Source organism: Manihot esculenta, chromosome 13, assembly GCF_001659605.2.
Source record: "Manihot esculenta cultivar AM560-2 chromosome 13, M.esculenta_v8, whole genome shotgun sequence".
Taxonomy (NCBI): Eukaryota; Viridiplantae; Streptophyta; class Magnoliopsida; order Malpighiales; family Euphorbiaceae; genus Manihot; species Manihot esculenta.
This window is the reverse complement of record NC_035173.2, coordinates 10,690,808-10,751,755: the sequence shown is the minus strand read 5'-3', so window position 1 is coordinate 10,751,755 and position 60,948 is coordinate 10,690,808. Positions and strand designations below refer to the sequence as shown.

Sequence of the window (60,948 nt, the reverse complement as noted above, 5' to 3'; positions counted from 1 at the left end):
AAGGAAAACGAATTGTCCATTAATATATATATATACATATATATATATAATGCCAGTAAGATGTACATATATATATAAAAAACGTTTAAGCTTGCGCGTTGATTTAGCTTGATTTCCAGCCAGGTATTTATGTAGCAGCTCTTAGCAATTATAAATTAAATTTAATTGTTCAACATGATTTCCACAAATTCTGAACATAACCAGAATATTATTTTATGACAACAGACGTTCTAGATAAGATACAACTAACGCAACAAGCTCCAAGTACGTCTCCAAAAAGGAAACTCAATTGGTCAACAAATGAACCTCAAAGGTTGAGGAACCAACCTGGTTCAATACCTGGCATAGCTTAGCAGGACAAGACAAATACCTCGGCCTTCTTAATCTGGTAAATAAAGTCAAAACAACCACCTTCAAAGAAATTTAGCAAGGTATGCTCCTCAAGCGAAGGAAACATTGAGAGAAGTTATCCAAATTATTCAAGGGAGCTGAATTGCTGAATCCCATTTCTCATCCAGAGCCAAATGGTCTTTGAGACAGAAGAGAAAACCATATTACTTGCATACCACCAGCCCCCAGGAGGCCAGAAAAAGCAACAAGCAAGCCAAATACAGATAATCTCAAGGGGATTTTCCAATTAAATCTCAGACCAATACAAACAAAAAGGAATACACTGTTGGAGTGCAAGAAAAATTCGAAGTGTAATCACCAACATAAATTTACAAACACGTCTGGAGACTGGATTTGTTAATATCTACTTGCTACCTAAATTTACAAAATTTTGTAGTTAGTCTTCTATAATAAACTTGCAAGTGCCTCTAATCAACCCAAGCTATGATGCACGTCCTTCACCTCTTGGCATTTTCTTTGATCCCGCTGTCACATTCATACAACAAAATTAGATTTAAATTTGCATTTTCTATACAATCAAAACCTAAAACTACACACAACTTCCATCATCCAAGGAAATAAGCAGTAATATGATTGCTCAATGCACTAAACCACCATGAGGATGAAGCAACGATACACAGTAAACTGAAACCAAATTTAACATCTAATCCAATGAAATTTTCTTTCCTGCAGAGTCTACTAAAATTTAATTATGGGGAATTCTTAAGGTGGCACCATCTTTGATACTGTATAAACCATCATCCGAGCTACATAATCAAAAGCCTCTAAATAATATGACAAACAAAAATGCACTTAAGGGGCCCGTGGCCATTAAGGCCTTGAAATAACTGCCATAAAATTTTATTGCTGCAACGGCCATTACTTTTTTTTTTTTCACAGCAGGAATCTTCAGATTAGCTTTTTTTTTCCTTCACCAGCAGCCTTAGTCACATGAATATGAATTATTGAAGGGTTCTTCCACAACAACCTTCATTCATATTCATATTCCAAAGTAAAAAACTTAAAAAACATTCATATTTCTCTCAAGTTCTTTCACAGCAGCCTATATTTACTGATATCAATCAACTTCTCAACTCTCTCAAATTTCTCCCAAACTTCACTACTTTTTAAGTACTTATTTGATATATTTGTACTTATTATTTGATATACTTACATTTTATTGTTAAGTTGTATAACTTAATTCTGTGTTTATCTAATATATTTTTATTTATTATTAAGTTGTATAACTTAATTTTGATTATATTTTCAAATATCTTTTAGTTTCATGAACTCAGTAAATTTTCCAAAAAATTTGAACTGCCGTTATGTTATGACTGTTACAAGCTTGTTTCTGTTACCGGCGACCGCGATTTAAAACCATGCTTCAGACAACAAATCACATGCATACACAAAATAAAAGTATTCTCGTTTGTTTTCTTCTCTTTCAACTCTTCTAGATCTATCTATTTATCTCTAGTTATTCCACCAACCCTCATATGTCATCAACAAAAGGAGAGATAACCGAGTCAATGATGACTCTGGTCTTTAAAACCGATATAGCTCAGAAAGAGCTATGGAGAGATAGAGAAAGACAATATACATAGAGACACAACGGGAGAGAGAGAGAAAGAGAGATTACGATCTTCAACATCCTTCAGCTGGTAATAGTGGGGGGCTATTTCTACCAGCCACTCTGGCTTTAGCTCAGTTACCTGCAAATTCATCTTCCCCAGTTAAGCTATGACATCAAAGATATGCCAAATGGATCCGCTAAAGAAGAGAAAAACATCTGAATTGTATCATATAGCACTTGCCTGCCTCATGTACTCCTTAGTAGTAAGAACCAACTCATGGTATATGACCCATCTTGGGAGCACCTGAAGTAAACAAATAGAGCAGAGGACATGATCCCAATTTTGCAATCTCACCAGGTGCATTTCTTAACACAATATTCAAATCATTTAATAATGCTGTTTAGCTGTTTTCAGTATAGTTAACCCAATTCCAACATGTTTATTCACATATTTGCATGCCTTCCAAGGTCAATATACATAAAATCATTGAAGATTTTAATTTAACTAATAATGCCTTTTATCCAGACTCCAGTGTTTCGATTGAATTAAAGTGTGTTATAGCCATCAATCCATACAATATCAACCAATATGCCTAGCTAATGAGTGAACTTTAAATAAAGCAATTTCTTTCCTATATGCAGCTTACACCCTTCCCATAGATTGGTGAACAAGTATTCCCCACCCAAAAAAAAAAAAAAAAAAACTCCTGCACTGACCCAACTCCATAGAAAAAGAGAAAAGAAAAGATATCATTGGTGATCTTTCCACATGAGCAAAGGAAAATCACAAGCGAAGAAATCATAAGGCATACAGGTACACATTATTACAAAACACAAAACTTCCTGAAAGGTCTGAAGCAATTAATTTAACCCACCAAGCTCACCGTAAAATTAATTAAGAGTGTACAAAGCTTTACCTGTGCCAACCCTGAGCTAGGGTGTATGTGAACAGTCTGAGGATGTTTCACTGTTCTGTATGACCCGTTCTTCTGCAGCCTTGCAGAATGAGGGAAAAAACCTGGAAAGAAGAAAAATCAAATCTGATACTCTAACATCAAAACAAATTACTTTAGCTTACAGATGACTAGGAACAGATGGCACTAATAAATTTTACCAGATGTTATGGATTTCTTTATGACATCCAAATCATTGAGATTGGATGATAGCTCGATTTCTACCCTTTCCAAAAGGCCCTCCAACTGGTCGCGTATATCTCTTGCTCGTTTCATACTCCTCACCTTAAAGAGTAAGATTGTGGATTACAAAAATACAAGGATCACATATTGATAACAAGCCTATTCAAAACCCAGGATGAAACATGCTAGTTTTATCCTAGTTTAAAATATTAAAGTATGCACATAGATTCATAAGATTTACTTCCTCACATGAGTAATTAACACGTAAAAGTCAGCCTACTCCATTATGAGACCATAAATCAGCGAGAAAACCATTGAACACACTCGAGATAAACTAAATATCCTTAGCATCAACTACAGAGTTCACTTCTAAAACACAATCTAAAGTCTTTATGCAGCTAAATGTCTTGCACAAACTAAGCAATTTACACAAAACTAGATGAGCACAACAGTCATCTTTTTCAGACATTTGAAGGTTGAAACAAGAGACATTGTTTAACAATACTCTAGTTTTTTAAGCATTTATTTAGACTTCAGTCTTCACAAGTTCAAATTGATGAGATTTATGAATAAGAGATATGGCAAGGAGGTGATGGGTGTGTGCATGCATGTGATGCAGAACCATCTGCTATAGAATTTACAAAAATCTACTTCAGAAAGAAATGTAGGAAATAATTTGTGTTTTTTAGTTATTCAAGGTAATTTTGGTATTTAAATTAGTTATTAGCATTGGTGTTATTTTATTAATATAAGGTATTTACAAAGTGCTCCTTAACATTAGCACGGAATTTTTGAACATTGAAAATAAAATTTACAAAAGTAGTTTTCTTCATGTTTGTTATTTTTCTTTGTTGTTCTAATCAATTTGTGCATGAGTGAGAGTAAAGGATTGTGACTCTTACTTACCATTGTAGTTACAGGAATTATGAAACCAAAATAAAAAGGGAACTTATTCTATTCTCCTAGCAATTTTGATATGAATAGTCTGCTGTTTTCAAGTATTGTACATTGAAACAACATTAATGGTTAAATTAATTACAGAATCTTCCATTTAAGGTATCTGATGCTAATTAGGGAGCTCCTTATTTCTAGGATTTTACTTTGCCTCTATTTTGTAGTGATTTCCAGGAATAACCATGCTACACTTTGATAGAGTGCATATGAATTCATAGATTAATTGACAGCGGATTCTCCTCTCTTTTTTTCTATATTTTTCCTGCTTTGCTCTAGTTTCTCTCATGTTCTTTGCTTCTACCCTAATTTCAATTTATTTTCCTCTCTCCTCTACTGTCATATTATTCTCTTTTTTCCATTCCAAATCACCATTTTTTTGTTCCAGCATTAGTTATCCTCTTAGTTATTTTCTCCTCCCTAGTTGCTACTCTAATTGTCTTCCCAGTCCCACCAAGAAATAGAAGAAGGAGCCACTAGGACACCCATATCCAATTATGGGTTTCATTGACATAACCGAAAATTGGAAGTATGTTATATCAAGCCTCTGGAATCATACTTATGGGGCACCCAAACAGAGACTTCTAACATATATAACATGTGGATGAGAAAACATACTACAACAAATAAGTGGTGAATGACAATAACTATCACAATGCATCTGAATATATTAGGCCATACCTGAATATAATTTTCATAACACCATTGTGTAGAGTAATTAGTTTCCTTCCAAGAATTGTACACCTAAAGAGATCAACACAACAAAGGACGTCCAAGCATAAGATTACCACCAATGCTCTTAACATTAAAATCATCTACCACATGTACAAACCTTGAGAAGAGCTATATGGTCTCCCACATTTCCTGTGTGGAAGTTCAATCTGGCATTGTCTGCATGTACTTGTTTGTCCTTTGGACGATAGAATATTGAATTTCCAATAGAAAGCATAGCAGCAATAGAGATTATCTCATCTGAACACTTGTACTTATCAGAAGCAACAATCATTTTAGACAGCATAGGATCAAGTGGGAACTCAGCCATCCTGCGACCAACTTTAGTCAGCTCACCATGTTTATTTAGTGCACTCAGTGCAAACAGGAGTTCCAGGGCCTTTAGCAATGCCTCAGAAGGTGGAGGGTCCATAAAATCAAAATTTAATAAGTCGTGAATTCCAAGACTCTTCAAAGAGAGCACAACATTAGCAAGATTTGTCCTTTGTATTTCTGGTACAGTATTATCATCCAAATCATGATTGTAGTTATAGGCCGTGTACAACCGAAAACACTTTCCTGGACCTGTTCTTCCAGAGCGACCAGCACGCTGCATGGCTGAAGCTTTTGAAATAGGTGTTACAAGCAATGATTCCATCCCTGTCCGAGGGTTATATGATTTCATCTTGCAAAAGCCAGGATCGATGACATACTTGATCCCATCAATTGTTAAAGATGTTTCAGCAATATTTGTTGCAAGGACAACCTTCCGGGCCCCTTCAGGTGTAGGTTCAAATATTTTAGCTTGAAGCTCTGTTGGTAAATTTGCATATATAGGACAGATAATGAGCTCTGCAATTTTTGTCCCTAGACCTCTGGTCCTGTGCTTCAAAATTTCCTCTGCTGTCTCTATTTCCTCCTGACCTGTGAAGAAAACTAAAATATCTCCAGGGGATTGAGTCACATGGATTTGAAGCACAGTTACAATTGCAGCATCAAGGTAATCAGCTTCTGGTGCTTTTGTATAGTGTATCTCAACAGGAAACCTCCTTCCAGGAATTTTAAAAATTGGAGCTGAATCAAAGTAATCACTAAATTTTGCAGCATCCAGTGTTGCACTTGAAATAAGCAACTTTAACTCTGGTCGAAAACGGGCTATATCCTGTCATGCACAAGCATCAGATTCAGATACTAAATGAAAAAGACAACAAAAACCATATGCTTCCAAAACCCCAAGGTGATTATCGTTTCCTGAAATTAACTATGCTGGGTCTGCATTTGGTTTGCTGGACAGGACAATTTAGAACTCAGACAGTACAAGACCATAAAATATTTGCATTGCCTCACATTTGGTGCATTCAGGACAGGACAGGGTAGACTTTCCAAAATGACATTAATACCCCTAATTCCATTAAAATATACAACTGCCAGACTGTTAGGATAGACACACCGAGTATCCAGTTACTGCAGGGACTAGATATGAATTAAGGAGAGAGAATGGAAGAAAAGGATAGAACAAAAGAGAAATTTGAGAGGAAAGACAGCATAAAAAGAGAACACGAATTTTATTAATCCAGAATGGATAGCACAGCTTCTCTCAGCTCTTCTATACACTAGTTTGCACCAGTACTCCAGCAGGAATCCTAGTAATTGCTTTCTACAACTAACTTCTACTTTTAGCAACGTTTCCCTCCCTCTAATTCTCTTATTTGGCTCCTATGACTTGACCCATATTCTGACGCACAATTCTCCAGCTGAGCCAAAGGGGAGAGGAAAGAGAAAATGGGTGATATATTCTAGGTAAAAAGAACATAGAATGCCAACAAAGCAGAATTCTGTTGGAGAAGAATCCAGAGCACATATTTTCAGCAGCATAAGAAACTAGATATAGGGAAGGGAGAGTGATTATGAGAGGCATGTCGAATTGTATCTTTCTTCCAGGGGGATGCAAAAGAGATATTGAATCATGTATCCATCAGTTATCTGAATTTATGAATAAAAGCCTCTCTACCTTCTTTTGCTGCGATCTATCTGATATAATCTTTAACAGATTCATTTCTATTATATTCCTTGACCTGATCTCATTTATTTCCTTTATTTGGAAATGTAGTCCTTCTATATGTGACACAAACACTTGGTTCAACTATCAAACTCATAAAAATTCACATTCTATAAACTCTTTTGACACTGGCACTGTTAAAATATATTAAATCACAACATATAAATGTATCCTTTTTCAAATTATTAATTTATTTCAAAATTTTACATCTATAAATAAAATAAAGCATTAATTTTCATCTTAATCTAGTATTTTCTAGAAGTAATTTTTTTATTTTAAGTTCAATATTTATTATTTCTTAGTAATTTTATTGAATAATATTATCATTTAATTTAATTTAGAAATTTTCTAAGAAACATATACAAATTAAACTACATTTTTATACATATGTCATTGTTAACAAATATGCATGTCCCAAAACAAAAAAACAAGCTTGTTCATCCATTTCTAAAAGAAACGGAAATCACTGTTGGGAAAAGACACACCAAACACAAGAAAAAGAATTTGCCATGTCTTGCCCTGTTAAATACAGTCCAGTTTAGTTCATAGAACTAAATGCAGCCTAGAATTAGAACATATTTCACACCTAAACTTTTGCTTTGACCCATTACACCTGTAAATTTTTTTTTAACTAAAGAAGTTTCCAATTCATTGATGAATAACAGATTAAACACATCATTTTTTTTACACTTTATAATGAAGATAAACTTGAAATTGACACTTAATTCAATTATGCATCAACAAGTAGAGCAAATTGTGCTTATGATTATAAAAATAAAAATTAATAGTACAATAGTTAAAAAAAAAGAGTCTAGGCTATAATAGGTAAAAATAAAATGTCAGCAGCACATAGACTCTTCACAACTAAGTAAGAGACAATTTATGCATCAGGCCAAAAAACAAAAGTACCAATGTCTGTTTGTGTTTGTATAAGATCATGATGTTGAAGTGATGTACTTGCCTTTACTAGTCCAAAAAGTATATCAGTCGACAAAGTTCTTTCATGTGCTTCATCCACCATCACGACACTAATAAATCTAGAGAATGTAAGTAAACCAGCAAAATCTAGAGAATGAAACCACTAATGAGCCATTGAAGCACCGCTCACCTGTAGCTTGCCAAATCTGGCTCACCAAGGAATTCACGTAGGAGCATTCCATCTGTCATATATTTCAGAAGAGTCTTCTCGGATGTGCAGTCTTCAAAACGAATGGAGTAGCCAACCTAAAGATAAAACTGAGAAGGATTACTGTTGCACATTCATCAGCAAAAAAAATCAATGACATACAACTATCTTAAAGGCAATAATAAAACCCCTAAGCCATAAACATAATCTCTCAATTTTTTTCTTCTCGCGCCAATGAAGCAAGGATATATAAACATATCATTGGGATAATTACACCAAGCTAAGACAGGTTGATGACCAGCCTACTAATGGTTTATGGGGGGCAATATTAAGCAATGATTAATCTTAGGGCAAGGGAAGGATTTGCAGATCTAGAGTTATACAGATGAAAGAAATATTGCTTTAGAGTTGAAATTAGGTTGGAAAAAAAATATCATGAGTGTCGCAGAGTAATTAGGAAGAAAAAGAAGATGAGAAAGAAAGAACAACAAGAGAGGCAGCAAGACTTTCAAATCAAACATTATAGTTCCGTTAATCAAAAACCAAAAAGTAACTGGTTATGTAGGTTATAATTAGCTACAGCCTTAATAACTAATCCTACTACTAGGAGTACAAAATCCCAATCTAGGAAAAACTCATCAAATAACATTACATAGAGAGCAATACATACTGAACAAGAATCATATAGTTCCTACACATCAAATATTCCAAGTAAAAAGACACTTATTTGGACACCAAAATATTTTCCGTAGGTTTCCAAAGAGAAGAAAAAAAAAAATTTAGAGCCATGATAGAGATTCTGCATCATCACAACTTTACGGATTACTACAAATTGAATTTCATTTTACTAGAAATTGAATTTTATACTTTAAAACATTACAATGACAATGCTAAACATTATAAATCATTGTAACTAAAGATCTTACTAAATTTTCTTCACAAATTTTTCATAAGAAATTATAAATATCAATTTTCTTCTCAAATTTTCTGTATGAAATTATGAATATCCAGATCCAAAGATGACCCTTATCAACTGAACAAGCTGTGAGTTTAATCTATCAGGCATAGTTTAAAGGCTCAACCTTATATTTAAAAGTTCTCCAAGATTTCACATAGCATTTGACAATTCTGACTACATCCTCTCTTAAAATTTATTATACAGGTATTTAAAACTCCAAACAATCAAAAACAACAATAATAACAAGAGAATGTATAATAATCCAAACTAATGGTATGGCTGACATTTTAACATTGTAAAGCATGGAGTTCAAGTTGCAGTAACCACCAAGCTTCAGGGTTCTAGGTAGAGTTTTTCCTTCAAAATTTTACTAGAATGAACTTAAGACTCATCAGATATTGCATATAGCACAATTTGGAACATTTGATCATCAGAAATTGAAATCAGGCTGCATACCTCATGCCCAAGCTTGACACCCATTTCTTGAGAAACCCTAGCAGCTACACTCATTGCAGCAACCCTCCTTGGCTGTGTACAACCAACCTGCGAGACACAAACAAATTTATATGTCCACCATGGTCTTCAAATCTTTTCAAGATTGCCAAACATGAAAGAGCTCTTCTTATCTATCAAGACCTGTAGCCCCCACCTTTTTTTGGTGGGCTATATCGCATCATGTAGATAAATAAATAAATAAATGAATAAAACTTCAACCCGAGCTTAAGCTATTAAAAATTTGGCTCGACTTAGTTTGATTACACCCCAGCATCAGTATGTGTCAAACAATTGACCATAAGATGGCTATAAATATGCTTTTAGAAGTGAGTGAAAGTTCAACAGTTGATGACTACAATCATAACAAGAAAAGAATTTCCAGTAAAAACTACCATCAGACACATGGTAAGGAACTGACCTTTCCACGCTTGGTGTATCCAGCTTCATGAAGGTACTGTGGAATTTGTGTGGTCTTTCCTGAACCAGTTTCTCCTACAATAACAAGAACCTGCACTAGAACTTGATCAAAATAACAGCTACAACTTCTATAAAGACATTCATGCATGTATAGCACATAAATATTAGGGATAATGTACCATGTTTCTCACTTTATAACTTGAAGGAAAAAAGCTTCATTTTTCATTGATAAGTAATTAGGTATCCTATAGTTTCATGTCGTTACATTGTCCCCCTGCCTCATCTAATGCCATTAGATATCCATAGTTAAATTAGGTGGATGCAACATGGCACGTGATTAACAGGAGAGACAAAGTAATAGTAAGAATCGAGAAACACCAGAGCTCCTATTTAATGGAAAAGAAGTTTTGTCCTTGATGATAGAGCAAAAGAACACATTGAACTTTTTTTCTATGTTACTCTTAAATACCAAATACTATGCCACAAACAAATTCAAATACAAGTAGATGTTTAATTAGAGTGTCAACGTCAAGACATCAGATTTTGGTGAAAACAAAGTCAAATGTAACTAGGAGAGAATAAAACCTGAAACCTCTCAATAGCCTCAAGTAGTTGCTCTCGATATTCATATATAGGTAAAGTTTTTCTCTCCTCCTGCATTAATAATAGTGAAATTCTCAATGAGATGATATCATACGGCAACCAACACACAAGAAGACATGGTATTAAGTCCATCATAACCACTGGGCACTAATTGTTACATATAAAATCTCAAATTACTATACATCATTACATTTTCTAATGATAATACTATGCAAATAATCGTTGCTACCCAGCCATCAATGCTGAAGCTTTCAGTCTCTAGATTATATATAAACATGCTTATCCTCTCATTTTGCAAATGTTAATCAGGTCATTTTTGCTACGTTTACATTCATGTCTCAAAATCAAACATCATCAAATTACAACCTAGATCAACTAGCAGATGAACCTTAAAAAACAGCTCAATTCAGAAATCCAAATCAAAACCTGAAACCAAGATCTAATGAAACGTCAATTACCATTGGCGCCAAAAGTTTATAATGTTAAGAAAGGGCAACATCTAAGCACCAAGACCTTTTAATATAATGTATTGAAAGGGGTTATTTAAATATGTGAGACTCTCATTAAGAGCGCTACAATTCTTACTTCTATTAACTTGATAACTTGAAATGTCAAATAACAAAGATCCAACATATGTTAAGGCAGTCTATGGATCTAACACTTGATTCTAGGGAGAACCTTCTGACTCCTGCATTGACCATTTATTGTTACCAGCAGAATAAGGGGAAAGATATCACTCAAAAGCTCATCCTGAGGTCTGATCATCGATCTATTCTCCTTAAAGTGCAAGCTATACATTGGGTTCCCTATTCCTTTTCATTCTGAAAAGATGCAGCTTAAAGAAGATGGCTTTAAGGAACTAGTTAGAGGTTGGTCGCATGAGCAACACATTGAAGGTACTTCTGCCAGCTTTATTTTTTATGCAAACTAAAATTGGCATTAAGAGTTTTAATTGATGTAAAAATTCAAGGAGTCCTTATTAAAGGACATTAGTCATTTAGAAAGATAGGAAGTTGATGAAAGGACTGGAGATGCAGAAAGGGACAGGAGAATGCTGCTTATGAGAGATGCCTCAAGAGTTAATATGAAGGAAATTAAGTTCAAACTATATAGAACAAACAAAAAAGGGTAATTTTATCAACCTCAAGCTGGTTGGGTTATTGTATGGAGGATTCCATACAGGAACTGGATTAATTAGCTCTGCAGGATCCAACAGCGGAGATTCAAGGCAATTCTATAATGAGCTGAAAACTTGGCCTGTTTTCAACTCGCCTTTCCATATAAAACTAAAGGAAAGCTGTATGGAGGTGAGAAGCAAAATTTAAGGATTAAAATCCTTATTTGGCTAAAATTAATGCATGCAGATTGTTTTTAGAGGCAGCACTTAACTTCCAGTAAGCTACAGGGGAAAAATTAAAAGAGGTTGCAAATCCCATTAGGAAAAGAAGGCAAAACATGTGTAGTTCAAAATAAGAAATACACACCTGAAGCTTCTCCAAAGCTGATTTTGCCCTAGAGTAATCCAAGGACTCATCAGGCATCTCATTATCATACTGCACACAAGAATAAGACAATCATTTGTGAATTTCAAAGGAAAACTTGACACTGAGACACATCTTTCTGTAACTTAGGGAGTAATGGATCTACCTTGTCACCATCCATCACCGATTCCTTGATAAACTCGATCTGGTCCTCAAAGACAAACCTAAGCAAATTCGTAGTGCTATTATGTTATTCATATGAAAGAAAAAGAATATATAAAAACATTTAAAGTTTAGAAAGACTGAAAGAGAAACAAAAATGATAAACAAGGCATCAAAAACTCATCATAAGAAAGTAAAACAGTGCAAAATAAGAAGAAATGCTGGGTCAAAACTTTTATGATAGTCAATGGACATCCAAACTTACTGATAATCGTCAGACATTTGCTTTTTATTCTTTGAACCAAATTTCATTGTTGCTTTCCCTGAGGATATGAGTTCATATTTAGGCCCAAAACTGGAAACGACAGTAATATAATAATAGAAGCAGTAAAGGCAAAACCATCACATAAGTTTACCAATTTGGTAATCTTCCCAAGCCTCCTGTTCTGCAAATGGATTCATTTTTTCGCCAGCACTAGGGTCCCTGTACAAGACAGCCAGGGGGAAAAAAACAAGTCAAACTACTACTGAAATTACTCACAGAAAAACAGCCAATTTAGTGAGTCAAATAATTTACAAAGAGCCATATTTTTCTTTTTCAAACTGACCTATAGCGCTGCAAAGCCACAGAAAATCTTTTCTCCTGATTAACATCTCCTTCCTGATCATATGCATCTGGCATTCTGTACTGCCCTTTCAGAAAGAATGTGGAACAGCAGCATGGAATAAGTTAACAACATTGATGGAAAATGAACACATAGATGAAATGCATCATATAGAACCATAAAGGTTCTTTTTCTACTCCATGAACCATGTACAAGTTCAGAGAAAGGATGAAATCATGAAAGACTATAATAAAGAAGCAGGAAAAGCATAGGGAGAAGTCATTACATCTTACTTCCAGCACACTGTTTCGCTGTCAGGGAAAACAAACCTTGTTTTCCAAGAAATTATTCCAAGAGAACTGGAAAACGCTCCATGGAAAACAAAATTTGGTATTTAGCAGTGAAAAATTTTACATATGAAAAATTATAATTCAATTATTAAAGGTCTACAAATTTGCATTACCCTTTAAAAAACTACTTTAAACTGTTTTTGTTCCCTCATTTCCTTAGAGTTGCTTGGAAATTTTGGAAAAGACACCATTCTTTGGCACCATTATAAATTCAAATCCCAGCAGCATCATTTTTTACTTTTCACTAATTTCCTGTAGATAATAAATGTGAACTATATTTATATTGAAGATCCATTGGCTTAACTTTTTAGCTTTTGTGCCTTGCAGCAGCAATTTTCCTTTTTAGTTTAAGAAATGTACACACACATACAAGTGACACAAACTAAAATCTTACACTTGGTTTTTTTCTCACAAAAAAGAGGTAGTATCAGAATTAACTAAGACTATTACTCCATTTTTTTTTTATTTCGCCTTTCTGAAAACTTGCTTATTTATAGATACATTATTATATATACTACAATGCGACCTTATTTACTGTTCTAGTATAGGGACGAGCAGTATTAAGTTCAAACCGAAATAACAGACCAAACTGAATCAATTCAGAAATTCAATTCAGTTTTGTATTCTTTTAATTCGGTTTGATTTTGATAAAAAAAAATCGGCAAAACTAAACCGAACTTATTAGTTACCAATACTATGTCGTTTTGATAATTTAAGCAAATTGGTAGAAATACTTCAATTGAATCTTAGAACACTAAAAATAAAGTGTAAAGTGTAAACAATGAAAAAGATCGTTAAAAAGCCCAACCGACAGAACCGAATCAAACCAATTCGATTCGGTTCGGTTTCTCCCCTAGTTCGATTCAGTTTTTATAATTATTTAAATTTTGATTTTCAATTTATTCGGTTCGGTGCAATTTTGAACCGAACCAACTGATTGCTCACTCCTATTTAGTAACAGTATTTGGACAACTATATCCTCTTATCACTACAAAACAAATCATTTTCTTCTTGTCAAAGAGTATGCATATGTCTCATGCTATTCATTTTTTTTTTCTCTGTCCATTTCTCCTTGTCAAAATATTCTCTTTTTTTCCTCTTTTGCACTTGAATATAGTTATCTTTATTTATTTATGATAATTATTATTAATTTAAAAATTGCCAATTGAACTTTTGAGCTTTTTCAAAATTTTTCAGCAATGCCCTATTAACAGTTTTCGTTATTTTTTGGAAAATCACTAGATATTTAAGTCTCCTAGAAAAATAATTGAAAAATATTAATGTTCATAAATATTATTATTAATAAAAAACCACTTTATATACACTGATACTCTCACACACACATATATATATATGTTAGAGGATATCAAAAATAGTAATACAAATTCCAATTTAAATACAATACTTGGAAGCTTTTACAAATTTCATTTTAAGTCAAATTTAAATTTATAACATATATCAGTCATAAAAACTCCAAAAAAAAAAAAATAATAAACAACTTTTTTTTAATTGTCTTTTTTCTATAGAACTAAAACGTATAGTGATTTCCAAAAAGATAACAAGAAATTGACAGTAGAGTGCAATTGCAAAATCCTCAAGAGTTTAGAGTTTAGAGTTTAATTGCTCTTTTTTTTTATTAGGGTATAATTGCAAAATCCTCAAGAGTTTCAGAGTTTATTGATAATTTCCATAGTTTAGGTACATTCAATAAATTTTAAGAGTTCAGTATTTTTCGGTGTTTCACTCTTATTATTAAATAGAAATAGTTAAACACTATAGTACACCTTTGTTTAAATCTCAGAACTAAAGGCATATTTTAGAGAAGCTACTAACTACTGAGCCATTTCAACTTCTACATTTTCTTATGTTAAATTATTGAACCATAGTAGTAAATTAAACAATTTCCAATATGGTCTAATATACGAAGTTGCCATGTCAATATTACTACTAAATTATTTTCAATTGAATGTTATTTTACTTTTTCAATTTTTTATTTTAAATTTTCTTTTATTCATTTGGTCCTAAGTACGATTCAAATTTAAAACCTTATGGTTAGAGTTAATTCCAATACTATTGATTCATTAATATTTTTATTATTTGAAATTATTGAAATGTTTTATTATTACACTTATTCAATTACATCAAAAATATCATTTAAATGTTTTCATAATTCAAATAATATTTAATTAAATATCAATGGAACTGTAGAAAGTTTTGTTTTTTTTTTATTACTAAATACCTTAACAACATGATTTTAGAAAATACAATCTTTACATACACACAGACGCACACAAATTTACTCGTTTATCAAAACTCAATTTCTGGTTACCATTTCAAGTTTCAACAAAAATATTGTAAAACTTTTGTTAGGTACTGTTTCCTTTTTTCTTATTTCAATTGTTGAACCCTCCGAAACTTTACCTTAGATTTCTCTTTTTTTTTGTAATCTTTAATTTTAAATTTTTATCTCACTTTAATAGTCTTTAACTATTGAATAATATGACATATAACAATCACTAGAATAATTTAAAGTACCATTACATTTAATAAAATACATTAATATGATATATTAACAATATAAAGTAAAAATATACATGGAAAAAAAATTACACTGTAATGAATATAGAATTCATACAGAATTTCTTTCTATGCAAAATAGTTGTCTATAATCAGTGCACTTTAGCCTATTAATTTATAAAATCATAGCACAATAATTTTTCTGTTAAACCATATATGAATATATTTCATTGTATTTGAGATTGAAATAATTAGAAGATTTTATGACAAATTGTATACATATATAGATACAAAATATTTTTCTAAGAAATATATGTATACACACATATATATATATACATACAAAATATTTTTCTAAGAAATATATATATATATATACACACAAAAAATTTCAATTGCTAATAATAATGTAAAATTTTTTATTGAAGAAATCATATCCGTAGGATTGTTAGCTTGTTATATATAAATTTAGAATTCATGATAATTTTTGGGTATATTTTTAAATTTAACAAAATTTATATTTGTCATTGAAGAATGAAATTGTATTTAGATTGTTATAGTAAGTCATCTATATAAATATTATTAGCATAATTATAGAGATACTTTTCTAGTTAGAATACTTGATTATAGGATATTTTGTATAACTATTGTTTCATTCTCACAGAAATTTATATGGAAAATTCAAAGTTCATATGGAATTAGAGCCTTCAAACCTTTGGGGCTTAGATATTGCTCATGGGTACTATTCATCGATACTGCTGAGTATTGTTCATTGGCACTGTTGGATGTTCACGGGTACTATTCATCGGTATTATTTATTGATCAACCTTTTAAGGTTTTCCGTTCCCGTCACTGCCCCCTCAGGTGGAAAGCCCAGCAGCTGATGGGCCTCCTGTGGAGATCTGGTGACCGAACGTGAAGCATGTGGCCCCGCATGCTGAGTTCTGCCTACAGCCCACATGCCAGCGCGTGTCGACACGTGTCATTTTCTGGCAACATCCGGCAGCTGCGCCTGGTTCTTCTGTAGCCTCTACCTTGTGATTCCAGTCCTGTGTGCTATTTTGGTTTTTGGCACCTCTATCTTGGTAGTGCTCTGAAGTTTTGGGTATTGTGACTTCTTGATTTTGGTTCCTGAAGAAATTCCATTTCTATTGAATGCTGTTTCTTTTTTTTGCTTGTGTGTTGCAGCCTTAGGTGTTGTTTACGTTCTTGGTGCTTCATTTAAGGAGATTATCCTTTTGTTGCTTTGATTTTGACTACGATTCAGAAAAGGGTTTCTACATTTGTTATTTCTCATGACTATTATTCGGCGTGAAATTGGCTTTGGAGCTACTCTTTGGTTTCTATCAGATTCTTTTGTCTTGTCAAATGGCAGCCGCATCTACGAAAACTATTTTAATATCTGCAGAAGAATTTGCCAAGTTCTCCCAATATAAAGTGTTATTAAGGCTCACCAATTGCTGTGCTACTACTATAATTAGGTAATTCTGGCCTTATCTGCTTTTCAATATTATACAACCTCCTTCTTGTTACTTTAGCTTATGGTTGTATCTCTCGTGTTGTGGGTTCTGGGATTGCAAACCCTACCCCCTACCCCCCTACGTTTTGTTTTGTGTTTGCCACGACTCTTTTAATTTACTTCCTATTAGTAAACTTACTCAAAACTTGAATTATTCTATCTCATTTTTTCCTTATCATCTTATGACGAGGCAGATTATTGGTCAAAGTCACGAGTATGGAGGTCTCCATGTCCTAGACCAATGGGTAACAAGTCTCTCGCTCGTTCTTGTATTTTAACTCCCTTAAAAATTCATTGTCTATTAGAACATCCTTCCTTATATGTCTTAAAAAAAATTGTGTTCTCAGTTACAATCTTTGTCAAATTTGAAATGTGAGTTGTGTCGGTTTACAAAACATGATCCTTTACCATTTATTGCTAGAATCAATAAATGAGCATGAGCTAGTATATTCTGATGTTTGGAGTTCGCGTCCTATTGTTTCTAAGCCTGGATTTAAAGTATTTTATCACTTTTATTGATGATTACTCTTATGTTACCTGGTTGTATTTAATAAAGAATCGTTCAATGTTTTTTTTTATAGTTTGTGCCTTCTATTCTGAAATTAAAGTCAGTTTAATATTACCATGCGGGTATTACGAAGTGACAATACCAAAAATCACTTTTCAAAAAACTTTCAGACCTTCATAACACAAAATGACATGCTTCGTCAAGTCTTCTTACGTGGATACACCATTTCGAAATAGTGTTGCCAAAAGAAAAATTCAGCATGTTCTTAAGGCAGCTCAAACTCTTATGTTTCAAATGAAAGTTCAAAAATTCTAAGCAACTGCAGTTTCTAAATCTTGCTTCTTAGTTAATCGAATGCCTTCTTCTATACTTTATGGTGATATTCTTTATTCTGTTTTGTTTCCATCTCAATTGTCATTTCCTTTCGGATCTCGTATATGTGGTTGTATTTGCTTGCTTTATGTGAGATGAACATCCACAAATTACTAAATTGTATCCTAAATCTCTTAAATGTGCCTTCCATAGTTATTCTAAACTTAAAAAATGATACAAATGTTTCTCTCTAATCCTTAATCGGTATCTTGTGTATGTTGATACCTTCTTCGAGTCTACTCCTTTCTATCTCTAATTTATGAAAGTCGAGGAAAAAGATGATTTATTAGTGTATTTTGTTAAACAAATATCTATACCTCAACATACTACAGGTCTGTCTGTTCCAAAGAGTGATCATCCTCCTTTTTTCATATCTATTTTAAGAGATTGGAGACTCTTGACTTAGGCCATCCACCAACAGCTTCTTTGTGGAAAGATTGAACCACCGTTACTGCTCCTAATTCTGATTTAGACTTGCCCATCATTGTTCGCAAAGATAAACGCACGTGCACTCATCTCATCTCCTTTTATGTGTCTTATAATCATTTGTCTTCCTCATCCCGTTGTTTTATCACTGCTCTACAATTTGTTATTGTTGTTATTGTTCCTAGAACTGTTAAGGAAGTCTTGTCCCATCCTAGTTAGCGTACTGCAATTCAAGAGGAAATGGTAGCCTCAGATAATATTATGGTACTTGGGAACTATACCTCTATCTTCAAATGAGAAAGCGATTAGTTGCAAATTGGTTTTTAGAGTAAAGGTGAATCTTGATGGTGCTGTAGCTAGATTAAAAGCTCGCATTGTTTCCCAAGGGTATGCTCAGACATAATGGAGTTGATTATTCTGACATCTTTTCTCCAATAACCAAACCGGCCTCTGTTCACCACTTCATCTCTCTCGCAAATACATATGATTGTTCTTTGCATCAATTAGACATCAAAATGTTTTCCTTCATGGTGATATTCAAGAAAAGGTTTATATGGAGCAACCACTTGGTTTTATTGCTTAAAGGGTTAAGAAAGGTTTGCAAGCTCTGAAAATCTTTAAATGGCTTGAAACAAAATCCTAGGTCTTGGTTTAAAAGATTTAGTGAGGTGTACAACAGATTGGTATGCACAAGAGAATGTTTGATCATTAGGTATTTTATAAAAATTTTGAAGTTGGTTTAATCTTGCTTTTGGCTTACGTTGATGATATTATCATGTTTGGAACTGGAAATGACCTGGCAGGCATCTCCTCACACAAATCATTCATCCAATCTCATTCCAAAACAAAAAAAATTAGGCCCGGTAAAGCACTTTTTGGGTATTGAGATTTCAGGGTGTAATAAGAGTATTCTATGGCACAACCAGCATTGCAAAATAAATAAATAGTTAATTACCTCATTTATGTCATCAGCCTCTTCAGATCTCTTCTTTACAAGCTCGTATATTTCCTTCTTGTATCTGCCAAAAGATGAAATTAATTATGCTTACAGTACTGGATGTTATGGCAAATAAACTCACCAGAATTATAGGTGATGAAAATGTTTAGGACTTCTACCACATGTGGAATTAAATCCATGCACTTGCCCAGGAGACCAACAATAGAAGCGATCAATGATCACAAGTTATATGTCATAGAAGCTAGATATTAGTCCAAGTGATTAATGCTACAATCATATGAAGTCGTTGTTTGATGTCTCAGAGGCTAAACATATGATAATAGAGACAAACACACTAAAGACAAAGGAACTAAAATGGCACTAGAAGCAACTGACTGAGTCAGATATTGCATAGAGGATACTTACTAAAGGTGAAAGTCATAGTAACACACAAGTCTATTTGTGCCTAGGCACAAGGCACAAACATGAACCTTTGACAACTTAGACTAAAAAATAATTGCTAAAAACACTTTAATTAAGAATAAATATCATGATAAACCAAAAATATAAGAATCAAAATAACCAACAACTGAGAGATGAGAATTCTTCCATGAATCAAGTTACATCTTTGCACAAAAAGCTGAAAGATAAACAGATATATGGAAGATACCAAGAAGCAGATGGCATGTCAACAGACTGTTGCATCAACAGACGCTCCCAATATAAAAAGTTAAAAGGGTCTTCAGTAGAATGTTACTGTAGTCTAGCAGAAAACTGACACAGTATATGGTAGTAATGATTACGAAATTGTTATTCCTATTAATTATTCAAGCTCTGAGGACATCAGAGACACCAGAGCATGTGTTCTCTACCACCCTCTTTGTTGATTGCAAGGTCGAAGACTCTCATCAAAGGGGAGAACAGCAAAGCATATTCCTCTCCATAGGTGTGCCAGCCTTGAGAAAAGAACCTATTACAAAGTGTTATTCTTCCTTCTGCGATTCTAGTGGTAGCAAACTTGACTAAAATTTTATGCTTGAAGTGCAGTTACCCAGAAATTTTCTTTGTTTGTTTTAATACAAGTCTATATCCCTATCAAGGATTTATATAGCAGCGATTCTAGTTGATATTTAGCTCAAGTTCGAAATAAGTCAAGCTTGAGTTTGGCTTAAGCTCAAAAAAATTTTAATGAATCAAACTTGATCTCTCAAAGCTAAGCTCAAACCAGCTTGATTCATTTACACCCCTGCCCGCTTCCCTCACTCCCTCCTTCAGCCCTCCTTCCTCTTCTTATCAATGAGATCCCACAACACATAAGCCAATACCAGACTATCTGGACCATATTGGCAGTTACAGCCATTACAGCAGCAATTCTAGAAGAACAATAATGAATCTGGGAATATCAATTTAGTTTCCTTGTTGAATTATAACTGCACAATATTCAGGAATAAGTACTGTAAATGCTATTCAATTCTTAGTTGAATTATAATATATTTGGGTTTGAGAACCGAGGTCCCAAAATCAAATGGATTTAAGTGAGGGGAGAAAGGAAGAAGAGGGAAAGAGTGAAGCCATTGCTCATTTGCATGCACAGTTAAAATCACATCACCCAATAAAGTTTGAAGTATCAACACAAATCCTCTTGGATGATTGTTGTTATATACCTATCAATGACACAATTCTCTTTTTATTTTGCAGCCATACTAGTTTGTCAATGATAAAAATAGAAAAAAGGGAGAGAGAGAGAAAGAGAGAGAGGAGAGAGTATACTGTTCACATGTAGAAGTATATTGAAAACGTGGGAAATAAATCAAAAAGATTACCTTAGTTCACGATATTCTGCCTCAGTAAGCTGCACGCCATCAAATAGATATTGTTCGTCTTCTATATCATCCCTAAGACATGCATAATGAAAATGGTAAGAGGTAGAAAAGAGAAATACAACAACATATGCACTAGATAAAAAAAATTTGCAGCATAGTAGAGAAGGCAAACTGAGGAACCCACAACCTGGAGGGAACAATGCTAGCATGGTCCATGTCTAGATGTTCAGCCAGATGCCTCAAAGGCTTCAGAAATTTCATTTTATTTTCCAATCCATCAAATTGGTAACATGATTAGCCCTTTTTAATTATCAAAGGCCCACATAAGGAACCAGTGCCTAGATGCACTATGCCTCAGGGACTTGAGGATTCTTATTTCTTACTTTTCATTTGTTTTTGTTGTGTTGAATTTGTTAGTTTATACTTTTTGCTATTTGGCTCCACATTTATGGCCTTCTCCTCCACATATTGCTCCTGCTTCTTTTGCTTCTGCCTTATACTACTTTATGCCTTTGTCCTGAATGATGGATGCTTCCACCGCTTGTCTGAGCAATCCTTCTATCCTCTTCTTCAGCTTTTTTTTTCCCTTCTACAGCATTACGCCCTCCTAATTTTTTTAACAGCTTATCTGCACCATCTCTCCAATGGCCCAATCATGTTTCTTTTTCATCTTCCAATTCTTTTATTCCTTTCGCTCTCAATCTCAGCACAAATAATCTTTTTCTTTGTATTCCTTTCATGGCAGATAATATGTACACAAAATGTAGCTCGTTTTTGCTTTCATTATTTAGTGTGCACTACTTAATGCTGACCTAATCTATTAGCGTGTCTTCTTGTCAATACTAGTCAAGATATGCAAACATTTGTATACCTGTAATTATGCCTACAAGCATGCATTAGTTTAGGAAGGTTTGATTATGCTTTCCTGTTTTAGATTCTGTAATTTAGTATTTATACACCTAGGGTTGAGGGAATAATCAAATTGTCAAAATTCTCTTCCTTCTGTTCTATTTGTTCTTTTTTTACAATATTTGTGATGCTTTACTATGAATGTTAGGTTTCTTGCATTCAATTACTACGACTTTCAATTTCAAAACGCTGAGTGAGTTTTTTTCTACATATTTCATAGATGATTACCTCATATCCCTCAAAACATTGTGTAATAAACCAAGTACCCCTCATGCTTGCTTGACAGCTATGATTTGCAGGCAGATGTTAAAGTTTTTGCAACTAATCAATCATATGTTCTTTTTTACACATTGAGGCTAAAATAGTCTAGTACATGGCCCCGAAAGACAAAAACAAGGCCACATTAAGTTGCAATATAGCTAACTGCTATATGTAATCTTGATACCTGAGTTCTTCCAATTTCTTTTGCTCCCTTTTCTTTAGGTACTCTTGTCTTGACACTTTTCTGTATCAAAGCCAAGAAAAAGAATTAGTTCTGCATCAAAGCCAAGAAGAGAGAATTAGAACAGCTCAATTAAATATACAGAACATTAAAAAAATGCAATAGATATAAGAGCACAAACCTCAAAGTACCAATACCATCTTCCTCCAGAGCCTGTGATCTTCGAAATGCCTCTTCTTCTGCACCAAAAAAAAAAAAACGAAAAGGAGAGCAGGACGAAGATGAGATCACAATTGAAGTGAATTATAATTTATAAAAGGCGGCCTTAATTCTGCGTTTGTTTGCACAAAACTGTTTAAGATATTATACCTGCCTCTTTTTTTGTTAACTTTGGCTCTGTTAGCTGTTGAAAAAAAACATCAATATCAGTGACACTTAAGCTACATAATTAAACATGCTTGCAAGTACTATTTGTTGGCAAGCCACAAGAGATTGCACAATCCAAGTTATCCTAGTAAAGTCTTTTCCATGTCAAGTGGGTCAGCTATGAAACCAGTAATTAAATGGATTTGCAGATAGATGTCAGATGAGGAAGAATATGCATTGGTATAAGATAAAATGCTTTTAGCAAATTTACCCAAAAAAGAAAAAAAGATGGAACTAGAAAGCAAATATGTACCTTCCTAGTGCCAGCAGCATCCCGTTCTCTGATATTTTGTTCTAGTTGCTCCCTTTCTCTTTGATCACGCAACCTTTCCTCGTCTGACTGCCAGCAAGAAAACATAAATGCCATATGTAAATTTAAAAGGAACTATACATAATAAAGCTAAATATGTATCAATCACAAAAAGAGAATAAATAAATAAACTTTGTGAACTCATTTGTGTACTTGTGATCAATAATAACACGGACATAACCCATTGCAGACTATGAGAATCTCACTATTAGAAAAGCATGCAACAGCTTTCTTTATCACAAAGAGCCCACATCTCAAGAACTGGAGATACCTCAGAATCATCCTCTTCATACTGAGAAGTGCGCTGTCTAACCTGCCTATCTTCTTTCTCTTGACTGAGCAACTGCAGCATTTGCATTGAGCCAAAAAGATAAAGAACAAAAAAAGGCATGCTATAAATGACATAAGCCAGCCTATTCAAAACAATAAAAGCAAATTTTATTAGCAAGGATATAAATAATTTACCTCATTATCTTCATTCTCTTCACTATCAGTTTTCTTCCTAAATCGCTTCTTATGTGTATCAGCTCTTTTAGGCTCAGAGGCAGCGGCAATTACAGACTTATCAAAAACAGTCCTATCACCACCACCACTATTGTTGTCGTCGTCATCATCTGCATCTAGAATTGCGTATTGCTTCTGCTTCCTAGCTAAAATTGCAGCTTCCCTTTCTTGTTTTTGATAAAGCTGGGAAAACAAGGTAAATATATGGGTCATAAGGCAAAGAGAACTGTTAGCAATATAGTCTCAGAAGCTAGCCAAATTTGCAACTCAATTAATCAAATAAGAACTCACACTTAAACCAGATTGTTTACGAGGTACTCTAGAAAACAGTTCTTCAGCAAAAGAACGGGTTTCAGTTGATGATGAAAATCCAAACTCTGCCATCTTGGCCAGCACATCAGCTGGGGAATTTGCTTGCTTAGCTGCAAATAAGTGACTTCTAACTCAATAAATTATAACTATTACACATGAAAACTATACTGCCATGAAATTATTTTCATTATTTTCGGTTCTCAGATAAGTAATGCCTCAGAAAATGGCACATGTATTTTCAAATGCTCGAACATATATAACATGCAAAATAAAGAGTAGAGAAGTAACCCACATAAGCCAATTATGTACTGAACAACTGTGGCCTGTGAATACCCAAGCAATGACATTAGTTTATCAGACACCCATGTCCTCAAATCACTATCACCCATTGTATCTGCTGTTCTATTCTGCTGTTGCTGTTTTAGAACTGCTGATAATAACACTGCACTTTGAAAAAAGCAGTTTTCCTGTTTGGAGACAAAATAGAGATCTGCATTAATAATGCAAAAACAAAAAATTAAAAAAGGGAGTAGTTTACAACACATTATATCAAGCTTAAAAAATGCTAATTACAACAACATAGATCAAATAAAAGGTAAATAGTTCCATCAAATGAAACAAATTCTAATACTAAATAACTCATAATATGGGTTGTTCTTGCTTGCAGAAATTTAAAGCAAAGAAAAGAAGCCCAATCTTGACATCCACATAACCTTTAAAAATAAACCAAGGCAAACATAAAACATTATCACTATCAAAATGGATGTATCATAGTAATTACCAAAATATAATCTTAAATCCAAAGAGAAAAAGTACATATAATCATTACTGAAAAAAAAAATAGATGGATCAATATTCTAAACTAACCAAACCATGCAACCACTAAGGTTAGTATGACCTCTTGAATATTCTTCTTGTCCTTTTATAATAACAAACAAATTAAAGTAATTGCGTACCAATTCCTACTTTCTATTGGCAACAGAGATAAAATATATTATTGTAGTTGCCTTCTTTTTTCTCCTTATCTCAAATCCTATTTCCTCTTTATATGGTAAGACTATTGCCATCTATGACACAAGGCTGGTTGACTAATTCACTATCGATTCTTTCGATTTAGTCACAATTCAAGTACATACTGTACATTTGCAATTTACCCTATAGATTTAAATTGCTAAAATGTGGAATCAAATCGAGAATCATGATATTCGAATCTAACAATCATAAGGTTCAAGTATATTTAAAATTCACCCATAAATGAATCTACATGTTGGGAAATTGTAAGATTTGAATTGAGAATCATAAGATTCTAATGACAGTGATCACAATCATACATATGATACTTCCATTTTATCATATTAGTATATTATGATACTAACAGTATATTAGTGGTTCATTACGCATGGCTAATTGTAAACCCTTACTGATATATTTTAGTTTGGGGGTTCCATCCGTTTCCATGTAAATTGACCTATAAAAGTATAAGCAAGTATTCCTTCATCTACTGCAATTAGAAAATTCAAGGAATTATGCAGTTGGGCAATTGTCAAAATAATTTGGACCCTCATATGCCACAATAAAGATACAATAACAGCCAAAAAAACTCGAAGTTGGTATATACAAGAAGACCAAGTCCATGTAGAAGGAAGAGAAGTATGCATTTTACTCCATGATGCACAAATTAATATAAGACCACATGATACAAAATTTAAATCAAACAGCACATCAGTTCAGCAGATGCAGAACAGAAACTAATCAAATAGAAACAATATAAAACCCTAAAATTATAAGTCTAAGAGCATACAAACCAATCCAAAACAGAGAAAAGAATATAACTCGAACGTGTAACTCAAAGAAGTCAATTGCAAACAAACTTAAATGCTGAATTTACAGATTACTAAGAGTACATATAATGATCTTTAAAAAAAAGTATGGAGCAAAACCGAGTAAAGCAAATTGAGAAAAAAGAAAAGGAAAAAGCACGACGACAACAAAAGCTTTTAAGCAAACTATTCTGATTGAACCACTATTAATCAAACGTCATAGACCCACAGGGAAATTTTATTTCAAAAACAAAGTCTAGTCTACTCCTTTTTTTCTCTTATTTTGATTTTCTGGTCTATATTTCTTTTCTTTTTCAAGTTATCTGCTTAAGTCTAGCCTCCTAACATATTGCAGCAACTTTCAAGGAAACTTCTTTAGAACAACAACATGACTATGGAGAACATTAAAAGAATCAACAAACCCAGCAAGTATTAGAAGGGAATGAAAACCCAACCTAAGGATAAATAAACATTACAAAAAAGAAGCCAAACCAAGCAATTTAACTTGAAACAACCATAAGTTTTAAGGATACTAACCACACTGCTGATAAGTGAGAACAACTGAGGGAACAAGGCAACGAAGAAGCAACTGACCAAAGAAGAATAGATCGACACAGCAAGCAATAGAAATGTAACCCCAAGAGAACAGCAGACTGGAGAGAAATTGCAATAATAAGGATCCAAACCGAAGCTTTGAGCTGGCTGGATGAACGATGGAAGACGTTGATCTTAGATGACAGTGCGAACGGGTTTGGAGAATGGAAAAGGGATAGGAATGGTGCCAGGTAGGTACCCCTCAAAATTCAGGATACCCCAACCTGAATCTGTTTATATCTATAATACCCAATCCCGTCCCAAACCCATTTAGAAACTATATTTCAGTACCGGTATTGGTCCAAAACCCATCTATCATTCCCCGCCTACTACCCAAACACGTTTATCATTTGCTTCTCAACTAATATACACCAATCTCAGCACATCGGAAACAAAATAGAGAACCAGCGGTTTAACAAATCTCACTTGCACACAGAACAGCCAAATCACAATACATGCATACAAATACAACACTTGATTTCAAGTTACATTCATAAAAATCAAAGAGCTAGGAGTTTAGTTTCAATTGCAATTCTTAAACGAGGCTAAAAATTGGAAGCAAAACATACCTAATTCTTTTAAATATATATGTAACATCATCAGTAGAGTGGTTACTTGCAAATTGGTGGCTAATAATCTCTAATTAGGGATGGTACCGGGTAGGATACCATCGAAAATTTTAAGTACCCGAATCCCTTTATAAATACACTATCCAAACCCATCCCAAACCTGTTTAGGAATTGGATTTCACTGCCCCTATCTATCCTAAACCCGTTTACCATTATCCATTTTACCATTATCCATTTACTACACGAAACAACCCGAACCCAATTAACTCATAATCCCAACAAAAAAACAAAATTCATACAAAATCTCACATTAGCATTTCAATAAAATTCAGAAACACATTTCAATAAATCTCACTAAAACAACTCTCAATCCATTCACAATAGTCTTTATTTCAAAGTATTTTCAATAAATCTCAGAAATACAACCCCAAGCACATTGATATAAATCTTAACATTTCCACAAATTTCAGAAACCCATATCAATAAATCTCACACACTTAGAAAGCACACATCTGAGACCACAATCTCAAAACCCATTCAAACCTGCAGTGACTAAGGATGCGGCGAGGACCAGCGGCAAGGAGCAGCACCGGACGGCAGGATGACTGGACCAGTGGACGCAGCGACGAGGACCAGAGGAAGCTGCGGAGGAAAGCGATGAAGCAACCAGAAACAGCGGACGCAGCAACGACGTTGACAGCGTGAAGAACAAGGACGATAGGCAAGAGGCGGGAGGCGGAGGCGCGCGGCTGTACCAGAGGAGAGGCGGAGAGACCGAAGGGGGGGACGGGAGGGGACGAGCAGCAGTGTTGAGAGTTGAGGGAGAAGTTTTTTTGTTTTTACTCTTTTGTCGAAGGGGAGGGAAATATTAGGGCTGGAGATTTGAAGGGTTTTTTTTATAAAAGGATTTAAGGGTTTGCTTAGGAAAAAAGTCAAATCAGCCCTTCAACTTTTAAACAAGGCCAATTCAATTTTTTTTTCAAATAAATTGGTATATATTACTTTTAGGATCAAGTAAGTCTTAACCTATTAATTCAAAAAAAATCTTTGCATAATAAAATATTACTTTTTTAATAATAAAATATTACTTTTTAATAATAAAATATTAAATTTAATAATAAAATTTTATTTTTATAATTTTAAAAATTATTTATTATTTTTAATTTTTATATTAATTAAAATATTAAATTTTTTATAGTTTAAATTATAAAAAATAATATTATATTAAAGCATGAGTTGTTGATATTAAAGATAAAATTGGAAGTGTGTTTAGCAAAAAAAAATTTGAATGGGCCTAGTTAGACGTTCATAAAAAATTTAATGGGTGATTTAAAATTTTTTTTACTTATTTAATTTTAGGAGAATTTATTATTTAATTTTTAAGTATTATTATTATTAAAAATTAGTGGTTACATTTTTATAAATTTATTAAAATATTTTTATTATTTTTTTATCAATAAAATAATTTTTCTGTTTAATTTTATTTATTTCGATTAATAATATACTAAAAAACTAAATTAAAAAAATTAAATTTTAAAAAATAGATCATTAAAATATATATATTATTAAGAATAAAATTAAATTTTAAAAATTTTAACTTTTATTATTTATCTATTTTTAATTAAAAAAAATTATTTTTTTAAAAAAAATAAAAATATTTTAATAAATTTTTAAAAATATAAAAACTTACATATTAATGATAGCCATATTTAAAAATTAAATAATAAAATTTTCCTTAATTTTATTGTTAATTTTATTGTTTTATTACTTCCTTTTAATTAAGATTTTTCATAGTTTATAATTATTTAAAATACTTTTTAATATATGTATATTAATTTTGCCTTTCGGACTATAATTTTTTAAAAATAAATAATATAGTTTATAATAGAAAAAATTATTTTTTAGTCCCTGAAGTATAGCGTAATTAACATATTCGTCTCTCTATTTTTAAAACCCAACATTTTCGTCCCTAAGGTTTAATTCCGTCAAAATTTAAGGTCCATCCGTAAAAAATTTCTGTTAAGTCAATGATTTTCACCTGATTATTTATCTCAAAAATATCCTTATCAATAATAAAATAAAAAAATACTATTTAGTCCCTATAGAATGAAAAAACTCGCTACTTAGTCCCTCAATTTTAAAAAATATATTAAAATATCCCTAACATTTTAAAAAGTCTACTAGTTAGTTCCTCTATTAATTTTATCACTAAATATTTTACTATTTAGTCCCTATAGTTTAAAAAAATTAATTAGTCCCTCAAATTATGACAAAATTTACTAATTAGTCACTCCATATCATGAAAATTTTAGATTTTTTTTATAACACTTAACGACTAAAATTAACGGAAAAACTAACTAGTAAATTTTTTAAAATATCAGAGACATTTTAATGAATTTTTAAAATGGCGAGCAGTGATCGATGACGAACAGCATCACAAAAAATATTTATATTGAGTTTTAACTTTTTATTTTTAATAATTTAAATTTTATATATTGAGTTTGAGATTTTCTTCCTTGAATTTTGACGAAATTAAACTTTAGGGACTAAAATATTGAATTCAAAAAAATAGAGATACAAATATGTTAATTATGTAATATTTTAGTGATAAAAATGTATTTTTTCCTTCAATTCTTTGAAAGAGGGACCTATAAATTTGTAAGAATTAAATTTCAGGAACTAAAGTATTGAGTTCTAGAAAGGGTAATTCGGTCATTTTTCTATCACTAACGGCATTTTTGACGAAGGGACCTCTAATTTTGACGGAATTAAACCTCAGGGACAAAAGCGTTGGGTTCTAAAAATAGAGGGACGAATATGTTAATTACGCTATACCTCAGGGACTAAAAAATAATTTTCCATAATATTAAAAATATTTAATATAATGTGTGTATTAGTTTATAGTGAGAATATTTTAGTTGTCTTTTAAATTATTTTTAAAATAAATAATATTAAAGAAAACATTATAATTTTCTAATTATTTCTAAAATTATTTAATCAATATTACTTTTTATCTTTTTCTTTTATTTATCTACAAGTATAGTGACTGCATGGCAATGGATAGGGTACCCACAAAATTGAGAGTACCCAAACCCGAACCCGATTATATGTATAATTTCCAAACCCTTCCGAAATCCGTTTAATATTTTAATTTTAATACACGTACCCGTTCTAAATCCGTTTAACAATACCCGCACAATACCCAAACCCAATCTTTTTACTTCAATTCAATGATAAAAAAATTTAAAGATTTGAATATTATAACCCAAATAACAAATTTGAATTAGGAAATTTAAATATACTAAAACAAAATAAATATATTATAAATTCATCTTAACACAACCATTAATTGATTAATCAATTATGTATCCAACATAAAATTTTGAACAAATGAAATGTTTCAAAAAATTCATTAAACTACATTGATTGAACATAAAATATATTCAATTGGCCATTTCAATCTCCAATATCAAATTGGGCTAGAAAACCTTCAAAAAAACAAATGCAGAAAACATAGATTGTAAATCAAGTCAAATAACTTAGCAATAATTTTCACAAAAACTATCTGTATGATATGTACAATCCAGCAGTAGAAACATTAGAGAAATGCTCAATGACACAGAACCAGGTGGATTACATAGAGGGTACTTAGGATTTATAATCTCTTCACTACATCAAATATCATTCTAGTAAATCAACAGCATGAAATCTGGTAGTATTAGCATATTTTAACAGCAACTAAAAAGATCTTGATTATCAGATTAAGAGTAACCAAATAGCAAATAATCAGAGTAATAGTCCATAAATTCTAAAAATCAAACAGTAACCAACTAGCAAATAATCAGATTTTTTACCAGTATCCAAATAATAAGATTAATAGTCCATAAATTCTAAAAATCTTTAACAGCAACTAAAAATTCTTTAACAAGATAAACATAAACATAAAAGATTTTGATTATCAAAAAATTTGATTGCAAACCTGAAGAAAGTTCCGGTCAAAGGAGATGTCGCCGACGCGATTGGGGAGAGGCAAGGGTTGTCTCCGGCAGTCATCAGTGAAGTGGGGGAGAGAAGCGTCAATTGGAGAGAGTAGATGTCACCGCCTGTGGAGAGAGAAGGAGATGTTGCCGATGCCGACAGGGGAGAGGGAAGAGTTGTCTCCGACTGGAAAGTGGGAGATGTCGCCACAATGGAAAGAGAGAAGGAGATATCGTTGACTGGGGAGAGAGAAGATTTATTGTCGATTGGGGAGAGAAACCGGTGCCGATTGGGCTGCCTGCACTCGTCAGTGAAGTGGGGGAGAGAGGCGTTGACCGGGAAGTGGGAGATGTCGCCGACTGGAGAGAGAAGGAGATATCGCTGACTGGGGAGAGAGAAGATTTATCGTCGCTGGGGAGAGAAAGGAGACGGCGTCGGTGCCGACTGGGCTGTCGGCAGTGAAGTGGGATTTATTTGAGGTTTAGGTTTATTTTTTTATTGGAAAAAAAAAACTATGTAATCCCTCAGTTTTAGTGAAACTCATTAGTTGGTCCCCATATTTCCAAAACCACATCAAGTCATCCCCACGTTAAGTAATTAACTAACAGTCCCTCCATCTAATTTAAACATTATTGAGGTGCGAAATAACTGGATTACCCTTGGTCCTTCTTTATGAATACAACTAAACCCCCAAATTTAAAAAAACCTAACCTCACTACAACCAAACTCGGGTGGCTGCCAAAGAGAACCCATTTTCATCTTTCTATTTCTGAATAAGTTTCACAATCTGATTGGAGTTGCTTTTACATAACACGTTAAAAGCTTGGGTTGTTTACAATAAGGATTTTGTTGTCTCTACTTTAATTTTTGTCATTAAATTAAATTGACAACACTGTTGTCCCTCAATTTTATAAATATTAACTATATACTATGTAGTCCCTCAATTCTATCCATATTAACTATATAGTCCCTCTTTTATAATACTTAAAACTATTTAGTCCCTAAGTAATTAATAGGAATATCATTTAGTCATTCCATTACTGGTACAATGAACCTTGAACATATAACAAAGCAAAGCATCAAATACAATTTCAACCAGTACATTTTACATTTCTAATACCACTAAATCTACTTCATCGTCATCCTAATAAACACCAAGGCTACAATAAGAATCACAACAATTGCTTTCAATTGACCCAGCAAGCCTTCAACTCTTTCTACCTTTACAAGCAGCAATTTACAGTCTTCCTTACACCCCCCCACCCACTCATTGTACTACCAGAAGCATATGACACTTTTAAGAATTGAAGAAGATGGAGATTAATCAAGGAGAGCAAAAACCCTAACAATGAAGAAGAGAGAGCAGAAACCCTTACAATGAAGAAGACAGGGACGATATAGGAGGGACGAACTTAATATAAGAGAAAATAAAAGACCAAGGGTGTTTATGGCCCAAAAAAGATTTCTCTCTCTTATGACTAACGGCAAATGAGGCCTAAATTGGTCAGAGAGATTATTTAGTTAATTACATGAAAAGTGAGGAACATTTTAATGTGGTTTGAAAATGCGGGCATCAACTAACGAGTTTCACTTAAGCTGAGGGACTAAATATTTATTTTTCCTTTTTAGTATTATTATTTTTTGAAAAAGATTCCAATTTAATTTTATTCTTTTAATTTTGGAAAAATTACTATTCAATAAAACCATTAGTTAGTCTCTTGATTTTAAAAAATACACTAATTAGTCTCTCCATTAATTTCAACCGCTGAGTGTTGCACAAAAGTCTAAAATAACCTCAATACGGAAGACTAAATAGTAAATACTTTTACAAAACTAAAAGACTAACCAACAAGTTTTTCTGTACTATATGGACTAAATAGTTAAATACTCAACGGCTAAAACTAAAAAAATGACTAATTAGTAGGTTCTTAAAATTTTCAGGGTCATTTTAATATATTTTTCAAAATCGATAAATTAATTAATAAATTTTTCTATATTATAAGGACTAAAAATGTTTCCTTTAATTTTTTTAAAGGCTTTTACTAAGGTGCATTATTTATATCCAGGCCTTCTTTGTTCAAAATATTTTATTTCCTAGGAATTTCTTTTTCCAGGAAGTATTCTGAGGAACAGGAAATGAGGAAAACAACATACTTCCCTTACAATAAAGAAAGTGAGTAGGGATGGTACTGGATAGGGTACATGCAAAATTTTAGGTACCTGAACCCGAACTTGTTTATAAATAAACTATCCAAATCTGTTTACAAATCTGATTTCACTACCCACATCTGTTTAGAAATTAGATTTCACTACCCATATCCATCTCAAACAGGTTTACCATGATCTGTTTACTACCCCAAACTACTCAAACCCATTAACTCATAATCAAAAAGAAAAAATTCACACAAAATCCCATATTACCATTTCACTAATCTCTCAAAAGCAACTCTCAATTCATTCACAATAGTCTCCTTTTAACAAATTTTCAATACTCTCACAATTACAATGCTCAGCACATTTAGATAAATCTTAGCATTTCCATAAATTTTTAGGAATCTCACATTAACATTTCAATAAAATTCATAAACCTATTTCAATAATCTCATAAAAACAACCCTATATTCATTCATTATAGTCTTTATTTCAACAAATTTCAAAATAAATTTCAAAAATACAACCCCAAGCATATTCGCATAAATCTTAGCATTTCCGCAAATTTCAAAAACCCAAATCAATAAATCTCACAAATCTTAGAAAGCACACATATGAAACCACAATCTCAAAACACATTCAAACCTGCAGTGATTGACGTAGCGGCGAGGAGCAGCAGCGGTGTGATTGAGGACGAGGACCAAAGGCGACGAGCAGCACCGGGCGGCAGAAGGAATGGACCAGGGGATGCAACGAAGAGAACCAGAGGGAGCGGCGGAGGAGAGAAAAGAAGCAACCAGAACTAGCGGACGCAGCAACGAGCACCGGATGCAGCAATGCCGTTGACAGCATGAACAGCAGAGAGACAATCGGCGGGAGGTGGACGTCTACACCAGAGGGTGAGGGGAGAGGTAGACACGGGCGGGGGAGGGAACGGGCAGCTGCGTTGAGAGTTTAAGAGATGTTAGGCATGGAGAGTTGAGGGTTTAGTTATTTAGGTTTTGCGCTTTTAGTAACGAGGGCCTAGATTTTTCTTGTTTTGTTTTTTTGCAAACAGAACGTTTTCTCTTTCCCCGGTTAGCTAAGGACGGATGCCATAACACTGTTTATTTTTTACAACGTGGTAATTGACATGGCCCAGTAGCTTACATGGCATGTGGGACCCTAAGGACAACAAAAGTAATTTTATAAAAAAAGGAAAATATTTAAAACTCCAAATTCACTTATCATGCCCTATTTTTTTTCCATTGATTTCTCTCAAATTTTTCTCCTACTCTCTACTTCTCTCAATCCTCAATGCCCCACTTATTAGAAAAGCTTATTCTCAAACATCATATGAATTCTTCAATTTCATCGAATACTCCATCGTTAAATAAAGAGATGATTTTATGATATTCGAAATCCAATAGAAAACGGTATTGACAGATAATAACATAGGTAGAAGTTAAAATATCCAAGTCAAGAAGGATGTAACTTTTTCGAATGAATTGACAGCACGAAAAAGCCAATGAAAGTAAAGGTGATTCCAATCCTTACGAATCAAATTCATAACTGTGAAAATAAAATTGTAATTGGCAAAGTGAAAGAGGCAAAATTAAAAATGCAATTGCAGCAATCCAAAGATAAAGTAAGGTTGTTAGATACTACTGTGATGTCTTGTCAAGAAGAGATGATCAAGGTCCACTTGAAGTTGGAAAAAGAAGAGAATAAAAGAAAGAATATTGAAGTATTATTCATTGACAATATTTATAATAATTTTATGTGTTTTGTTGCTTGTAATCAGTTTTAATGGTAGTAATGTAAGTAGAAAAAGGTGTATGCCATGAGTTACTGCAGAACGTGTCTCCAATGTGCAGTGCATTATTGTTTATTGTATTAGTGTAATTGTAAGTTGGGATATAAGAAATGTTAACTTTTGTTTTCCATATGGATATTACTATGTATTAATTTGTGAGAATGACAATATGAACTATTGATTTATATGTGGATACAATTCTCAATTATTGATTTACAGAAAAATATCATAAGATTTTTATTCTCATAATGTTCTAACTTCAGAAATTCCATTCAATGAAACATGTTTCTTTACAGTAACATAACAATTCCATTTACAAGGTTTCTTTACACATAATTTAAATAATGTTGGTAAATATACGATTTTGCATTCGAGTTTCTAGGTATATATTAGAATACTACTATGATGCAATAATTATATGTAAATTTTATAATCATCCAGATTAATTTACTATTTTTACATGTAATCCAGTTTGAATTGAAATAAAACATATTTTAAATTTAATTTTAGGCCAAATATCCAAAAATAGGCCAAATATAGTTGAATGAGTTTTTAAAGCAAAGTTTAATTATTGAATAGATTATATATATATATATATATATATCTATATATATATATATATATATATATATATATATATATAGATATATATATATATATATATATAAAATAACATTTTGATCATGTTGTTGTCATTTTATATATTATTGAATTTCACAATGAGATTTGCTTCCGGTGCATTCTTTAGTATGGTTAAAAAAGCATAAATTAGCAATAAAAATTGATTCTATACTATCGGTTGAGTTACTCTATAAAAAGTATAATCCATTAACATATGATGATAAAAATTAAAGTGTTCGTGCAGGCACAAAAAACATTATTGAAAACATTATCCAAAAAATTTGTGCCTAAGATACCCATAGATAAAAGTGGTTTTACGGTCTATAAGCAAAGGGATAATAGTTCATTTGTTAAAAAAAATGAATAAAATAAATAATAAATTTATAGTTCTGCACAATAAAGATTTAATTATCATATATCAAACTCATATAAATATTGAGTTTTGTTTGTGTAATTGTGCTCATAAAATATTTATTTAAATATATTAATAAGGGTCTTGATAAAGCGAGAATCGTTGTACAAATAAATAATAACAGCACAACACCTTCTAAATAATGTACAAACAAAATAAAAAAATTATTTAAATGGTCATTTATATATCACCCTGTGAAGCAGTATGGCATTTTTTTTAAGTCCTAAGATAAGTGTTTATATGTTCATTTGCCTTAATAAATATTATTCTTTACAAACAAAATCAAAATCTAAAATCTATTGTAAATAAAGTTGATAAAAGAAAAACAACATTAACAAAATGATAAAAACTAATTTTTTGTTTTTTTTATGAAAATGCATGTCTATTGATATACGTTGAATTTCCAAGGTAATGAATATGAAATGAAAAGAACAAATTATGGATTTAACAGAATTAAAGTCGATGTATAAAAAGAATATCATATGTGTGCCTAAATGTAAGAGAACTTTATTACTTAACAATGCTATTGAATATTGTCAAAGTGCCAATAAATTTTAATTAAGTGAAAACAATAGACGATATTATTTATCAACGGGATCAATCCGCACATTTTGTAAGAATTTTATTAATTGATGATAAAAAATAGATATTAAGACATTTGTTCACAATTATTATTAATTTTTATGAAATTTCTAAGTCTGTAAAACTATTTGATAAATTCTAGAGATTTTTTGGCTATGATATTAAAATATCATATGCAAAATATAATAAATATGGTTGAGTCTATGATCCAAGATAAAAACTAAAAAACTCACATTCTTCTTGAATTAAAATAGTATTTTAATAAAAATTTTACCTTGTTATTAAATCATAATTTAGCACTTCCTACCACGCTGAATTTAGAATAAAAGATTATATATGATATAGTTTTATTTATTTGTCAATAATAATGATGGATTTTTTTTTTGTTTATATACACTGTGAATCTAGGAAAACATATTTATATAAGACAATATTTTCACATTTAAGATCAAAAGGATGGGTTATTTTAGTTATTGCTTATTCAGGTATTTCATCTTTTTTTTTGAATCAATCAGGTATTTCATCTTTACTTTTATCAGTTTATCATGTTAACGTATAGGTCATTTAAGATTTAAAATATCTAGTAAATTAAATGAAAACTTAATATGTAACATTAAAAAAGAACCCAACTAGCCTTACTAATATGCGAAGCTTCTCTTATAATATGGGATAAAACACTCATTAATTATAGATATTATTTTGAAGTTGTTGATAAATCAATTAGAGATATTTTAATCGATAATTTATGCATACATGGTCAACCAATTGATGAAAAATATTATATTAGGCCGTAATTTTAGATAAATATTACTAGTTGTTATTATCAATAACAAAAAAGAGATGCTAAATATATTAGTGACTAAATCTTATCTTTGAATATATTTTTAAATTTATTAAATAAAAAAATATACATTTTTAATTGATGATTATCGTGTCATTATAAAAGGATACGATAATTTCGCTAATTGAATTTTATTCGTTTGAGATGATATAATTAAAAGATTCAGTCTTTCTATATAAAATCAAAATTTAATAAGTCGTGAATTCCAAGACTCTTCAAAGAGAGCACAACATTAGCAAGATTTGTCCTTTGTATTTCTGGTACAGTATTATCATCCAAATCATGATTATAGTTATAGGCCGTGTACAACCGAAAACATTTTCCTGGACCTGTTCTTCCAGAGCGACCAGCACGCTGCATGGCTGAAGCTTTTGAAATAGGTGTTACAAGCAATGATTCCATCCCTGTCCATGGGTTATATGATTTCATCTTGCAAAAGCCAGGATCAATGACATACTTGATCCCATCAATTGTTAAAGATGTTTCAGCAATATTTGTTGCAAGGACAACCTTCCGGGCCCCTTCAGGTGTAGGTTCAAATATTTTAGCTTGAAGCTCTGTTGGTAAATTTGCATATATAGGATAGATAATGAGCTCTGCAATTTTTGTCCCTAGACCTCTGGTCCTGTGCTTCAAAATTTCCTCTGCTGTCTCTATTTCCACCTGACCTGTGAAGAAAACTAAAATATCTCCAGGGGATTGAGTCACATGGATTTGAAGCACAGTTACAATTGCAGCATCAAGGTAATCAGCTTCTGGTGCTTTTGTATAGTGCATCTCAACAGGAAACCTCCTTCCAGGAATTTTAAAAATTGGAGCTGAATCAAAGTAATCACTAAATTTTGCAGCATCCAGTGTTGCACTTGAAATAAGCAACTTTAACTCTGGTCGAAAACGGGCTATATCCTGTCATGCACAAGCATCAGATTCAGATACTAAATGAAAAGGACAACAAAAACCATATGCTTCCAAAACCCCAAGGTGATTATCGTTTCCTGAAATTAACTATGCTGGGTCTGCATTTGGTTTGCTGGACAGGACAATTTAGAACTCAGACAGTACAAGACCACAAAAGGACAGGGTAGACTTTCCAAAATGACATTAATACCCCTAATTCTATTAAAATATACAACTGCCAGACTGTTAGGATAGACACACCGAGTATCCAGTTACTGCAGGGACTAGATATCAATTAAGAGGAGAGAATGGAAGAAAAGGATAGAACAAAAGAGAAATTTGAGAGGAAAGACAGCATAAAAAGAGAACACTAATTTTATTAATCCAGAATGGATAGCACAGCTTCTCTCAGCTCTTCTATACGCTAGTTCGCACCAGTACTCCAGCAGGAATTCCAGGTAATTGCTTTCTACAACTAACTTCTACTTTTAGCAACGTTTCCCTCCCTCTAATTCTCTTATTTGGCTTCTATGACTCTTGACCCAAAGGGGAGAGGAAAGAGAAATGGGTGATATATTCTAGGTAAAAAGAACATAGAATGCCAGCAAAGCAGAATTCTGTTGGAGAAAATCCAGAGCACATATTTTCAGCAGCACAAGAAACTAGAGATAGGGAAGGGAGAGTGATTATGAGAGGCATATCGAATTGTAACACCTAAACTTTTGCTCTGACCCATTACACCTGTAAGTTTTTCTTTAACCAAAGACGTTTCCAATTCATTGATGCATAACAGATTAAACACATCATTTTTTTTTCACTTTATAATGAAGATAAACTTGAAATTGACACTTAATTCAATTATTCATCAACAAGTACAGCAAATTGTGCTTATGATTATAAAAGTAAAAATTAATGGTACAATAGGTAAAAATAAAGAGTCTAGGCTATAATAGGTAAAAATAAAATGTCAGCAGCACATAGACTCTTCACAACTAAGTAAGAGACAATTTATGCATCAGTCCAAAAAACCAAAAGTACCGATGATCATGATGTTAAAGTGAGGTACTTGCCTTTACTAGTCCAAAAAGTATATCAGTAGACAAAGTTCTTTCATGTGCTTCATCCACCATCACGACACTAATAAATCTAGAGAATGTAAGTAAACCAGCAAAATCTAGAGAATGAAACCACTAATGAGCCATTGAAGCACCGCTCATCTGTAGCTTGCCAAATTTGGCTCACCAAGGAATTCACGTAGGAGCATTCCATCTGTCATATATTTTAGAAGAGTCTTCTTGGATGTGCAGTCTTCAAAACGAATGGAGTAGCCAATCTAAAGATAAAACTAAGAAGGATTACTGTTGCGCATTCATCAGCAAAAAAAATCAATGACATACAACTATCTTAAGGCAATAAAACCCCTAAGCCATAAACATAATCTCTCAAATTTTTTTTCTTCTATGCCAATGAAGCAAGTATGTATAAACATATCATTGGGATAATTACACCAAGCTAAGACCAGCCTACTAATGGTTTATGGTTTATGGGGGCAACATTAAGCAATTGATTAATCTTAGGGAAGGATTTGTGGATCTAGAGTTATAGGGATGAAAGAAATATTGCTTTAGAGTTGAAATTAGGTTCGGGGAAAAAAAATAACATGAGTGTCGCAGAATAATTAGGAAAAAAAAGGAGATGAGAAAGAAAGAACAACAAGAGAGACAGCAAGGCTTTCAAACCAAAATAGTAACTGGTTACATAGGTTATAATTAGCTACAGCCTTAATAACTATTTGATTAATAAACATAATATCTTCATTTTCATCAGAACATTTAATTATAAATATGCAAACCTACATTATTTATTATTTTTCACTAAATTGTAATAATCACTTTTTGTTATAATTTCTTCTTTTTCTCATACATGTAGAGCTAAATATAAAATGAATTCTTGACAGTAACATTGTGATGAGTGGGTGATTTTATTAGTATCACTAATGGGTGTCGAAACCACCCAAAATCTAGCTTTAAAACAAAACTTATGATAATGGTAGGTAAGTTGATTCTATTGAATAAATAAAAATAAAATAAAATTAAATTCTTCTTAGTGATTAATATATTTTAATAATATATAATCTATGAAATATATATTAAATTAATAAAAATTAAATTTTCAAATCTATATATAATTTTAGCCTACTAAGCTACCAAAAAAAATTATAAAATTAAAAAAAATAATATAAAGTTAAATATATATCTTCCCTTTAATTTTTATATAAAAATTAATTGACACTCTGAAATTTTATTATTAACTTTTTATTAATTATTTTTATAAAATATAATTATTTAATCATTTAAAAGTTAAAATTAAAAATAGTCGGGTCCAACTAAATTTTAAAGTAAAAAGTTAAAAAGCAATTATATACACAATATTAACATAATTTTATAATAATATTATTATTTAAAAATATTATTTTGTTATATTATTTACAAAAATATATTATTAATATAAAGTGTTATTTTTTATATATTTTTTTAAATAATTACTTTTTTTAATTTTTTTATAAATAATTACTTCAAAAACTATATATTATTTTTATAAATTTATAAAATAAAAACAAAAATATTATTTTTTTAATTCAAAACAGTATAACTTCGAAGAATTATTATTATTTTCTTTTTAATAATGTAATGTTTATATATTATAATTAATTATGAAAAATAAATCCACTCTATAAAAATTTAAAATAAAATCTAATTTTTTAAAAATTAATTAATTTAACTTTATTTAAAATAAAGTAACAATAAAAGCTCATTATTGATAATTGACATAACATTAATACAAATTTATTTATAAAATTTTGTAATTTTTTATTGGATTGTAGCTTATTTGAATAAACATATATTTAAAATAAAAATAAGATTTTTTTCCTTAAAGAAATAAACTTCATTATTATCATAAATTTTAGAAAATTTTATCTAGAATTAAAATTTTATGTGATTTATCCAAACATATATTTTTTCCAAATAAAATAATTAAATAAACTTTGATTTAAAATATTTACCGATCCAGATAAAAATTAAGAATAATAATTATATTGATCAAAATTAAAATAAGTTTCTTATGAATATTTTTGAATAATAATTTTTTAGCAATAATTCAAAAAATAATAATTTTTTAATTCAAAAAATAATGTTTTGAATTACAAAAAAAATATTTGTGTTTTTATTTTATAAATTTATAAAAATAATATATAGTTTTTGAAGTAATTATTTATAAAAAAATTAAAAAAAGTAATTATTTAAAAAAATATATAAAAAATAACACTTTATATTAATAATATATTTTTGTAAATAATATAACAAAATAATATTTTTAAATAATAATATTGTTATAAAGTTATATTAATATTGTGTATATAATTGCTTTTTAACTTTTACTTTAAAATTTAGTTGGACCCGACTATTTTTAATTTTAGCTTTAAATAATTAAATAATTATATTTTACAAAAATAATTAATAAAAAATTAATAATAAAATTTTAAAATGTCAATTGATTTTTATATAAAAATCAAAGGGAAGATATATAGTGCTATTTTGCCCCGAAACATTTTTATATAAAAAAGAAGGCAAAACATGTGTAGTTCAAAATAACAAATACATACCTGAAGCTTCTCCAAAGCTGATTTTGCCCTAGAGTAATCCAAGGACTCATCACGCATCTCGTACTCACGCATCTCATTATCATACTGCACACAAGAATAAGACAATCATTTGTGAATTTCAAAGGAAAACTTGACACTGAGACACATGTAACTTAGGGATAATGGATCTACCTTGTCACCATCCATCACCGATTCCTTGATAAACTCAATCTGGTCCTCAAAGACAAACCTAAGCAAATTCATAGTGCTATTATGTTATTCATATGAAAGAAAAAGAATATATAAAAACATTAAAGTTTAGACAGACTGAAAGAGAAACAGAAATGATAAATAAGGCATCAAAAACTCATCATAATAAAATAAAACAGCACAAAATAAGAAGAAATGCTGGGTCAAAACTTTTATGATAGTCAATGGACATCCAAAGTTACTGATAATCATCAGACATTTGCTTTTTATTCTTTGAACCAAATTTCATTGTTGCTTTCCCTGAGGATATGAGTTCATATTTAGGCCCAAAACTGGAAAGGACAGGAGAAGAAATACTAAAATAGTAATATAATAATAGAAGCAGTAAAGGCAAAACCATCACATAAGTTTACCAATTTGGTAGTTTTCCCAAGTCTCCTGTTCTGCAAATGGATTCATTTTTTCGTCAGCACTAGGGTCCCTTTGCAAGAGAGCAAGGGAAAAAAAAGAAGTCAAACTACTACTGAAATTACTCATAGAAAAACAGCATATTTAGTGATTCAAATAATTTACAAAGAGCCATATTTTTCTTTTTCAAACTGACCTATAGCGCTGCAAAGTCACAACAAATCTTTTCTCCCGATTAACATCTCCTTCCTGATCATATGCATCTGGCATTCTGTACTGCCCTTTCAGAAAGAATGTGGAACAACAGCATGGAATAAGTTAACAACATTGATGGAAAATGACCACATGCAACACATTTGCATAGAACATAGATGAAATGCATCATATAGAACCATGAAGGTTGTTTTTCTACTCCATGAACCATGTAAAAGTTCAGAGAAAGGATGAAATCATGAAAGACTATAATAAAGAAGCCGGAAAAGCATAGGGAGAAGTCATTACATCTTACTTCCAGCACACTGTTTAGGTGTCAGGGAAAATGATACAGGACTATTTAGACTCCGTCAGGAGTTGTAACCAATATCGTCTGGTTAAGACGAAATAAGAGAAAAGATAGACTAAAAGACGAAAAGTCTTATTGAAATTTCTTAAAAATTGGAAAGTGAGTTCCTAATAGCCAAGGGAGGCTATTTATAATAGAAATAAAATCCTAATATGCAAAAATAATCCTAATCCTAATAGGAGTCTAAAATCCTAATAGCCAAGGGAGGCTATTTACAATAGAAATAAAATCCTAATATGCAAAAATAATCCTAATCCTAATAGGAGTCTAAAATTCTAATAGCCAAGGGAGGCTATTTACAATAGAAATAAAATCCTAATATGCAAAAATAATCCTAATCCTAATAGGAGTCTAACTGTTCCATATCATTCCCTTCCACTTGTAAAGAACTCGACCTCGAGTTGTCTTCAGCAGGATAGTACTGAAATAGATCCACCACGTTAAACGTTTTGGAAATTTTCATCTCATGTGGAAGGTCAAGAACATAGGCATTGTCATTAATCTTCTGAATGATCCGGAATGGACCAATCTTCTTGGCGTCAAGCTTTTTCTGTCCTCCACCACGCTCCTTGCGTAAATACACCATAACTTGATCACCGACATTGAAGGATTTGAAACGCCTATGTTTATCAGCTGTAGCTTTATATTTATCATTGGCTTCCGTAAGGCATTGTTGTACTTGCTTGAAAATATCCACGTGCTGCTTTGCCAGGTTGCTTGCTGCAAGACGGTTGTGATAACCTGTGGGAAGTGCGATAAGATCAACTGTATGCGCTGGGACTTTCCTGTACACAACAGCAAATGGTGACATCTTTGTGGAGCTGTGAATCGCACTGTTGTAAGCAAATTCTGCTTGGGCAAGAGCAAGATCCCAAGCAGTTTTCTTGTTACTGCAGATGCAGCGTAGAAGACTGCCAAGCGTGCGGTTTACCACTTCAGTTTGTCCATCAGTTTGGGGGTGAGCAGCACTGCTGTATCGAAGTTCAGTCCCGAAGCGTTTCCATAAAGTCACCCAGAAGTGAGCTAGAAACTTCACATCTCTGTCAGAAGTAATGGTTTTGGGGACACCATGTAAGCGAACAATCTCCTGGAAAAACAGTTTTGCTACATGGGAAGCATCATTAGTTTTCTTGCAGGGAATGAAATGCGCCATTTTAGAGAACCTGTCAACAACAACAAAAATGGAATCAGATCCACGTTGAGTACGTGGAAGACCAAGAACAAAATCCATAGACAAGTCCTCCCAAGGATGGGCTGGAATAGGCAGTGGAGTGTATAAGCCTGTATTCTGCGAATGTCCCTTCTGAGTTTGACACACTGGGCACTTCTGAACCATTCGACCTGTATCCTTTTTTAATTGAGGCCAGTAAAAACGCTCCTCCAACCCAGCAATAGTCTTGTCACGCCCCAAATGACCACTCAAACCTCCTCCATGGATCTCGCGAATCAACTTCTCCCGCAAGGAAGATCGAGGGATGCATAACCTGTTCTCCTTAAAAAGAAAGTCATCATGTATCAAGAACCCATCAGTAGGCTGGTGAGTCTGGACTCTAGCCCATATATCAGCAAAATCATCATCTGTAGCATACAAATCCTTCAGGAATTCAAAACCTACAACCTCCTGATTAACTATAATCAACAAAGTAGCCCTCCTACTCAAAGCATCTGCCACCTTATTACTATGGCCAGCCTTATGTTTGATGACATAATGAAAGGCTCCAAAGTAAGCTGCCCATCGGGCATGCATCTTATTCACATGTTTTTGAGTTTTAAAATGGATCAGAGACTGATGATCTGTGTGAATAATAAATTCTCGTCCCATCAAATACTGCTCCCAAGTTTTAAAAGCCCGGAATACTGCATATAGTTCCTGCTCATAAGTAGACCACTTCTTTCTAGCTTCATTCAGTTTCTCACTAAAGAAGGCAATAGGCCTTTTAGACTGTGACAATACTCCTCCAATCCCAACTCCACAAGCATCACATTCAATCTCAAACAGTTTATCAAAATCAGGTAGAGCAAGAATAGGGGCAGAAGTAAGCTTATCTTTAATCTCTTCAAAGCTCTTGTTGGCAGCTTCAGTCCATGCAAATTTCTGCACTCTCTCTTTCTTCAAGCAATCTGTGATAGGGGCAACGATGCTGCTGAAATTTCTGATAAACCGTCGGTAGAAAGTGGCAAGGCCATGAAAGCTGCGAACTTCAGAAATAGTTTTGGGGATGGGCCAATTCCGTATTGCTTCTACCTTCGTCTCATCAACATGTATCCCTTCTGCACTAACAACGAATCCCAGGAACAGAACGCGCTCCGTCATATAGATGCACTTCTTAAGATTAATAATCAACTCACTTTCTTGTAGGGCCGTCATGACTTGACGGAGATGCTGAAGATGTTCTTCCTCACTGCGACTAAATATCAAAATGTCATCAAAATAAACAACCACAAATTTGCGTAAGAAAGGACGCAAAACCTGGTTCATGAGTCGCATAAAAGTGCTAGGTGCATTTGTTAAACCAAAGGGCATAACCAGCCACTCATACAAGCCTTCCTTAGTCTTGAAGGCAGTCTTCCATTCATCTCCCTCCTTGATCCGAACTTGGTGATAGCCACTTTTGAGGTCGATTTTAGAAAAGACTTTAGCCCCGGATAGCTGATCTAGCATGTCATCCAATCGTGGGATAGGAAATCGATATTGAACTGTAATTTTGTTGATGGCCCTGCTATCCACGCACATTCTCCAAGTCCCATCTTTCTTTGGAACTAATAGGGCAGGTACTCCGCAGGGGCTAATGCTCTCCCGAATATGCCCCTTCTTTAGTAATTCTTCCACCTGTTCTTGGAGGATTTCACTCTCCTTTGGACTCATCTTGTAATGAGGCAGATTCGGTAATTTTGATCCAGGAATGAGATCAATCTGATGTTGGATATCCCGCAGGGGTGGAAGCTTTGATGATTCCTCCACTATCTTAGGAAACTCCTTTAACAACTCTTTGACGGGCGGTGGTAAAGATGGTGCATCCTCCATTGTACCTTTTGCTCTCACCAATAAAGCTAGTGTGCCTCCAGATTTCTCAACTGCGCCTGATAGCTTCTGCACTCCCGTAGAAACAGCAACAGTATGCTTCCCTTCCACCTTAGAATGTTTCGCAGAACCGGAAGGCAAGATAGTAATCTTCTTTTGATTCCACGTGAACATGTATGAATTCTCCTTCCCTTTATGCAAAGCATCAACGTCGAATTGCCAAGGGCGACCTAGCAAAATTCCACAGCAATCCATATCCACAACATCACAATTAACAGGTTTAGTATAAGATTTACCGATCGAGATAGGCACGCTGCAGATTCTGTTGACCTCAATTGTCGGTCCTTCCTTAATCCATCCGACTTTGTATGGTGAGGGGTGAGGCTGTGTAGGCAACTGTAATTTTTCCACCAACTGCTTAGCTATCAGATTCTCACAACTGCAGCTATCTATAATTAGCCTGCAAATTGCCTCTCCTACTCGACACTTTGCCTGGAAAATCTTCCTCCTTTGTGTCTCGTCCTCCTGTTTTGTTGAGCATAAGATCTTCTTCACCACATAGGTGACCTCTCCATCTTCAGAACCAGCAATAGATCCGTCATCGTCATCCACTTCCTCGTCAGTTTCAGCCACCTGCTCAACTATATTAACCTGCCGGCGGTCAGCATTAACTCCTCTACGTTCTGGACAATTATTTGATCGATGACCAGATTGCCTGCACCGGTAACAGATGTCTCCCGTTGGCTTCTGGTAAGGATTGGTCCTGCCTCCTTTGTCTATTGTAGTGGTGACTGCCTTGCCCTTACTGTCTCTCCTTTCTTCCATGGTATTCGGAGGGTTGCCAGAATTTACAACCTTAGAAGGCTGCCCGCTGTAGTTGCCTCTATATTGCTGCGTCCCTGTTGAACTAGAGTTTCTGTAATTGAAATTCCGGTTGTACTGCTGCTGTCGTGGCTGCCAATCAACACACTCTTCTGCCCTTTTTGCCATCTCAATAGCGTCTGCCAAGGTGAAAATCACAGCTACTCCCATCATACAACGAATTTCGTGATTCAGCCCCCTCTGATAATGAGCAACCTGTTGGGCCTCGTTCTCACAGTTTTCACATCTCGCCTGCAGCCTTAGAAACTCCTCGGTATACTCATCCACCCTTCGGTTCCCTTGTACACAGTCATGATACCGGTTATATAAAACCTGAGCGTGATCGCTAGGCAAGAACCGTTGTTCAAACATCTGCTTCATCAGCACCCAGTTTCGTATGGGCTCCAGCCTCTTCCGATAGCGTTCGTTTTGAATCGAATTCCACCAGGCTGCTGCACCCCCTTTCAACTTATAGGCCACAATTGGAACCTTGCGTTCCTCTTCCACGTTCATAATTTCAAAGAAGCGTTCAACCTCTGCCAGCCAATCAAGAACAGATTCAACATCTAATGAACCAGAAAAGTTTTGAAGGTCTACCTTGATCCTGTAACCTTCCTGATAGTTCTGTTGGGGATTTGCAGGCATAAGATTGATAACCACAGGAATGGCGGCCACAGGATTGGCGGCCATATGGAGATGTGCGGCGGCAGCGAGTTGGTGGATTCCCTGCTGCAGGGTCAGCTGTCCGATCATCTCCCTCAATTCTGCTAAGGATGCCTCAATCGCAGCAAGTCGCGCCTCTTGGTTATCTGCCATGGTCGAACTTCACTCTGATACCAATCTGATACAGGACTATTTAGACTCCGTCAGGAGTTGTAACCAATATCGTTTGGTTAAGACGAAATAAGAGAAAAGATAGGCTAAAAGACGAAAAGTCTTATTGAAATTTCTTAAAAATTGGAAAGTGAGTTCCTAATAGCCAAGGGAGGCTATTTATAATAGAAATAAAATCCTAATATGCAAAAATAATCCTAATCCTAATAGGAGTCTAAAATCCTAATAGCCAAGGGAGGCTATTTATAATAGAAATAAAATCCTAATATGCAAAAATAATCCTAATCCTAATAGGAGTCTAAAATCCTAATAGCCAAGGGAAGTTATTTACAATAGAAATAAAATCCTAATATGCAAAAATAATCCTAATCTTAATAGGAGTCTAACTGTTCCATATCAGAAAACAAACCTTGTTTTCCAAGAAATTATTCCAAGAGAACTGGAAAACGCTCCATGGAAAACAGAGTTTGGTATTTAGCAGTGAAAAATTTTACATATGAAAAATTATAATTCAATTATTAGAGGTCTACAAATTAGCATTACCCTTAAAAAAACTACTTTAAACTGTTTTTGTTCCCTCATTTCCTTAGAGTTGCTTGGAAATTTTGGAAAAGACACCATTCTTTGGCACCATTATAAATTCAAATCCCAGCAGCATCATTTTTTACTTTTCTCTAATTTCCTGTATATAATAAATGTGAACTATATTTAGATTGAAGATCCATTGGCTTTAAGTTTTTAGCTTTTTTCCTTGCAGCAGCAACCCTTTTTCCTTTTTAGTTTAAGAAATGTACACACACAATTGACACAAATTAAAATCTTACACTTGGTTTTTTTCTCACAAAAAAGAGGTAGTATCAGAATTAACTAAGACTATTACTCCATATATTTTTTTTATTTCACCTTTCTGAAAACTTGCTTATTTATAGATGCATTATTATATATACTACAATGCAACCTTGTTTATTGTTCTAGTAATAGGGATGAGCAGTATTAAGTTCAAACCGAAATAACCGACCAAATTGAATCAATTCAGAAATTCAGTTTAGTTTTATATTTTTTTTAATTCGGTTTGATTTTGATTTAAAAAAATTCGGCAAAACTAAACTGGAATAATTAGTTACCAATACTATGTCGTTTTGATAATTTAAGCAAATTGGTAGAAATACTTACAATTGAATTTTAGAACACAAAAAATAAAGTGTAAAGTGTAAACAATAAAAAAGATCGTTAAAAAGCCCAACCGACATAATCGAATCAAACCGATTCGATTCAGTTCAGTTTCTCCCCTAGTTCGATTCAATTTTTACAATTATTTAAATTTTGATTTTCAATTTATTCTGTTCGATGCGATTTTGAGCCGAACCAACTGATTGCTCACTCCTATTTAGTAACAGTATTTGGACAACCATATCCTTATATCACTACAAAACAAATCATTTTCTTCTTGTCAAAGAGTATGCATATGTCTCATGCTATTCATTTTTTTTCTCTTTCCATTTCTTCTTGTCAAAATATTCTCTTTTTTTCCTCTTTTGCACTTGAATATAGTTATCTTTATTTATTTATGATAATTATTATTAATTAAAAATTGCCAATTGAACTTTTAAGCTTTTTCAAAATTTTTCAACAACACCCTATTAGCAGTTTCCATTATTTTTTTGGAACATCACTATATATTTAACTCTCCTAGAAAAATAATTCAAAAATATTAATGTTCATAAATATTATTAATAATAAAAAACCACTTTATATACAGCGATACTCACACACACATATATATGTTAGAGGATATCAAAAATAGTAACACAAATTCCAATTTAAATACAATACTTAGAAGCTATTACAAATTTGATTTCAAGTCAAATTTAAATTTATAACATATATCAGTCATAAAAACTCCAAAAAAAAAATAATAATAAACAATTTTTTTTAATTGTCTTTTTTCTATAGAACTAAAACGTATAGTGATTTCCAAAAAGATAACAAGAAATTGACAGTAGAGTGAAATTGCAAAATCCTCAAGAGTTTAGAGTTTAGAGTTTAATTGCTCTTTTTTTTTTGCTTAGGGTATAATTGCAAAATCCTCAAGAGTTTCAGAGTTTATTGATAATTTCCATAGTTTAGGTAGATTCAATAAATTTTAAGAGTTCAGTCTTTTTCGGTGTTTCACTCTTATTATTAAATAGAAATAGTTAAACATTATAATATACCTGCACTCACAAGTTTAACTTAATGGTAAATACATCCGAGTAAATCTGAGAAATCTCAGGTTCAAAAAAGCTATTAACTACTAAGCCATTTCAACTTCTACATTTTCTTATGTTAAATTATTGAACCATAGTAGTAAATTAACCAATTTCCAATATGGTCTAATGTATGAAGTTGCCACGTCAATATTACTACTAAATTATTTTCAATTGAATGTTAATTTACTCTTTCAATTTTTTATTTTAAATTTTCCTTTATTCATTTGGTCGTAACTACGATTCAAATTTAAAACCTTATGGTTAGAGTTAATTCCAATACTATTGATTCATTAATTTTTTATTATTTGAAATTATTGAAATATTTTATTATTACACTTATTCAATTACATCAAAAATATCATTTAAATGTTTTCATAATTCAAATAATATTTAATTAAATATCAATAGAACTGTAGAAATTTTTTTTTTTTTCATTACTAAATACCTTAACAACATGATTTTAGAAAATACAATCTTTACATACACACAGACACACAAATTTACTCCTTTATCATAACTCAATTTCTGGTTACCATTTCAAGTTTCAATAACAATATTGTAAAACTTTTGTTAGCTTGTTATATATAAATTTAGAATTCATGATAATTTTTGGGTATATTTTTAAATTTAACAAAATTTATATTTGTCATTGAAGAATGAAATTGTATTTAGATTGTTATAGTAAGTCATCTATATAAATATTATTAGCATAATTATAGAGATACTTTTCTAGTTAGAATACTTGATTATAGGATATTTTGTATATAACTATTGTTCATTCTCACAGAAATTTATATGGAAAATTCAAAGTTCATATGGAATTAGAGCCTTCAATCCTTTGGGGCTTAGGTATTGCCCTCGGGTACTATTCATTGATACTGTTGAATATTGTTCATCGGCATTGTTGGATGTTCACGGGTACTGTTCTTCGGCATTATTTATTGATCAAACTTTTAAGGTTTTCCGTTCCCGTCACTGCCCCCTCAGGTGGAAAGCCCAGCAGCTGATTGGCCTCCTGTGGAGATCTGGTGACCGAACGTGAAACATGTGGCCCCGTATGCTGAGTTCTGCCTACAGCCCACACGCCAGCGCATGTGTATTTTCTGGCAACATCCGGCAGCTGCGCCTGGTTATTCTGTAGCCTCTACCTTGTGATTCTAGTCCCGTGTGCTATTTTGGTTTTTGGCACCTCTATCTTGGTAGTGCTTTTAAGGACGATAGGCAAGAGGCGGGAGGCGGAGGCGCGCGGCTGTACCAGAGGAGAGGCGGAGAGACCAAGGGGGGGACGGGAGGGGACGAGCAGCAGTGTTGAGAGTTGATGGAGAAATTTTTTTTGTTTTTACTCTTTTGTGGAAGGGGAGGGCAATGTTAGGGCTGGAGATTTGAAGGGTTTTTTTGATAAAAGGATTTAAGGCTCTGCTTAGAGAAAAAGTCAAATCAGCCCTTCAACTTTTAAACAAGGCCAATTCAATCTTTTTCAAATAAATTGATATATATTACTTTTAAGATCAAATAAATCTTAACCTACTAATTCAAAAAAAAAAAAATACCATATAAAATATTATTTTTTTAATAATAAAATATTAAATTTAATAATAAAATTTCATTTTATAATTTTAAAAATTATTTATTATTTTCATATAATTTTTAATTTTTATATTAATTAAAATACTAAATTTTTTATAGTGTAAATTATAAAAATAATATTATATTAAAGCATGACTTGTGGATATTAAAGATAAAATTTAGAAGTGTGTTTAGCAAAAAAAAAAAAAGTTGAATGGCTTAGTTAGACGTTCATAAAAAATTTAGTGGGTGATTTGAATTTTTTTCTTATTTAATTTTAGTAAAATTTATTATTTAATTTCTAAATATTATTATTAAAATATTAATTTTATATTTTTAAAAATTTATTAAATATTTTTATTTTTTTCTTATTAATAAAATAGTTTTTTTATTCAATTCTATTCATTTCTACCGTTAATAATAGTATAAAACTAAATTAAAAAAAATAAATTCAAAAAAAAGAGTGTTATTGAAGGTAAAATTAAATTTTAAAAGTTTTTTCTTTTATTATTTATTTATTTTTAATTAAAAAATTATAAAAATACTATTTTATTGATAAAAAAATAAAAATATTTTAATAAATTTTTAAAACATGTAAAAATTAATTTATTAATGATAGTAATACCCAAGAATCAAATAATAAATCTCTCTTGTTTTATTATTCTTTTATAATTAGAAAAAATTATTTTTTAGATTTTAAAATATAACATAATTAACGAATTTATCTTTCTACTTTTAGAATTCAACAATTTCATCCTTAAAGTTTAATTCCATCATTAATGCCATAAAAAAACATTCTGTTAAAATAATGATTTCCACCGGATCAAAGGAAAGAGAATAAATATAATCCTAAAAGTACCTTTATCAATAATAAAATGAAAAAAATTATTATAGTATAAAAAACTCGTTAATTAATCTTTCAATTTTAAAAAATATATTAAAATGTCTCTCATATTTTAAAAAGTCTACTAGTTAATTTCTCTATTAATTTTATCACTAAATATTTTATTATTTAATCCCTATAATTTAGAAAAAATTATTAGTTGGTTCCTTAAATTATTAAAAAGTTTATTAATTAATTCCTCCATATCAAGAGTATTTTAGATTTTTTTATCATACTTAACGATTAAAATTAATGAAAAGACTAATTAATAGACTTTTTAAAATATCAAAGACATTTTAATAAATTTTTCAAATGGCGAGCAGTCGACGCCGAACATTATCACAAAAACAATTTATATTGAGTTTTAACTTTTTATTTTTAATAATTTAAATTTTATATATTTTAATTTTTATTATATTTGCTAAATTTAAATCTTAAATTTATTGAAATTTTTATTTGTTTATGGAGATTGAGTTTAAGATTTTATTCCTTAAATTTTGACGAAATTAAACTTCAGGAACTAAAGTGTTGAATTTAAAAAATAGAGAGACAAATCTATTAATTATATAATATCTTAGGGACAAAAACATATTTTTTTTTCTTCAATTTCTTGAGGGACCTATAAATTTGTAGAAATGAAATTTCAGGAACTAAAATGTTGAATTTTAGAAAGAGTAGTTCGATTATTTTTCCTGTCACTAACGGCATTCTATTTGATAGAGAGACCTCTAATTTTGACGAAATTAAACCTCAAAAACAAAAGTATTGGATTCTAAAAATAGATGAACGAATCTATTAATTACGCTATACTTCAAGAATTAAAAAATAATTTTTCCTTATAATTATTTAAAATACTTTTTACTATATGCATATTAATTAGCTATACCTCATGAACTAAAAAATAATTTTTTCTCATAATTATTTAAAATATTTTTACTATATGTATATTAATTTTGCCTTTGGGTTATAATTTTTTAAAGATAAATAATATAGTTTATAATATTAAAAATATTTAATATAATGTGAGTATTAGTTTATAGTAAGAATATTTTAATTGTCTTTTAAATTATTTTTAAAATAAATAATAATATTAAAGAAAACATTATAATTTTCTAATTATTTCTAAAATTATTTAATTAATTTTACTTTTTATCACTTTCTTTTATTTATCTACAAGTATAGTCAAAGGGAATAATCTACGAGTAATAATGTATTAGCAATATGAGATTAATGATAATTGAATTGAATGACAAAATATATTTGAAGAGTTGATGTTATATATTTATATAAAAATAATAAACTACATTGAAAAATTATGAAGGGTTTTGTAAGTTGATAAAAAAAAGCTCACAGTTCGAGAACTTCAAAAAGACCTACAGAATAAGAGAAAATTACAGAATAAGATAATATAGTTGAGAACCATTCAATTCTCAAATTTAGATCTAAAAATTTAATAATGGAAGTATCCTTTCACAAAGAGTTGTTGGATTCTAGGACTAAAAGTAAGCATGTTCCATTTTTCTTTTACTTACACCTTTCAGCAGGAGTATTGGATATTCTTTGAAACATTATTCTGGTGACTCCATTCTTTATTTTAAATAATTTTATTTGTTATCAAATTATCTCCACTCATTAGTTCGATCAAGTTAAATGTCTATATATAGATTGAACTAAAATAGTATATTTTGTATTTATATAAAACAGAAAAATTTTTACTAAATTATTTTGCTAACGTAGTGTAAAATTAATTTAATTAATAAAACAATTATGATTTTAAGTTTTAAAGAAGTTAAATTAAAATTTTGAGATTTTAAGATTCTAGTTAAAATTTTAGAACTTTAGCTTTTCGGAGTTTTATGCCCAATTTGTTATGCTATTTTTACTTTGACTTGAGTTTTTTTTTTTTTTTTTTTTTTTTTTTTTTTTTTTTTAAGCCCTTCCAAGCTTAGGTCCCTTTTGTTTTCTTTTTTTTTTTTTTTTAATTTAAGCTCTTTCTTTTGAACTATTCTTTTTGAGGTTTTTTTTTTTCCTTTGAGAACCACTCCCTCAGAATGCCTTCCCTTTCGAGGTCTTTTGTTTCGAATCCTTTCATTTTGAGGCCTTTAGCTTTGAAATCTTTCTTTTTAAAACCTTTCGTTTTGAGTGATTACTTTTTAAAATATTCTATTTTGAGACCTTCTACTTTGAGTCCTTCCCTTTTGAGGTCTTCCATTTTAAGAAATTCAGTTTTGAGGCTTAGTGCTTGAAGTCTTCTGTTTTGAGGCCTTCCACTTTGAATCTGTAACGATCCAAAATCGGACCGCTACCGGTACTAGGATCCAGATCGACTTAAGGTCGCCGGGACCCGTAGCAAGCCTAACATACAACCTGTCATACCTGATAAATCCCATACATGATCATACATTTTCATAAAAACTTTAAACTTTTTCATCTATCAAGCTCGACCTGTGCATGCACTGAAACTGAATACATAAAAACCCTACACTATAGCTCTCATCAAATACTCTAGTTGGGTCAACATTACATACATCAAGCTTGGTTTACATCACATTAGTAAAACATTATATAAAGATCATGTATCAAAAGGGATTAACCATAAACTCTAGGGTCAAGCACAATGCTAATCCTCAATACAAATCTATACAATATCTTACATTACATTTCATTACATTACATTATCTTTCATATCCACAACTAACTATTACATACACAACACCTTTACTCTTGCTGACTTTCTATTCTATCTCGAACATGCAAACCTGGGGGTTAAGGGAAAGGGGTGAGCTACTAGAGTCCAGTGAGCAGAATAGTAAAACAGTATATTAAAATTTATGCTTTCATGAAATACATCACATCACAAACAAATCACATCAAGGATGAACTTGTCACCAATAGTCCTCTACACATTTCAATGGTGCTAGGGGCGTAGAATGGGCCTCGACCTGGACTTTCTCTTAACATCACATACCATAACATAACATTCCAATGTGCCAGGGGCGTAGAATGGGCTTCGACCTGGACTTTCTCTTACTCTGTACCAGGGGCGTAGAATGGGCCTCGACCTGGACTTCCATACCATACCGTATCATATCATATCATATCGAGGACTAATGGATCATCCAACATCCATCCACATCAACATCATAGTATGCAATGCAACATATTCGTGAATTCTAATGCAAACAACCTAGTATATATCATGGCATTCGTGACGCATGAACATGCTCAAAATTTATTTATTTTGAAATATAAAGATCCATTCTACTCACCTCAGGCTGACTCTGGAAAGACTCTGAAGCAGCTATCTCACTGTTGGGGGCCTCGGTTCCTCGGGTCAGAACCTACACAGGTGGACTCAAATGAGGGACCAAACATACATTAACATGACTCTAAACATCTCCCCAAAAACCCCTTAAAACACCTTAAAACAATCATAGAAAACATGCAAAAGAAGGCTGGACAGGGCACTTTCGGCTGCAGGTTCGGCGGCCGAAAGTCCCTCCAGAGCCGAAACTCAGCCACTTTCGGCAGCAGGTTCGGCGGCCGAAACCCCTCTCTAGAGCCAAAAGTCTAAACTTTCGGGGGCAGGGTTCGGCAGCCAGAACTGCCTCCCCAGACAGGTTCGGTGGCCGAACATGGTTTCGGCAGCCGAACCTGAGTCCTCCAGCAGGCAGAACCCAAGCCACCAACATGCACATTTTGCCTCCCAAACCTTCCAAACTCATGTACAACACTCCCAAACATGCATAAACATGTACACAAGCATATAGGGGTCTCAAGCTATCCTATACCCCAACAAACATCACATAGCAACACATTTAACATGCATTTCATTCTTAAACTCACATAAACCCTAACATTTTACAACTAACCTAATCATGCATAAAACTCTCTAAAACCCCTCAAAACTTACTAAAAACATAAAAGAATGGTAGGATCCACTCTTACCTCTTGAAAATCGAGAGGAGGCGTGACCCAACTTGGAGATTTGGGGAAAACGGGTTCCGAAAGTCTCCAAGCTTCACAACTTCGATTTAAAACTTCAAAACAAGATGAAATCTTGTTAAAAGTTTGAAAGATTTGAAGGAAAACATCAAAACTAACCATGGAAGGGTTTGGACTCACCTTTGCCCGAAAATAGAGAAGAAAACTCGCCCATTTTCGGACATGGGGCCTTTTATAGGTGGCTGGCCAGACCACCTTCGGGGGCCAAAGGTGCTCCCTAAACTGCACCATGTTCGGCGGCCGAACATGAGGTTCGGCAGCCGAACCTGGCTTTCCTTTCTTGGTGCTTTTCTTTCAAAAACTTAATTTCTTTCTTACTTAAAACCTTAAAACACATGAAAACATTTTAGAAAAAACATATTTTACCCTTCTAGAGGTTTCCGACATCCGAGATTCCACCGGAAAATAAAAATTCTGATGCCGGGGTCTAGCCGGGTATTACAGAATCCTTCCCTTTGAAGGTCTGTTTTGAGGTCTTCCATTTTAAAGCAATCAATTTTGAGACTTTCTGTTTGAAGTCTTTCGTTTTAAGGCCTTCCACTTTAAATTCTTCTCTTTTAAGATGTTCCATTTTAAAGCCTTTCGCTTTGAGTTCTTCACTTTTGAAATCTTCCACTTTAAGATATTTATTTGCTTTCCATTTGAGGCCTTCTACTTTAAGGTCTTCTACTTGGAGTACTTCCCTTATATTTTTTTAGATCTTGAGTCGTTCATTTGATTGTTAAGCCCTTTCCTTAGACTCTTTTAGACTCTTAGATTTCCATTTAATTTTTGAGCTTTTCTATGAGGTCTTTTTTTTTTTTGGTAAGCACTTGGCTTTAATTTATTTAATTTTAGGCTCTTTAAGAGGTTTTAAGATGCCATCTACTTCAAGCACAAAATCTTATATATTGTGCCTTAAAGTAACTCTATCCCTCTTCTCCTTCATTCCTTTTTTTTATATATAAAGATTTTTGTTTTAAGTATTTTTGTACCTCTTAGAAATTGTGAGCTTAAAATGATGATATGGTACTTTTTCTTCATTTGGAGATTGGTATTAACTTGCAACTTAGTTTTTGGACACTAAAAGTCTATATTCAAGGCTAGTGCTAATCAAAATTATATATTTTTTTGCACTCTTTCTTCACTTGGAGATTGATACTGTAACGACCTGGAAACCAGACCGCTACCGGCGCTAGGATTCAGATCGACTTAAGGTCGCCGGGACCCGTAGCAAGCCTGCTATACTCTCTGTGTACCTGTAAAATCCCATATATGATCATACATTTTCTATAAAAAAAATACAACTTTGCTCTGTCTCAAGGCTCAACCTGTGCATGCACTATCTCTGTACTACAGAACCCCTTACTAGAGCTCTCATCATTCCTTGAGACGGGTTAAACTCTTAATCTGTTAAGCCTGGGTTTCATATTCATCAAGAAATTATTTACATAAAACAGACCATATATACAAAAAGGGATTTACAACAAATATGGGTCAAGCACAATACTATACTCTGTACAGCACCAAAACATTTCTTTTACAATATTACATGTCCACACTATGCTATTACAAAACTCTTTACTCTTTCTGTACCCTGCTGAACTTCTCCTGAACTCTGAACCTGCAAGACTAGGGTTAAGGGAGAGGGGTGAGCTATACTAGCCCAGTGAGTAGAACAGTAAAACATGTTCATAACATGCTCAAATGAAATGCATCATATCACAGACAATTCACAGCAAGGATGAATGTGTCACCAATAGTCCCGACATCCTATCCTCGTGCCAGGGCGTAGAATGGGCACCTGGTCTTCCTCATACCTCATGCCAGGGCGTAGAATGGGCACCTGGTCTTTCTCATAGCTCGTGCCAGGGCGTAGAATGGGCACCTGGTCTTTCTCAGAGACAATGGATCATCCACTATCCATCCACATCAACAATCTAGAATGCAATGCAACATATTCGTGAATTCTAATGCACTCAACCTAGTGCATATTCATGGTGCATGAAACATGCTAAAAGCTTGAATTCGCAATTAAAAAGATTAAGTTTAATTCCACTCACCTCTGGCTGACTCTGTACTGACTCTGAAGCAGTGCTCACTGCTGATCTCTTTGGTTCCTTTGGTCCGTTCCTACACAGATGAACTCAAATGAGGGACCAAACGAGCTCAAGAACATCTCTAAAAACCTCCCCAAAAACTTCCTAAAACATCCTAAAACAATCAAGGAAAACATGCAAAAGAAGGCTGGACAAGGCACTTTCGGCGGCAGGTTCGGCGGCCGAAAGTCCCTCCAGAGCCGAAACTCAGACACTTTCGGCGGCACCTTCGGCTGCCGAAAGTCCTTCCAGAGACGACACTCATGCATGTTCGACAGCTGAACCCCCCTCCAGAGCCGAAAGTCCAAACTTTCGGGGGCGAGCTTAGGCAGCCGAAACCACCTCCTTAGCATGTTCGGCGGCCAAACCTTCCTTCGGCGGTCGAAACTGGGTTCTCCAGTAAGGCAGAACCCTGCTCTGCTTCATGCAAAACTTCTCCTAACTTCACTCACCTTGCAACCAACAACTCAACAACAAGCATATACTCAAATACATGCACAAAGGGGTCCAAAACTACCTTAAAACCCCACCAAACAACACAACTCAACACATAAACATGCTTCACCAACAATCAACCAAAAACCCTACTTAACCTACTCATGCATCTCTACCCATAAAACTCCATAAAACCGTCAGAAAATATGAAAAGAAGTTAAGGATCTTCACTTACCTCTTGAAAACGAGAGGATAAACGATCCTAACGTGGAGATATGGAGAAACTCGCTCACAAAGTCTCCAAGCTTCAAAACTTTGGTTTTTAGCTCAAAAGCTTCAAAACAACATGAAAACTCATCAAAACTTTTAAAGATTTGGAGAAAACATGAAGATCACCCAAGGAAGATCATGGTCTCACCTCTGTCCGTGGAAATGGAAAGAAAATCTTATCCATTCACCGACCTATGGCCTTTTATAGGTGGCTGGCCAGACCGCCTTCGGCAGCCAAACCACTTTCGGCGGCCAAACGTGAAGCCAAAAGCCATGTATGTTCGACGGCCGAACCTCACTTTCGGCGGCCGAACCTCACTTTCGGCGACCGAACCTGGCTTTTCTTCCTTGGTGCTTTTCTTTCACAAACTCATTTCCTTTACACTTAAAACATTAAAACATATTAAAATCACTTTAGAAAAACATATCTATTACCCTTCTAGAGGGTTTCGACATCCGAGATTCCACCGGACTGTAGAATTCCGATGCCAGACTCTAGCCGGATATTACAGATACTAACTTAAAACTTGGTTTTTAAGTACTAGAAGTCTATTTATGAGGTTAGTGCCTAACAAAAAATGTAGTTTTTTGCATTTTGTCTCACTTAAAGATTGATACTAACTTGCAACTTGGTTTTTAGGGGTAATTTTCACTCATAGTCACTGGACTTAGGTCACTACTTCACAGCGACTACTAAATTTTAATTTGTTTCAAAAAAATCATCAACGTTAAAATAGCAATCTGAAACCATCACTCAACTGAGTTTCCGGCCAATTTTTCGACGAAAAGCACACGTGACATGTCCTACGTAGCTTTAAAAATTTGAAAATCAAATTACTTTACCACATTATCAGAGGCTTTAAACTTCTCTTTGCATGAGATTCACAAATCTCAAGTCTCCCGTTTCTAACTCAGCTTTTTTCCATTCTTCCATATTCACCGGTGAAGAAGTGCCTTACAAATTACGTTTTGTATCTTCATATACTTTTTTTTTCTTCATCTGGTTATTGTCGAATCAAAGATTAAGGAGGAACATTTGTATAGCGGGTTCGTTCGATATCCAGGTACGCACACTTTTTATTTAAAAGGTTTAGAATGCAAATCACACATTCTCAATATAACCCATTTTTCTTATGATTTTTTTAAATGGTATTTGTATAGGAAAAAGAAGTTTTTTGAGAGCATTAAAACTTATTAGTTGCAAAAGATAATAGCAAGAATTGGTGGTTCTGTAAAATTTACAATGAATTTACATGTTTGGGGAGTTAAATGGTGAGTACTCATACTTTAATGGAGATTATTGGCCAATTAAAAAATGTCAAAATGATATGATGTGATTGGTAAGAATTAATAAAATTTGTCAAGTTTTGAAGTTGGAGGGAACACTGAAGTAGTGATTATAAGGATGGTCTTAGAGTATTAAGGAGTGACCAGGAATGTTATGTTTATGTGTGAATATGCTATGAAAGGAGAAGACATAAAAGTATATGTTGAGCATTTGAAAGTAGATCATTTGAGAAAAGAATTTAAAAAAGAAGCAATAAAATATAAAAGCAAAGGTGTTGTTTTAGAAGAGATAGAAAAAGAAAAATCCCCTCGTACAGTTTCAAAAAAAATATATAGGAGAAGAGCACCATTAC

At 32.7% G+C, this 60,948-nt stretch overlaps 2 protein-coding genes across 3 annotated transcripts; both read right to left on the bottom strand.

Annotated features, from left to right (window-relative positions):
• Positions 1–615: 615 nt before the first annotated feature.
• LOC110630122 (pre-mRNA-splicing factor ATP-dependent RNA helicase DEAH1) lies at positions 616–34,164 on the bottom strand. 2 transcript variants are annotated; one of them, XM_021777444.2, is made up of 28 exons: positions 33,780–34,162; positions 24,315–24,489; positions 24,002–24,132; positions 23,672–23,893; positions 23,478–23,549; positions 23,150–23,236; positions 22,840–22,873; positions 22,652–22,709; positions 22,474–22,533; positions 21,120–21,191; positions 19,315–19,378; positions 12,671–12,750; positions 12,479–12,546; positions 12,328–12,385; positions 12,067–12,124; positions 11,904–11,972; positions 10,402–10,470; positions 9,818–9,907; positions 9,361–9,447; positions 7,929–8,044; positions 7,782–7,848; positions 4,883–5,923; positions 4,732–4,794; positions 3,078–3,201; positions 2,881–2,981; positions 2,205–2,267; positions 2,030–2,102; positions 616–876 (listed from the first exon to the last, which is right to left on the bottom strand). In XM_021777444.2, the coding sequence occupies exons 1-28, from the start codon at positions 33,984–33,986 to the stop codon at positions 833–835; spliced, it is 3,453 nt and encodes a 1,150-aa protein (XP_021633136.1). In that variant the 5' UTR covers positions 33,987–34,162; the 3' UTR covers positions 616–832. The 2 variants fall into 2 exon arrangements, with proteins under 2 accessions (XP_021633136.1, XP_043805507.1); XM_043949572.1 differs by lacking the exons at positions 2,030–2,102; positions 2,205–2,267 and having other exon boundaries at positions 33,780–34,164.
• A 3,392-nt stretch (positions 34,165–37,556) lies between these two features.
• LOC110630124 (pre-mRNA-splicing factor ATP-dependent RNA helicase DEAH1-like) lies at positions 37,557–46,952 on the bottom strand. Its single transcript, XM_043949324.1, has 10 exons — positions 46,779–46,952; positions 44,424–44,597; positions 42,740–42,819; positions 42,549–42,658; positions 42,378–42,435; positions 42,118–42,175; positions 41,947–42,030; positions 39,525–39,615; positions 39,353–39,456; positions 37,557–38,291 (listed from the first exon to the last, which is right to left on the bottom strand). Exons 1-10 carry the CDS (start codon positions 46,950–46,952, stop codon positions 37,557–37,559), a joined length of 1,668 nt encoding a protein of 555 aa, XP_043805259.1.
• Positions 46,953–60,948: the final 13,996 nt, after the last annotated feature.

Coding starts and splice junctions, on each gene's coding strand:
- LOC110630122 (XM_021777444.2), bottom strand. CDS start 33,986: ATGCTGTCAACGGCATTGCTGCATCCGGTGCTCGTTGCTGCGTCCGCT. Junction 12,751..19,314: donor AGGCTGATGACATAAATGAG/GTAATTAACTAT, acceptor CTGAAAGGGCAG/TACAGAATGCCAGATGCATA. Junction 3,202..4,731: donor GTTATGAAAATTATATTCAG/GTATGGCCTAAT, acceptor TTACTCTTTAAG/GTGAGGAGTATGAAACGAGC.
- LOC110630124 (XM_043949324.1), bottom strand. CDS start 46,952: ATGGAAGAAAGGAGAGACAGTAAGGGCAAGGCAGTCACCACTACAATA. Junction 42,031..42,117: donor CGGTGATGGATGGTGACAAG/GTAGATCCATTA, acceptor TCTTGTGTGCAG/TATGATAATGAGATGCGTGA. Junction 38,292..39,352: donor TACTTTTTGGACTAGTAAAG/GCAAGTACCTCA, acceptor TGTGCATGACAG/GATATAGCCCGTTTTCGACC.